The sequence below is a fragment of the Manacus vitellinus genome, unplaced genomic scaffold (genome assembly GCF_001715985.3).
Source record: "Manacus vitellinus isolate BGI_N305 unplaced genomic scaffold, ASM171598v3 scaffold_19_pilon, whole genome shotgun sequence".
NCBI lineage: Eukaryota > Metazoa > Chordata > Aves > Passeriformes > Pipridae > Manacus > Manacus vitellinus.
In genome coordinates this window covers 10,398,633-10,468,498 of record NW_021939395.1, presented here as the reverse complement: position 1 = coordinate 10,468,498, position 69,866 = coordinate 10,398,633, and the positions used below count along the sequence as shown (strand labels likewise).

Sequence of the window (69,866 nt, the reverse complement as noted above, 5' to 3'; positions counted from 1 at the left end):
TTCCGTGCATGTCTGCCGAGCCATAATTCTCTCCAAAACTTTCCTCTGAAGACACTGAGTGTGATGGCTGCTTCCGCACCAGTCCTGAACTGTATATACACAACTTGTCCTAGTGATGCTTCCTGACAATTCGGTGTGCCACAACTTTTTCGCATTTAGACCAGAGGCATTTCAAACACTTTTGTTTATTTTTCCCCCAGTACTTATTCTAGCATTTTTATTTGTCATGCTCTCGGGTTTAGAGCTATTGCAAAGGAATCGGGGTGTCACTTTGCTCTGTAGGAGGCTCTTAGCCACGCCGAATGCCAGTAATATCTCCAGGGGCATCCTTTAGTCTTTTGCTAGCATGAGGTCACGAGGCTTTCAGTTTGAGTTTTGCCTGTATGAGTCCTAGGCAGTGCATTACTGCTCAGAGTAGGAATTGCCAGTCTTTTTCCGTGCTTTGTTGTTATTTTCAGGTAGAGCAGGTCTTACTCTGACTCGTATTGGTCATGAGAAGAAAGTAGAAATTCCTGTGAAGTGTTACTCTGTGGCTCTATGAGTCTTGTTTCAGCCAGATAGTCTAAGGGCATTTCTGTCTTGTAGTCTATGGAGTCAAAATCTCAGTACAATCACCATGTACTCCACAGGGCATCAGAAGTGGTGCAGCTATGTTGTACTTAAATGTATAGCAAAATAAAGACTTTTTGGGAATGAATCCTGTTTTATAAGACACTGACGTACTTACTAACTTGATACTGAAGAGAGAATGAACAGACCAATCTCAAGACAGTGTTTTAATGTGTTGTGTTCTTTGTTTTTTTTGCTGTAGATATCCCAGTTATCAGTAGATGAACTGAGTAGCAGCATGTTTGTTTCACAGATGTAGAAGTTCCCGATAGAACAGTAAGTTCCTTTTTGGTATTTCTCTTTGTGGTGGATTGCTTTGTACACAGGCACTGCATCCCCCAAAGTGGGGCTGGCTCAGGCAGAAGGACTGAGCCCATGGCACCCCAGTGGCTTCATGCTCTGCTGACTCAACAGGAATTCAACAGCTGCAGCACAGATACGGACCAGCCCCATGGTTTAAAATGAACAATCTTTCTTGTGTCTGAAATACCTGTTTTGTGGTGTTCACAACCTCCCTCAGTGCATCCCCCGGGTCCAAGGGCTGTGTTTACAGGTTGCTCTTGCTCTGCATGGCTCCCAGCTGCCTGCAGATGCCTCAGGGATTTGCAATGTTGGTGGCAAAGCGTGCTCTGGTAATGAGTCAGCTGAAAAGGTGTAACTTCTCTTTTGCTCCTAGTGACATTTCCTTTCCTGGGGTAAGCAGGATTGGGTCAGCAGCAGTTACTGTGCATCTGCAAGGCCGGCTTGGCCTGAGCAGAGCTCTGCTATTCAGCTGCAGTGAGGGTCTGGCTCATGGTGGGTTTAAGACCAGGATGGATGCCACAAGCAACATAGTCTTCATCCTACCTGCAGATCCTGGGCTTCCCTAAGCTGCTAGTTTCCTCTGGTAGCCAGGTCCTGGTAGCGTAACTCTGCAGGAGACAAGTGTTGGTTCTTTCAGGGAAGTATTTTCACAAGTACATCCCAAGAGAGACCATTTGCTCCCAGAAGAGGGTCCCCTGAGCACAGGGTTTCTGTGTCTGTGTTTTGTTTCTGGGCCCAGTTTGCCTTTGACTCGTGGCTCCTTAGGATCAGATTTAATGTGACTGTCTGAAGGAAACAAGAGCTAACAGGGATCAGGGATTCCTTCGGCCCTCTCCTTAGTCACTCTACCTGGCATCCTGTCCAAAAATCAGACTACTATTTGCCCACCTTCCTCTTTCACTATTTGTCTTGTCAGTGTGCGTGAAGTTCATGGGAAAGGGAAAGCCCTAACAGCAGATTTAAGAGGATGCCAAGTGTGTTATTAGCAATTTCACTCTATGTCAGAAAATTAACGCAATAAAATGTTTTCTCTCTGCAACATACTAATGACAACCTCTTGGGCAATGCAGTGAGGATGTAAATGTATCTTCTTAGAGTGACACTTAAAATATAGATGTATTGACTTCTCACTCTTTCTTTGTTGTTGTTGTTTTTTTCTTTTCCCTGCAGCAGACCATGTTGAAATTCTGAACAGTAAAATTATGGAGCACCAGGACTTCTTGGTGGGAAGCTGCGCATGGCCTTTCTGTATATATCCCCTCCTCCCTCTATCGTTCTCTACCACCTCTACAGTAAGCCTGTTGCAGCCTACATGTTAACCAAAAACTGATCAATGGGAATGTCAAAAAAAAAAGAAAAAAAAAAGCACTATAGAAACAATTAACAAACAGCGCTCTGTTATATGAGATATACAAGTAGGAAATTATAATAGACTTTTATAACACATTACTTTAACACACTTAATCATTTTATGACTACCATCCTGATAAGTGCATCTGCACAGCGGACTGTTGGTTTACTGTATACTATCGATGGATAAATGTTTGTCTTGTTTTTAAAGTGTTATCTTACTGTTTTGTTTACATCATAGTCTATTGATTTGTTTTAAAGTGTACATCATTATCAAGTATACTCAATACCATTTTTTCATTATTGTTATGTCTTAAGTTTTCATATACTGTAGGTTTTATGGGGTTTTGTTTGTTTTTTACTAAAAATGTTATTGTGGGAAACAGGAATTATGTGCTTGAAAAACATGACACAGGAATGTTCTGCCCTTTGCTGGATTTTGCTGTTAATGTCAGCTAAAGTTGCTTGTGTTAAATGTTCCTTTTATCATTTAAAATTTGCCTTCAAATAGTCTCCAAATTTTTAGTACAAGTGATATGAAAGGACAGCTGTCATTTTAGTCCAGCTCAGGGTATTCCTTTCAGTACAGTGAGCTGATTCTGGAAACTTTTGGAAAAAAAAAAAAATACACCACAAAACCCCAGGCTCAGTAAGGGGACAGGAACAATTTGCTCAGACAGGGGAAAGCATCAAGGGATTTCTGCAGCTCTGTTGTCCATTGAAGTGCATTCTCAGCTGAACACGGCGCACAATCTCTCTCGCTGTTCTCATGGTGCAGTCAAAACAAACAACAGAAAAAAGGTGGTGATGTGAGACAGCTTCAGTTGGGCAAAACCTCATTGCGTTGGAGAGGAGCAGATGCCATCCTTTAGTTGGAGTGGGCCCAGAGCCACGGCTCAGCCCAGGCTGGGCAGTACCAAGCCCTGGGGCTTGTCTCCACCAAGCGTGCTGAAACATTTCGGCCTGAAATCTCCTGTGTCTCTTCTTCAGATTTTGTCAGCATGCACCATTTATTTAATCACCATTTTCCATAAGTGGGTGATATTTTTCCTCCGTGATCTCTGGCCCTTTAAAGCAAACACAGCAGTAACAAAGCAGGAAAAAGCTCGGCATAAGCTTTCTGCCGTAGATAAACATTTGTCTCAATGGAGCTCCTGTAGGTCAGTGGATGTATTTTGGCACCTTCTACTTGATCAAGAGCAATGTTTGCTGCACAACAAGGGCTAGTTCTCAATACCTCCTTTTCATACGCACGAATTAAACCATTTCAGCCCATGCACCCTGGACGGCCCAGCCTGTCGTTATGCTGCGTTGCTGAACAATCTGGCTGCAGAATGCATTTTGGTTGAGGATACCACCAAATTCATCCCTGTCATAGCTCTACAGTATCATTGGCATTATGGAAGAAATGGATTTGCTGCTGTAAATCCACAAACTCCATGCAAGGAGAAAGAGAATTGTCATTGAAACCAAGCAAGAGGCCAACTCCCAGTGTTTGGAGGGCGGCTGACCCTGAGCTCACAGTGATCCTGTAGAGTGCCAAATTCTGTCGACCACATTTTCTCCTCTTTTTCAAATTCTTTGTCCTGATTAGAGGTTTTCCTTGCCCCGTCTCCTCCAGTGTGAGCTCAGATAGTTTGCTAGATATGTATCTCCATGGGCCACAAGTGATAGAGGGCCATTTAGGGTGCACCCTGTGTGCCCCAGAGCAGGCTCTGACCATCTGCCTGTGGAGACTCATTCATAACATGAACCTTTGAAGAGCCCAGCTCAGAAAGGCCTTGAGCCAGAAGGAATCTCTCTGTTCACTTCAGCAGACTTTGAACCAAACCCTGAGAGAGAGGGGGGGAAAAAGCATGCCCCCAAGACCTCCTCTTGGACCCATTGTTTTGACAGTCGCTTGTGTCTGTAGATGTTCCCCAGCCATCTGCGCTCACAAGCAGCCTGAAATCAATGACTCTCATTTGTATTGGCAACCACATACCTGTTCTTTTCACCACTGAGTTTCTGTTTCCCAAAACCATAACATTGTTAGTGGAAAAAGTGGATTTGAGTACTTCCTGTTTGAAATTATTTGTGTATCAAAAATGGGTTTTGCACAACCTGTGCCAGTGCCTCAACAAAGAACAGAGCTGATCTTCTTAAGCCAGAAAGGATGCATTCAAGCTTGTATGGCTTTATGAGTTCAAGGAGGTTGAAATTTTTTCAGTGCTAAATGGATTTTTGTATATCTTGACACTTTGATGTAACCTCCTGTTTTATTTATCGACTTAAACATCTGGCATAGATGTGCATAGAATGTAAACCTAGAATACAGCTGTTTTCATGTCACATTTAAAGCACTGAAAAAAAAGCGCGTTTAAGGATTATTTTTTATTAAAGAGGTCCAATGAGGGATGTTCAGGGTAGTTATATTAGGTGCCACAACAGTTTTTATATTGCTGGCAAATTTAGTGTTAATTTGTAAATGAGTTTAAGGAAAGAAAAGCTTGAAGCACTAAACTTCACCAAATTCAAAACAATCTCGGCAAAAATGCCATTTTGAGGTAGCACTATTTAAACTAGTTGTGCAATGACTTGCTCTAATTTTCTTTGTTCAAGAAAGAAAAGAAAAAAAAAACAGTCGCCAGACTATAAATTTCCTAAATAGACTATTACAAAGTCACAGAGCTAGTTAGTGACTCTAAACAAATGTCATAAAAGCATGAATATCATCCTTTATTTGACAAGAGATGTATGTAAGTTTGTTTAAATCGATATAATTTTAGTGACATTTTTATAAGCTTCCCACTTTCCATGAACCTATATTTTTTATTTATCCAAAGTTATTTCTCTTTGTCCATTTCTCTCAGCCTTATGCAAACAATATGCAAGAAATGCTGAAACTTGGATAAAACGGGTCATGCAGAGGGAAAATGAAAGCTGAGATTGATCATTTTCACGAGAAAAGGTTGTTAGTAGTTTCAATAAAAAGTACTACTACTAAACTGTAACATAAGCAGACAATAAAAGAGGGATTTAAAATAAAATGGATTCATAAAACTATTAAGATTATTTTTGTTAAATACAGTGTTTTTAGTAATTTGGAACATGATTTCACAATCAGCCGTGTTTTTTAGTTGGAAATTTCTAGCTGATGATTTTTGACTGTGTATTTTTGCATCGCAATGTTCTAGAAACCATTACCTCCCTTGGCCAGCCCGCGCGGGCCCCCTTCCCGAGCACTCCGACGCGCTTCCCCTCCCTGCCATCCTTCCTCGCTGTCCCGCGCCGTGCTCGGAGTGTTCCTGAAGGGCAGCACGGCCGGGCTGGCCGCCGACCGCAGGTATTCCGGGTTCCCAGGGTGGGTCCTCCCGGCGCGTGTGCCGGTGGACATCCCGCCGGAGCCGGGACCCCCGCGGAGGCGGCGCTGGAGATGGGTGTGTGTCGTGGGCGCAGTGGCCGGAGGAGGAGACGCGTGTGCCGGCGGGATGTCGAGATGTCCCCTCCGCCCCGCGGGCCGTGGCTGGCGCGGTAGAGTAGCTCTAGGACACGCGGGTACACAACGATTGAGAAACTGGAGTCCTCGTTTTGTTTATCCCTTGTACATTTCACAGACATGAAAATTGAAAAAGGTGAAATTTATGAGGAAAATCTAATTTCCCATTCCTGTTGAATGGATTTAGTTTGATATTGACCTGATTTTACCATGTGCCTGTTGAAGGCCTTAGAGTATATACTGTATGTTAAAGACTGTAATAACTTTAAAAAAAAAATAGTTGATAGCCTAATCCAAATGTAAATAGAGCTACAACACATTGTTACTAGGCTACAACACATTAATTCATGTCATATATTTTCATTTCTCTATCATTAGTTTTTAAGGTTTTCATTATTGCTTTTTTTGATATCTTTAGTAACTAATGAATTTAATTTTGAAGGAGAGTTAGAGAAAGTTTAAAATTTTTAATACATGTATTCAGCCCATTTAGTTATATTCTAAACCAACACTGAAGCATGGTAAGGTATAGAATACAGTCCATAACTAGTTTGTATAGTTTACAGTTTAAGAACAAAATTAACTTTGTATGTAACTCCTACAATGATAGATTCATTGTTAACTAATTATATTAAGTTGTTGTTGCTATGGCAACAAAACTACAACATGGCTACCTTTGTATACATTATTTGTGAAATTTTCACATGTAAATTAAAAGTGATGTGTAACAGTATGAGCTTGTTAAAGGTACAGTTCGATACTGTCAGATAAAGATATGATTGAATATTTTTAAAATCCCAAAGTCCCATGTGAACGCTGAATTTGTGTCTTTAAGGTCACTTTTTCAGTCAAGAAGTTTACAACACATGGATTTAGAGTCAGGTTTTATAGCTTGTAGAAATTGTTGTGTGGCAAGGGTTATTCCACAGTATTTTCACTTCGGAAACATGGCAGCCTGTATTTACAACGTAGTGACCGGTCTTGCTTTCATTTCACATTCATTCACACAGTGGAAATTCAGAATTAATCCGTTTCAGTACTGTAGCTTTGCCTGCAATTTTCTTTTTCTCCAGAAATTGAGCAGTCACATGATTACGTTATGATCAGGGCTAAATAATTACACATATAACTATTTTAATACTAATTTATATTAGCAAAAACTGTACATAAGAAAAAAAAATATTGTGGAATGACCCCGTAACAGTGTTGAAGATACAAATATGCTGCAGTTAAACTGATTCAGTTAGTGTACGAATGTGTGAGACACACCTTTTTTGCACTTATGTACATAGTCCACGAAAGAAATCCTTGGAACTTATTTTGAATATAAAAAGTCTGTAATAATACAGGAAAAGTTTGTAAAAGAGATAGGTATTACTAAGGCTTTGAAAAGGAGGAGTTTTTTGCTATAAAACTTATCTGAAAGCATGATGTTGCTTTGCTGTTGTAAAAGCTTTGTAGTTTGCCATAGCTTATTATACAGCAGACTGATAACAGGTCAGCTCCAACCTGCAGCACAGAGAATGGGAAACAGTGTGGAATTAATTAGTAAGGTCACTAGCAAAGATTCAAATTACTTTTTTTAATCAGCCTACATTTTCAAACACACCCCAGGTCATGTTTCTGATAGGTTGTGTTCTCGGTGAATCCTATTAGGACCGCTAGGTCCATGGCAGCACACACACATTTTTCCTAGCACCTAATCCTATTTCTTGCTGGAACTGTTTGTCTGTGGGAGGTGACTGTCATTGTGGCGAGTGTTTTAAATCCCAGCAGGAATTTGAGATGTCACAACTTACTGATTTCTCTTTTTTAACCTTTTGGTGCGAGGTATCAAAATGGAAGGGACTGGTGAGCAGTGGATGGACAGGGATGGATTGGGATTGTCTGGGGCCAGTTCCCTCTGCTGTTCAACAGCCGTGGTGTTCCTCTGAGAGGCACACAGCAGTGCTGCCAGTGGCGCTGCTGGGTGGTGTTGGGACAGGGAGGTGGAGGCTGATGGCAGTGTGGCCACTGGATGCTCCAGGCTGGGGTTAACAAGCCCCTTTGAGTTGCTACCACCCCCAGCTGTGGGCCCCCAGCCCAGCCTGCTGAGCAGCCTCGTGCTCCTGTTTGTGTTGGTACTGCCGGGGCTCTGCAGTACCAGGGGATTTTGAAGAAGCTGAAGCGCCTCTGTTGACCCATTTATTTTTGATTGGAACAAGTTCAGGTTTTTGTTGGATTTTTTTAAATTTTTTTTTATTTTTTGGCAAAACGCAAGTCCCAGTTTTGCTACAGAAAAGTCGCTGGTTTTGTCCTGAGGCTGGTTTTGACTTAAGCAATGAACTGAGTCCTCCAGAGCAGAGCCAGTGGATGGTGGCACCCGATGTCACTGTCTCCCTTTTCCCACCCGCCCCAGGGTTGGTGGCTGAGCTGTCACTGCCAAGTGCAAGACCCACTCTTCAGCCAGCACTCCTGGCACCTCGGAGGTTCCTGTCTCCTGGCGATGCCAACCCTCACTGCACCACGGGGTTGTGTTGGTGAGTGGTTTGTTGAGTCAGAGTCGTGACATCGTGCAGCCCCGGGGTCTTTAAAACAGGGAAAAATCGGATGTTGCCTCTCTTTGTGGTGTTGTGATAACCTAGATTTTAATACAAAATAATCAGATAGTTCTACCCCCGTGTTATTAAGGCTTCCCTTTGCTGTAATCAATTTCTGTAATCAAGCTCTTTCTCATTTCTAGGATCGTGAGAGAAAAATATTTTGCACTATGCGAAATGAATCATAGCTGGTCAGACTTCGTTGGGGTATGAGCATGATCATGATAACACTGCTTAAATCTTTGCTAGTGATCTTTACTGACATCCTCTATCATCAAAAATAACTCTATCTGCCTCTCAGAGGAGATATTTAAACATGCAAAAATAACACAACTCTTAAATAAAATGAAGTTATTTTTCCAGACACACAACAGAGAGAATTACCTGACACCGAATTACAAGGTTCCAGTTCTTTATTACTGTACACAGATGCTATTTGATAGTGGTGGAAGCCAAATGATTTTGTTGCCATGGCTTTTGTATCCTAGCAGATGAGGGGATGATAAGACCATTCTTAGATTGGATTATGGGATTTTTTTTTTTTCTTTCCGATTAGCTTTGGTTTTATTATATTTTTATTTTAGATCATGAAAATGAACCAACTCCCCACCCTTTATTATATCACCTGACAACAGGTCACTATTTTTTTTTATAAATAGAGAATTGTATTTTAGGCAATCACTAAAATCAAAGAGAGAATGTTCTCCTAAATTGTTAATTTTTAATTTAAATATATAAAAACATTTATACTGTACTGTGTAAAGTAGATCTTTGAAGCACATTCTTCTTTTCATAGGCATTTCTGGTAAAACAAAGTAAGGGAAACATTAGATATCAATTTAATGGTATAGTTTAGAAAATATATACAAATGATTACACTTAGCCCTGTGGAATTGTAAGAAATTAAAATATCATCGGATCCAGACAGGCGTAGGTTAATGCAATATTTCAGTTCCATAACACGATAGTTCATTCCCTCAACTGCTACCAACAGGGTGTACGCTTTGAATTTATTTTTCTTTTTGCCACATTATATTGCTGTAGTGCTTGTACGTGCTTTAGAAATGTGCATAATGCTACTCATTTTAGTATGTTACTTCTATATTGTTATTGTTTATTTTTTGATCTTTTAATAAAGTGTATAAAATTCTTGGTTATGTTTTTTATGGATCCATATCTACACATTAATAGGAGTTTACTTTAAAAACTTTTCAAGTTCCAGTTTATTAGTCCCAAACTTCAAAGATTCTGATGTAAAAATAATAACTAATGAATTTGATTCAATGTTGTATCTAAAGTGTAGATCAACAGAATAAATTTCTTTCCAGAAAATACCTTCAGTATTTTGAATTCTGTAGCCAGTGCCTCCTTTTTACCGGATGCATTCGGCCTATCATATTAAAGTTACTAACACAAGACAGACATTTGTATTTTAGAAAAATAAAAAGTAAAACTTTCCAGATGCTGCCTTTTGGTTTCTCTCGTGCCTTAGACCTTTGGAGACACATGTGATGTGGTCTACTTGGTTTGTATTTTTCCATGCTTCCTTTCTGACCCTGTCTGTGATGTGATTAGAGAGGAGATCAGAGCTGTGCGTTTGAAGATAACCATGAAGAATAAATCGACCACCATTCAAAGGCCTACAGCTTTTGTAGCACAGTGATGTGTGTATTAATTTTTCTCTTTCAGCATTTGTGTCAGATACCGTTTTGAATGTCCCAGTGCAATAACACAACAGTAACCTCCCTTTGGCAGCGGCCTGGATTCCCCAGCTCTCTTCCAAGTGTCCAGCTTATCCCGGGCCGCATGGCCGGGCTCGCGCCTCCAGCCGGCACAGGCTGGGAGAGCCTCTCACCATGGTCTGGAGCAACCACAACTGAGCTTGACCTAGACTGCTCCAAGAGACAGTTGCTTCTTGACAAGCTTGTTTGTCCTTTTCTGTAGTGTTGCATAGATTCAGAGGTAAGAAAACTGCTCAAGGGGGTTGCTACCTTTTGCCAATAGAATTGCGTAAAAGGGGGCTTCTACCCTTCAGCTGGCTTGAGATCACCACTTGCTCTGTAGAGGCTTAAAGCTGGAGGCACCAAGCTGGGGTGTGTGGCTGTGCTGGGCTGCAGTGTCCCTCTTCTCAAGGGTGGCAGAGGACAACGTCAGGAAGGCCCTGAGGATGCGAGTGACTGACCTCCTGTGACATCTGAGTGTTGGTCTGGGACACCAGGGTGATGGGTGAGCCCACATGGTGCTGCCAGAGGGGTCTGGTGCCAGCACGAAGGAGGGAAGTGCAGCATGCGGGGGGATCATTGGCCGTTTTCCTGAAGGAGTTAAAAAATCTGGCTCTTGGGAGTTTGGGGAGGGATTAGGAGTTTGAAAATCAGTGTTTCAGGGGATGTGGGTCCAGTAGAGCTCTCAAAGGAAGAGCAGTGCAGCAAGGAGGCACTGCTGGAGGAGGCTGGGCAGATGCTGCTCCTCAGCCTCAGTAGGACAAGCTACTGACTTTGAGAACAGACAGACTGAGCCCAGGACAAATTACGTAACTGCTGCTTTCTCATCAGCCTGTTCCCCTGACTTCTTGCAGGTTAATTGACTCCATTTGTGTGTCAAGGCCACTTAGAGCTTTCTTCTATAAATGACTCCTGCCTTGTCTGATGGCACAGTTAAATGTCTGAATTGTTGCTAAAACAAAAAAAAAAAGTAGAACTGAAACTTTTCTAGGCAGTGGGTGTTGTGGAAGGATGAGATCCTTCCTGAATGGTTTTTTGTGAGGTTTTTTTGCCAGCTTTGGTCCCGTTCACTTTCCTTACAGGGGGCTTGCAAGTGTTGCTTTCCTTGCAGCTGTGGGAAAAGCTGAGCCTTGGCTGCTTGGAGACACTGGCTCTGCTCAGGAGAAGCCTCCCCCACATGGAGGTTTGGGGGTGGGAGTCCCACAGTAGCACTGAAATTTGAGGGTAGCCCATTAGCAAGAGATTTTAAATTGTGTTTCAAGGGCAAACAGCATCCTTGGGCCAGGGATGTGGGATTTTACCTGGAGCCCATTTGCAGAAGTTTCGGGAGGAGCTGCTGCAAACTGTGTAATACATGGAGTTGGATTAAAGGATCTGAGCAAAACTATTCATGGTACTGTATTTACAGCATGTGTTATTTGGAAATCTTACAGCACCTAGCCCATTTATCTTCCTCCTCATTGGGACCTGTTTGTGCAGGAAAGCCAAATTTGATAAAAAAATCTCCATTTAGTTCTGGCTGTTGAAGCTTCAGTGGGAACCAAGGGAAAAATTCTATTTTTCAAGGCTTTCTCCACATTCAGATGGGCCTCTGTGGTCCAAAGCCAGTTTTTATTCAATGTGGACTTAGTAATGGATAAATAGATCACTTTGATCTATTTATTATGAGAAATTAAAGAATGGAGAAATGTTTGGCTAATCCCCAATGAGTTGTGGATCTAAAATATCCTCTCCAACACAAGAAGCCATTCACCCTCCCTGGGAGGGGTCACGTCAGAGTGCTTGGCAGTGTGAGGAACAGCCCCTTCCTTCCCTCTTGCTTGTGCTCTGGGCTGTTACTGCAGACAATGGACTGATGTGCCCAGTCCATGCCAACATAGGATCCCTGTGAATGGCCTGGGAGACTTCTCAGGTGTCTGTGGGCAGGGAGACCTGCACAGAGTCACAGGAAAAACTTGAAGTACATGGAGATTGGCTTGGACGAACAGATGCCCAGCAAGCTAGCTCTGTTGGGGTCCCAGCCAGGCTCAGGTCACTGGAAGGTGTTTGCTGCAAATGTCTTTGGCCTTTCCTCCCCATTTTGCCTTTTTCAGGGTGGCTCTGCCAATCTGTTTAGCAACCCTGTGCTTTGTCATCTGCCCCACTGCTCCTACTGTCCTTCCCCTGGATCCGAAAGTGTAAATCCAGCCCCGAGGGGACGGCACTGTGACATCCTCAGCACCTGCCTCCACGAGGATCCTCCAAGCGAGGCAGGAGACCCCGGTAGGATGCTGCTGCACCATTTATCTCTTCGCAGCCGCAGCTGGGTTCCACAGAGGTATTTCTGCTTTGCTTCGTGATTCGTGTAAATTATTTGCTCGTAAATGTTATCAGCGCCTTCCCAAGGGAGCTGCTGCCTTCCACCCTCTGCAGCCACTGCCTGCACACAGCCTGTGCCTGTAATCGATGTGGCTTCTGCTTTAATGCTTCACACCACTGTAATTCAGCCAATCTCCATGGCAGTGCTTCTGCTCCAGCTCCTGCATGTCCTGTGCACCCCTGGCAGCTGGCAGAGGGTTTTGTGGCTGTGTCCCCTCTGTGTCCCCACTCACCCCACAGTCCTTCCAGCCCTCAGATTTGCCCCTAGACCTGCAGTGCAGTGGCACCTGGATGCCTGGAAGGGCTCCCACTGATGGACAGCTCCTGGTGATCATACTGGGGTGTCAAGGGACACTGGGGGTGTTTTGGGGTGCACGTGTCTGTGCCAAAGCAGAGGTGCTCCCGAGAACTTTGCAAAGCTTCTGGAAAACTGTTGTTGAAGAAAAAATGCGTTTTGCTTTCCCCCACAGAAACACATGCCTGAATCAAAGCACTGGGCCGCTCACCCTGTGGGGTGAGCCTGCCCGAGTGTCACACTCTGCTGTGCCGGTGAGGAGACACAGGATGTTCCCATTAAACCATCACTGTTCTCAGACTGGTGTGCGGGGGAATACAAAGGTAAGACCGTATGTTTGCTGGGGTGCAGGGTGCTGGTGGCCACCCCTGCCCCATGATGTCGGGGTGTGCGGGAGCAGCAGGTGCTGGCTCAGCACTTTCCCTGCTCTGAGCTCCTTTGGGAGCTGGAAGTGCCCAGTCCTGCTTCCCTGGCCCTGCCGTGACCCGCAGTGAGGTTTGGAACAGGCAGAGCCCCAGCAGCGCTGGCAGGACGGGTGACGCAGGGGTCACACATGGTGATGTTACTTGTGCTATTGCATAAATCAAGGGGATTTTGGTGAGGGTAACGAGGGCAACTTGGGGCTCTGAGCTGGGCAGGATGAGGCCTTGGAAGACTTTAATTTCCCATGCTGCACGGTCCAAGGGTGGGGTGTATGGCCGGATTTGGACCACAGAGGACCACGGGGTCAGTCAGAGGGTGGCCCATGCTGAGGAGAGAGGTGGGCTGCAGCTCCCTCCGCCAGGCTCTCACCCCTCTGCCAGCTTTGCTTAATTATGGGAAATCCTTTAAGCTTTCGCATTAGTGCTGTATTTAGGTCTGCACTGTATTAGGGCTTGGCGCAGGGAGTGGAGTCAGATTTCTCACTTAATAAAGAAGGTTTTAAAGGCATTTGTCATTGTGGGCCCAGTGCTGTGAGCCAGGACGCTGGGGTGAGCAGAGTGGGTGCTGTGGGAGGTGAGGGCGCTGGGTTGGTTCTGTGACCTGCCACACTTGGCCCTGAACAGGTCCCATCCCTGCCTGTATCCTGCCCTGCACTACCCTGTGCTCGCACCCTGAGCCTTGGGACAGACGGATCGAGTCTGCCTCCATTACCCACTGAGCCGGGGGGTACCTCAGGTTGTGCATCCCGGGGCTGCAGCTGCCGACCTCCCAGCCCATCTGCATCAGCACAGCTGCTGGCAGAGCCCAGCCATCCTCCCACAAGGCTCCAGGGCTGCTGTGCTGGCAGGAGGCCCGTCCTGCTGGCAGTAAATGTGTCATGGGATGGCGATCAGGGATAATGAGTCACGAACGCCCACCGCCAGCCAGCCAGCCCGCCCGGCGGGTCCTGGGGCAGGGCTGCAGAGCACTGGCAGGAGAGGGGAGAGATCTGCTGCCTCCCTTCTCTTCTGCCTGCCCCCACCTGCAGCCCCATCGACCTGCATCTTCCACAGGGCACCAAATGATGGAGCATCCCTCCAGCAGCACTCACCTGGGGCTGAGGCAACAGGTCTGTTCCCCTGGACCAGGGTAGGGATGCAGTGGTCTCCCCATATCCCTGCTCAAAGGTGCCTGGCACTGCCACAGCTCTGCCCACTGCTGTGGGACAGCTCGGCAAGGATGGGACTAGGGGGCTGCCTGCTGAAATGTGTGTCCCCTGGACTGCAGGTAGCTGAAGCAGGGGCTGGGCCAGCTCAGAGTGTGCTGCTGGGAGCCAGGAGGAGCATCCAGACTCCCCTTTCAGTGTGGATTTTTCCTTTAATCTCTTAATTGTTGAGACAACAGAGTATTAGAACCAGATTTTGAGCTGCTGCTGGTCGTAGCTGTGGCAAATGGCCCATGCTCTTGTGGAGGGGAAAGCTCAGCCCTTGGCTTGTGGGCAGGTGAGGAGCCCTAGAGTGCTTTCTCTCCCTGCTTGGCCCCATGAGTGGCACTTGGGTACTTTGCTCTATGTCTCCAAACTCTGACTCCTCAGCCATGCAAGGGCCCAGTCCCAGAGAAAGCCAGGCTTCTGCACCAGACCATGGCTGTTGAACAAAGGAAGGGTGACAAGCGACGTCCCTGGGCAAGCCCAGTGTGAGTACACGTGGCAGCCCCATGGCTGGGGGCTCAGCCCAGGCCTCTGGCAGCTGCCCTCCCTCTTCCCCTTCTCCCCAGACCTGTGGAGTGAGCAGGAAAAACAACATTTTCTGGGATTGTTGTGGATCTGCTACAGAACCAGCTCCAGGAGCAAAAGCAGCCCCAGCGCATCTCTCCCAAAAGCACTGCTGGGGTCCCCAGGGAGGGCCCCAGCCCCAGACAGAAATCATCAGATGGGGAAAGCTTTTATTTTCTTTCCATCTTTTCCTTCTCCAGGGCTGGGCTTGATTATTCCTTTCAGCAACACAAAGTGCTAGAAAGGCTCAGCAGCCAGAGATCAATTTTCTCTGCTCCTGACGCAATATCTCTGTGCACGGGGAAGTGGCTTTTTCCTTCCCCTCTGCATCGTGCTGAGACTTGGTGGGTGACACCAGGGGCGGTGGCAGCTGCCTCCCCAGCAGGAGGGTGACAGGAAACCCTGTGGAGCCACACAGCCCGGCCCTGTGCCAGCCCTCACCCTGTGCAGTGCTGATGGAGGGCATCAAAGCCTTTGATTTACGGCCATTGAAGAGCAAAGCTATTGCTGGGAAAAAAATCCCAGCTCGGCTCAGACATCAGTGTCACTTCAAGGCACAGCGCAGGACGGGACCCTCAGCCGCTGGCTGCTGTGACCCTCTCATTCACCACGAGGCACTGGCTAATGGAGAATGATTTTCTTTCTAGGGAATGTGAAAAATTTGTCTCTGCAGGAATAATATGCAAAGACCTCATGTTTAAGTGATTGGAACACAGTGGTGGCATAAGGTATGAAGACTAAACAGAGGGATTCGAGACGCTTCGCAATTACACAGCCAAGCTAAGGAAAAAAAAAAAGAATTAAGAGTGTTGAGGAATTTTAAGAGGATGGGAAAGAATTTGGCATGGGATTAAAAATTGGAGAAAAGATTAGAAAAGCAAAAAGCAGAGGATGAGAAAAGCCTGAGGCGTGAGGCAGATGGGCCAGAGCAAGGAGATCTGCCAGCCCATGGACAAGGACTAGCCTAGGGATGATCCTCAGCACTCTCCCCACAGCATCCCAAGTCCACATCCCCACACGAGCTGTCTCCCAGGCTGGGATGGAGGTCTGGCCACAGCAGGGCCACACTTGCTTTCACCAGCCACGGGTTTGATCTTCTCCAGGCTGTGCAAATTAGGAAATTCTTTGGAACACCAAAGTGTCGCACTGCAATACCAAACCAGGAAACAGCCCCTCACTGCTGAAGGCAGAGATACAGCTGGGGTTTGGATCACCAGCTTCTATCCACAAAATGAACTCGAGCAGGTTCATAAACTGTGGAACAAAATACTAAAGACCACAGGCAATTACAGCAGAGACCTCTGGAGTCCTCCCCAGCACAGGGAGCCCAGCGAGGCTGTCGACGGCTCCCACTGCTGCTGATCCTGGCTGGCAAATATTAATTCTGTTTCTTCAAGTTGAGAAATTAACCGCTTTGCAACCCCCTCCAATTTGAATACTCTAATTAAGCAGTTCCGGTGCTTTTCTCCTCCAAGGACCTTCCCTGGCCAAGCGCTTTAACCCCTTGATTCCCGTGCTGGATTCATGGAGCAGCCAGCCTCTGAGGCCTGCTCGTTTGACTTACTCGGATGACAATGATGGATACCACATGTTATCCAGGCTGCAGCTTTCTGGGATATTGTGGAGACCCTCGCTGGTGCCTGGATTGCCTCCAAGTGGCCAGGTGTCCTTTCCATGGGAGCTGACAGGCTCTGGCACGGCGGACACACAGCTTTGTACCGTCGGCCTCCCTTGACAGGAAGGCTGATAAAGAGTCTCATAATGAGCTCTCCGTGTTCCCGCTCTGCAGACGGTTTGTTGGCTGTTGGCAAATGTGGTCTGGGGAGAAGCTCTGCCTGGCTGGCCATTGCTCACAGCTCTGCCACTGTACTGGTCTGGAAAACCTTCCCCTCCAGCCTCAGGGTGATCTTCTCCAGAAGCATCTCAGCCATGACCTGCCTCCGCCCTCATTGGAGCGGCCATTTGGGGACATGTGCCTGGCACAGAGACTGTCTGGTGACATTGTCACGTACACACATCCTCAGCTGTGTCTGGAGAAAAGCAATGGGTGGGAAAGTGAGTGCCATCGGCACGGGGAACAGGGCCGTGCCATGCAGATGTCCTGTGATATTCTCATATGATATTCCATGATTTTAAATCAAGTAGGATGTACCACCCTGCAGCACTTGGTGACAGTGGCATTGCCCTCCTGGGAAATGTATGTCCCACGTGCCACGAGTGCTGCCAGGACCCAGGTTTTGCACATCCCATCCCAGGCAGAAGTGATGCTCCGTGTTGTAAAGAGGCACAAATATTTCAGCAGAAACGCCCCCGTGTCGCCCACCCAAGGCACCGAGGTCCTGCCACCAGGGCAAGGGGCTTGGCTGCCCCAGTGACACCGCCCGTCCCAGGGCTGGAGATGAGACAACGCAGTGGGTGTTGTGGTCTCAGGTCACTGCACAACCTGGCAGCGCCCGCCCGGGGCCTCGGCACGCTTTAATGAGCTCAGCGCCGGAGCTTCCGCCGAGGAATTAACGATTCGGAATAACACTTGTCACTGCGCTGTGAGGAAATTGTCAAGCGAAAAGCAATTTATTAAAAAAAGAAGAAAGAAATGTTTTTGCTTATTAAGATCAACATCATATTAAAGTATCCTCTCAATACCCCGTTTGGGTTGGATTTTACGTTTTCTCTCTCTCGTTCTCTCCAATGGCAGTAAAGCAGAGGGTTTCACTCGAATTAATTGCTGGCTGCTTCATTTGGCCAGCAAATTTCATGAGCAAGGTTACACATTTCTGTAGCATCTGAATTGCAAATGCTGCAGGAATGCAATAAGAAAAGGAAAACACATGGAATTTTTAAAGCAAATGGGAACTCTTCTGTTGGACATTAGTTTAAAATTGCTTTATTTTCACAAATCTTAAAAACATATCTTGACAGAATATTTACCTTGCCCACTCCTTTCTTTTAATTTGAGGTTTAAAGCAACAGGTTTGGTTTATGTGTTCACTGTTGCCTTCTGGCTTTTCAGCCTTAGGGAACTGTATTTTCAGTTTTACTCTGATGTTGGCTGGAAACTTTAAAATATACATGTATATATATTTCTAGGGAGAAGTTGTGACATGTATTGGTGATTTGGCAAGGTCAAACCTGAGGATAGCTCCGTCCCCTCAGCTTTGCAGAAGTTCATGGAAGCTGGTACCCAAGGAGAGTGTGCCATGCTGGCATCATGCTGAGCATGTGGAGGACAGGCCAGGATTACAGCAGCTCAGACTCTGAAGGGCAGCAAGGAGATAGCTCGACGTCAGGAGAAAATAGGAAGAGAAATGACCTGTGAAACCACATTTCTGGCTGCACCACCAGCTTCCTCACGTGGAGCAGTGACTCATCACCACACAGAGACATGGAGACCCGCTCGCCCGCCCTGGGGCAGGATGCTGATCCTGCAGCAGCATCAGAGGGGATAACCAGGAGAGAGGGCTGCTGCAGGGACAAGGGGCTGCAGGCAGTGAGTGTGGCAGGGTGTAGCAACATCATCCTCCCCTGTGCTGCTGCTCAGCAGCAACAACCAGCTCCCGGGCCAAGCTCTTCTAAATGGCTGGTGATCTGGTACCATGCCTGGGGACCAAAGACAGATGCTTCTCCTCCCAGAAATCCCAATAATTTCCTTGTATCAGTTATATTTCAGTGCAGTCCCACGTCTGCCTCAAAATCAGTAATTGCTTTGGAAAATGTCCTTTGCCTTCTTTTGAAGTGCCAGCATGCCTTTTGTTGCTACTAAAGTAACAGCTAAAAACTGAGGAATGGCAGGAAATATGAAATTTCTGAGAAAGGTCCTCAGGATTTGCCTCTGCGTCATCTCTATGTTGGCAAGAAAAGCTGGCAAAGAAGAAGAGTATCTCAGCAGGTTGTGAAACAGCCCAAGAATTAGGAGTCTGGGCCAGATGGACACATCCACTATAACCTGATGGGGCTGAGATCAAAAGCTGTCATTGCAGTTACGTGACCGGTGTGACAGGACCTCCTTGCATGAGGTACGTGAGAGCAGTCCCCAGTGCTCCAGCAGCCATTCCAGCCCCCAGGAGCCGGTCCCTGCCCTGCAGCTTACATGCTGGACACCATAAGGCACGGTAAGTGGATTAGCAAAACCTCTGGAAGAGGAGAAGAAGAAATGACATTTGGTCTTAAGCTGGTTTTGCACGTATTTACGCAAATGATGTGCCCATCTAGACGGCAAGTGAGGTGAAATCCAGGCTATCCCTGCTGCCCTGGCTCAGCAGCCTGCTGCAGGGCTCCTGGCAGGGAAGAGCCTGGTTTGTAGCTCGGGCAGACACAGTGAGTCAGAGCGGCGAGCCGATCGATGCTGACAGCAGGGACAGCCTGGGAGAGGCGGCAGCAGCCGGGCAGCGTCCACGCTGTGGCTGCGGTGGGGAGGCTTTGGCTGCTGGGGAGGTGCTGCAGCCCCACCCTGGCATCCACAGGAGATGCTCCAGTCTCCTCACTCCCTCCAGAGCTTGAGGATGCTTTTCTGTCACCTCTCAGGGCTGGCTCTGCAGGGCAGGGCACTGCCCGCTCCTGTTCCTGCCTCCTCGTTGGGCACAGCACCAGGCAGGATCCATCTCTCGCACTGGTGAGATATTCCTGGCCCTTGCTTGTGCCATCTGTCTGTTCCCTGAACATCCCTGCAGGATCTCTGTCTTAGCAGGTTAATTTAATAAGGGCCTGCTTTATTGTTGCTGGCTGCGGGCACGGCGTAGAGCAGCCGAGTCCATCAGCAGCACAGAGCTGCTCTGGCAGCAACCGAATCCTGCCCGGATGTTCATTTGGGAGGGTTGTTTTGCTGGGAAAGGGCAAACCCTCCTGGGGCAGCGCCGAGGGTTGAGCCCTGCTCCTTTCTCCTTGGCAGGAGCCGTGGAGAAAGTGGCAGCAGAGATTAAATCAGGTCTTTGACCTGGGACGTGCCACACCTCACCGGGATGAGGTGGTGATAGAGAGGGAGTGGCAGCGGCGGTATCGGCAGGAGGTGCCCTGCGTGGCTGGCTCAGGGCTTGGCCATTTATGGCAGAAGCAGCTATTCCTATCCAGAGTTTCAAAACCTTTTACATCACCAGCTATTTTTGTGGGTCGGGATGTGTGGTGGGGCACAAGGCGATGAAGGAGCTGTGCAAACAGTTTGATGAAGGGAACAACTCGTCTTAAGGACAACGAACAACCTGGTGTGTTTTGAGATCGGTCTTTTTTTTTTTTTTCAGCTCTAGGTACGTATGCCCGGGTATAAAGTGCTGTAAGTTGGGAAATAAATCTTGGGAATATAAATTGATACTGACTATGCACATCCAGTTTCCCAATCCCGTGCCCACCTGCCTGGGCTTCCCCCAGCCCGGGAGGGAGGCGTTGCTGGTAAGTCAATTGCACAGAAATGTATTTGGCTTTTCTCCTGCTGTGCTCTTTGCCCCGTTCCTCTGCCGTAGTTCCTCCACCCATCACAAACATAAAGGACCAGCAGTGCCACAAAGACACGCACATAATGAATCTAAGTGACCGTGTAATCTCATTATTGTCACCCTCATCCTTCCTTGCCCCTTTCCTCCCTCCCCCCATTTGTCACTGTCACCGATTGTGTAATGGTTAAAATTAGATGGGAAGCTCCTCTGGGAGCAACCACGGCTTTCCTTTATCCCGAACACCGAGTGCATTAAGGTACTTTCCAACTGCTCGTGAGTTCTAATGGGGTTGAAGTAGGAGGCAGCCTGTTTTAATGCTCACCTTTTTACATTTTCGAGCTGATTCACCAGCCACATGAAAATCCCCCATCCAGGCACAGCCACCTCATTCCAGCAATTCACTTGACAACACAATTTTGGAGGCAGTGGCAAAGGAAGGAGAGGGGTTATTGCTTACATGTAATAAAGAAGAATCAAATTTGGTGTAACTTAAGTAAGATTTGTTCTGGAGGATAAAAATCCTTATCGAGCTTTTCCCATAATGGACCTATTCTCTTAATGGAAAGAAAGTGAATAAAATAATGCTGTTTGTGAAAACAGCCACAAGCAGAGTCACCTCCTCGGTAGCTTTTCTTTGGACGATTTTAGCCTTGACACCTCTCGGGGGCCCGCTGGGTGTGCAGGACGGACGCGACAAGAACAGACAGCGATGTCTGCCTTGGACTTGCAATCAAACACTGGGGAAAGGGACAAATCCTGCACGTCACACGTGTCTGCCGAAATTCTGCAGACCCTGAGACGCAGCAGAAACAAATTTGGTGATATCGGAGGGCAGCTTCCCCTACGGTTGGGAACGACCCAGTCATGTTTTTTCAGAAAGAAAACAGCCGTTTATTCTCTTTAGCTACTTCCTCTTAACAACGGGGGAGGGTCCCTGGGAGGGGAAACGCCGGGGCCGATTCCAGGAGTGCCCGGGGATGGCTCCGGGCTCGGTGCCGTGCTGACACCTGCTGTCGGCCCTGCCGCGGGAGCCGCCCGAGCATCCCGGGTTCAGTCAGCGACACTCGTGCCGGGGCTGGGAGGCTTTTCATAGAACGGGCTCCGGAAACGGGAGGAAAAGGCAAAACCACCTCTGCGAAGGCGCGTGGCAGCCGAGCAGTGAGGTTTGTGCAGCCGCGGAGGGGTAAAGACACAGGACAAAGCAGCAGGTAGAGGGAACAACTTTAATAGAATCACAGAATAGTTTAGGTTGGAAGGGACGTTGAAGGTGATCTACTCCAACCTCCCCCCCCGCCAAGGGCAGGGACACCTTCCACTACCCCGGGTTGCTCCAACCTGGCCTTGGACACTCCCAGGGATGGGGCAGCCACAGCTTCTCTGAGCAACCTGTGCCAGGGCCTCACCGCCCTCACATGGAAGAACTTCCTCCTATTATCTAATCCAAACCTACCCTCTTTCAATTTGAACCCACGCCCCCTTGTGCTATCACTCTAAACTCTTGTTAAATGGTCTCTCCGTCTGTCCGCTCGGTTCCCTTCAGACACTGGAAGGGGCACAATTCGGTAACCCCGAAGCTTTCGCTTTTCTAGGCTGAACACTCCCAATTCTCTCAGCCTTTCCTCACAGGAGAAGTGCTCCATCCCTCTGATCCACTCCGTGTCCCTTTTTTTTTACAAGCCCAGAAGGCTCTCAGGGATGGAGAGCCGCGGTGCCGGTCTCCGTTCTCCAGTCGCTGTGGGTGCCACAGCCCAGTTCCCTTTTCTCGCGGGGGTCTCTTTCCGGCAGGGACCTCAGAGAGGACTTTATTAACGAGTTCAAGCTCCCGCAGGAGCGGGACAGCCCCGCGCCCCCCAGTCCCGCCCCCGGCAGGGCCGGCGCCGCGCCCGCCATCTTGGGGCCGGGCAGGGCCGGGCCGCCCGGTGCCACACCCAAACCCGTCCCCCGGCACAGCGGCTGCCCGGTGCCACACCCAAACCCGTCCCCCGGCACGGCGACTCGGTGCTCACAATGCTTCCCCCGCGCGGGCGGGCGGGCGGTGACGCAGCACGCCGGAAGTGAGCGGGCGGGACCGGGGCGGGGCCGCCTCCGGGTGCCGCAGCAAAACCCTTCCGGGCGGGGGCGGCCGCTGGCGGGCGGGTCCGCGGCCGGGCCGGCGATGGCGGGAGCGGCGGCGGTGAAAGGGGCGGAGAACGGGGCCGGGGCCGCGCCGGGCGCTCGGGGGGTGTCCCTGCCCTCAGCGCGGCGCGGGAGCAGCGGGGCCTCGCCCTTCTCCTGAGGCGCGCCGGGGCTATGCGAGGGCCGCGGTGCCGCCTGCGCTAGGCCCGGGCCCGCGGGAGCGGCGAGCGGGGCCCGATGCGGGAGTACAAGGTGGTGGTGCTGGGCAGCGGCGGGGTGGGGAAGTCCGCCCTGACCGTGCAGTTCGTCACCGGCACCTTCATCGAGAAGTACGACCCCACCATCGAGGACTTCTACCGCAAGGAGATCGAGGTGGACTCGTCGCCGTCGGTGCTGGAGATCCTGGACACGGCGGGCACCGAGCAGTTCGCCTCCATGCGCGACCTCTACATCAAGAACGGGCAGGGCTTCATCCTCGTCTACAGCCTGGTCAACCAGCAGTCCTTCCAGGTAACCTCGCCCCGCACGGAGCCGTCCCTGCCCCGGGGAAGGCGCTGGGCTGGGCAGGAAGTTTTTTGAGGGTGGCCACGTGTGCGGTGTGAGCGCGTTATCAGCGAAGGGCCAAAAAGTGTAAATGCCCGGCTTGAAAGCGCGTTTGCCAGCCCCGCTTCCTGGTTGAAACTGCTTGCTTTGCAGGTACTTATCAGGGTGCCACCATTGTTAAATCCCACGCAGTGCTGGAGAACAATGACCAGCTCCCACTTCTCCAGCAGAAATCTCTTGGCAATCCCCTTTTGTGAAGAAATCACTCGATATTAAAAGCGAGACTTCCCCTTCCAACCCCCCCTCTTTCCTAAAAGGCATGTTTCTGCAGTTGCTCCTGAAGAGAGCCTCATTGTTCTGCAGTTGTGACTTGTTAAGTGAGCTGCTATTTTCCGCCCCCTCCCCCCAAAATATATTTCTGTCCAGCGTGAGCTCGTTGCTCTCACAGCATAGGTGGGGCACTGGCGAGGAGAACCAGCCACGGGCGATGATTTGTGGGCCTGGATTTGATTTCTGCTATTAAAACTCTCCAAAAAAATATTGAAATATCTCTGCCAGTAACTGGTCTGAGCTGCCTCTAGAAGCGAGGCTTTGTTTTTGGGCAGTAAGCGAGTTCAGCAGTGCTGTGAGCAGCGCAGGGATTTCCAGCTCCTGCGTTGGCCTGGGCTGCCGAGCTGGGTGTGTTCCAGCTGGTTGGCAAGACCTTGCACACCCCCACTGGAGCGGCGCGTTTGCTTCTGCTGGAGGCTAAACCTTATCTTAGCAGAGGCCTCGAAACAAGCCGGAGACATACTTATCTTTGGAAAACAACAGCAGTGACATTGGGATGCTTCTGCTCTCGTTTTCACTGATTTTGGGGGGCCAGGGAGCTCCCATTATCCAAGGAATGGATGCACAGTTAGTAATCCACCCTGTTAATATTTAATTATCCCCGTCTGTCTGCAGCGTGTTTGCTCTGGAGGCTGTAGGTGTAAACCACTCTGCAGCTCTTTACACAGAGGTAACTTCAAATGCTGGAATTGCTTTGTCTGAGAACTATGCAAGAATTTGTAGGACTTAGTACTGATAGTAACTTAAAACACTCGGGGGGGCAGAGGAGGCTGACTCAGACTTTCAAGTGTAAACTCCCCATGTCGGCTCAGACTTGAATAAATGCATCTCTAGGTAATAAAATCTCTTTACAGCATCTAATTTGGTTACTTACATGGGATTAAATGTGTTCACAATGAATTATTTCATTCTACAAGTGAGAAGACTTTATTTAAATTGCTGGCTTTCTCAAGCTGTAAACTAAGCACAAACTTCCTAAATGGTTGTGTAATGGTGTGGTCCTGTTAGGGTTACAGGTCCTTAAACTGGAGACAACTTCTTCAGAAAGCTGAAACCAGCTTTCAAAGCAGTGATATCCTGTCTTCCTCCAGCTGACCTGACTGTCTGAGAGCACAGCAGTCACTTTCTGTTTGTATGTGCACATAAATGCTATAAAATGTGCATGCTTTTATAGAAAAGAAAAAATTACTTTTAGTAACAATTAGTAGTAAGTTTTCTCTGAGCTCTGCAATGGCTGTGAACTTGGCAAGTCTTCGGATGTATTTTTCATGTTCTTTTGCACATGAGGATTGTTAAGATGTGCTTCTGTAGCAATTCCATGTGATTGTGTGTACTAACCAGTTGGATTGTTTGACCAGGACATCAAGCCGATGAGGGACCAGATTGTCCGGGTGAAGAGATACGAGAAGGTTCCTCTGATCCTGGTGGGGAACAAAGTGGATCTGGAGTCGGAGAGGGAGGTGTTATCTGCAGAAGGCAGAGCCCTGGCTCAGGAGTGGGGTTGTCCCTTCATGGAGACGTCAGCCAAGAGCAAAACAATGGTGGATGAACTGTTTGCTGAGATCGTCAGGCAAATGAACTATGCCTCCCTGCCTGAGAAACAGGATCAGTGTTGTACAACTTGCATCGTCCAGTGAGAGAAATTAAGAAAAACCTCAACCATGGCCATACAGAGCAGGTTGGTGGAACAGTTGTCACTAACTAAGGTGCACGAGCACACTGTTTGAGTAAGCAGAAAAAGTGACAGGGAGTCTGAAGTGAAGCAGTCTAACCTGGAGGCAACCTTCCTCCAAAAGAGGAAGACCTTGTGCACTTGACTATTTGAGTCAGATGGACTTGTTGTGTTACCTCAGTAGGGTTAGTCAGGGAATGCTGCATTTGCTTGCAGTAATTTTACAATGACACAAAGTGTATGATCTCATCTGCACCTATTTTGACTGTCAGTGCTGTATATGACATTACGTTATCCTTAATGTTTTGTGATGTTCCTGTAGTTGGTATCTGGATTATTTTCAAGTAGTGGGAATTACCTGGGAGTTCAGTGGGGTTATTGTGACCAAGTTTCCCAATAGTTTTGCTGAGAAGACTTTGAGCTTGTTTAAAATAAACAGAATTCTGTGGTACAGAAACTGAATGTACTTAGAGTACCCTTCTGCCTTATCAGAAGTTTCTCTTGGAAGAAAACCAACCTGAGTGGTGAGCAGTGGCTTGAAGCCCACATGTACTAGTCAAGGGTGTGCACAAAGTGCTCTTCATCTGAAATGTCCAGAGCAGAGAACACACTGTAAAATGGCTTCCCAGTGCACGGCTCTCCTTTCCCCAGTGACTCATAAGAGGTGTGACAACAGAGGCAGAGGGGCCTCTGCAGAGCTTCCCCTGTGTCAGGTGTTGCTTTGATTTGTATTTTTTTCCTCAAGGACAGCTGCCTTTGACCCTTCACACACGTGGTGGTTGTTTTCAGTACCTTTTTCACCTGATGGTGACAATGGGTCTGTTCCTTCCCTGTGCACAGCAGTACTGTCATTCCTGTGAGGTGGTTCTGGACCCCTCCCAGCTGTTGTTTCCCCTGTAGCTGTTCCAGGTCTGTTTTCAGCATTGGCTTGAATCCATATTACTGCAAAGGGCTCTTCCACACCATTGGTGTGCTCTGCGTGCAGCCAGCTGGTCCTTCACTTGTCCCTTGGACCTGTCTTGACGAACAACTCCTCATGATCTCTGAGGACAAGTGCAGGAATGAGGGAGGACGTGAAAATTCAGGGGAAGGAACTACCCCTTTTGACAGCTGCACTGCTTGAGGCTCAGACTGCCACTGCCACGTTAGTAACTCCTGCTCAACTCAAGGAGCTTTTTGTGTCTGAGTGACAAGAGGGAAAATAGGTTATTACTGGAAGCTTTGGACCATGTATCCTCTTTAATCTTGAGTGCAAGGTCAGAGAGTGAAGTCTCAAAGCTTGTCTTTGAGATTGTTATCAAGTGCTTTGTGAATGTAAAATTTTAGATGCTTGTGGCCCTGACACTGTCATGCTATGGGTACTACATGATGTTTTTATCTGCAGTTCTGTGAAATTAGGAAGGGCTGCTGTCACTGTAAGAGGTGTATGTAAGTTCAAGATTTACTTGCTGAAAGCTGAGCAAACTGTTTGTACTGGAGCAGAGAAAAATGCAAATTAAGTCTTTCCTTGTACAGTAATCACACCAGCAGAGCCTATAGGGTTATAGGAAGGAATGAATCAAAGGAATTACTGCTTTTTTTAGTGAGGTGCTGCAGGGTTATAATACCCTGAGTTGCATGTAACAATTGCAATGTTGCAGCTATTTCTAAGGCAGCTTCACAAACAGGATTATGTGGATTGAAGTATGGTTCAAAGTTATGGCAGTCCCCTGGGTTACTAGTGGTTCATCTTGTGCAGGTTACTGTCTTCAACTCTGACAAAATCAGGCCTTTCATCTCTGAAGTACTTCCAGAATTGGTTTCTTCTAAGGGAGGTTTCTTTGTAACCTGTCTGCTTCTGGATTTAGCATTAAATAGCAAGTTTAATCTTAGAAGTGAAATTGAGGTAGGGGCAGGGCCACATATTATTCCTTTGAATCATAACTTGTGCTAGATTTGGTGGGTTTCCTAAGCATGCTCTTGTTTCAGAAGAAACATCTGTATTCTTATGTCTTTGTGACCCCTTGAGTTAGAGGTTCCTAAGCTTTTGTAATATAGATTTCCTCTTCTTCCTTCTGCCTAGCTTAGAGTCACACCAAGCCTCTAGCATCAAACTGCTTCCTTGCTTCTAAGAAATGCTACCTCTGCTCAGTGTAGTCTCATCACTTGTGCCAAGCAAGCCTTTCCTTCCTGAGCTGCTTTCTATTTAGTCCAGATCTTGCCATGTCTGGAACTTTAATTACTCATCCTGGCTCTTCACAGGCTTCATGCTCTGTGTCTTTCATTTCAACCTCACATTTTTGGGGTATTTTCCTCTTCCTGGCTCCCACTCTGTCCTCGTTCTTTGATTGAGTAGATGTAGGGTCTCATTAACTTTATCATAAACCTTTGCTGCCTGATAATTTCTTCTGATGTGCTCTGGTGTAGGAGAGGTGCTGATGGTGTCTTGTGATAGCCCTGATCAGCCTCGTAATCCTTCTGCTTATCTGTGATCGAGGAAACAATTGCTGCATGTCAAACCTCTGCTTTAGCAGTGACCCCTCCTAGGCAAACTGAAACTGAGAAGTGGAACCAGCTCTCTGCAAACCTGTGTGTAGGAAGTGGGCTTGAACTGTAGCTGTGTCCTGGAATAATCATCATCATCATCTCTGAGTTCTGTAACCTTGTGTCCAGGAGGAGTCTGAGTGTGGGTCAGTTGTTCACAGTGAAATATGTAGCAGCAGTTTGTGCAGTCCCTGCAGTTTTCTGGTGCAGAAATCCATGAGAGATGCCTTGAGTGAAATCAAGGATGGAACATAACTGCATAGTTGGGATAACCCATAGTTTATTTCAGAAATGTGTGTCGTTCTTGCATCCTGTTTCCCCCCTCTCCTTTCCTGCTTCTGCAGTGGTCTTGTGTTGTTTTGTTGCATTCAGAGATGTGAGATTTCCAGCAGCTGCTCTCTGTTCCTTGCTCTAGTTTTTCTCTTGAATTTTCAGTATGACTGTTTTGTATTTTAAATCTTCTTTAAAATATGGCATCTGTTACAGTCCTTGTGCATTAAAGGTTTTCTGTAGGGATACTGATCAGATTGGGAACACCTTAATATTGGGGTGAAAGGGCGATGCTGATGAGTGATTCCTGTCCCCTCCATTCATGAGTAACTGATATTAGTTAGGCTGAAGGAAGAGTGTTCCTCTCTAGACATAAAAACTGAAAGCATAGTCTCTTCTGGCCTGTGTGACTGTGCAATGCAGGGTTTGCTGCTTTGACAGTACAGGGACCCTTCCCATCTAAAACTCATGGACCAGCAACAGTGTGGGGTAGGAATGATCTCACCAGACTGGGAGAGAATTACTGTTAGCTGGGAAACATACAAACAGGCAAGAAAAACCTGGCTGTTTGTTCCCATCAGGGCAGGAGTGCTGCTTCTGAATGTTGGGGGTGACCAGCTGTTAGGCAGGAAGAGGAACCCTGGCTATATCAGAGCACTCTGTCATGACTAACTGGCCCTCTGTCGTGACAGAAACTGTTAATTGAGAGCAAATCAACAGCTGAAAAGAAACAGTGCAATAGGAAACATAAGGTCCTGACTCCTTTGGAGAAATTACTTCAGGAATAGAGAAGACTCCTCAAAATCCCCAAAAATCCAAGGATCAAGCTAGAGTAAAGTACATGCATGTGCATATGAAAACCAGGTTTCTACAGACTTTGAGCTTCGCCTGACGCTTTTGGGATATCTCTGAAGATAAATCCTGTGAGCTACAAGCAAGTTATCAGAAATACAGAGGTGTTTTGGTCACATTGGTAAAGTGTTTGTGTGCTTGATTGAGAATGCTGGTATTATAGTTCTGTCCCTGCTGAGGCTGTCTCATGAATGTTAAGGGGCTTTTTTGAGTAGTCATTTAGAGGATTTGATTACTGAGAACTCAAATGTCAAAACTGAGTGAGTTGGCTCATCTCCCTGTTCCCAGAATTTGTGCAAAATGCAATTGCTTCGTGTTACTGGGTGTTCACCAATGCAAAGCCCCAGCATAGGTGTATTTGTACAGGAGAACTTAAATTTCTTGGTTGTTTCAGATCTTTAGATGCAATTTAGTATCCCACAGAGGCAACTGTTATGAAGTTCATAGAAATAAGTTATCTGCTTCCCTCTTGTATTACCAGAGTTAGTGGAGGAGACCTTAGGGAATGCCGCTGTGTAAAGCAGTGCTTTGGAACTCAGTATGGAAAACTGATGGTTCCACGTGGTGGGAAGAGCTGAGTTCACTTTGGATGTGTCTTGAATATGGCTTTCATTAGTTATTTTGTTTAAATTGCAGATAAAACTCAGAGGAAACTTGCACAGATGCTGCTTTGGAGAACTTTCAGCCCAGGTTGCAGAGCTGAGCCTTGGTAAACCTGTCTCTATTACAGCACATTGCCATACATCTAAGTGCATAAGGTTGGTGGCCTCCAGGATCCACACACCTTGATCGGAATGCTTAGCATGTTTACCATAAGTTTTAAAATCTGTTCTTTATCTATCAGTCCTTTTATAGCTTTCTAAGTTCATATAATGGCTAATATGCAAGAGTTCATTTTTAATATTTTAATTGATTTCTTTAATCAATTTCTGAACTTGTATTTATTAAATACTTAAACTCAGTATTACCTACTCAATGCCTTTTAAAAGAAGAGAGTTTTAATGGAGAATAAATTGAGCCTTAAACAAATGGTTACTTCTGTATATTACCTCGCATCAGTGCTTATTTCTATTTGCAAGGTTTTCTCCTACAAGGTAGTTGGTCATTCTTTGAGACTTTTTGTTTACGTGTGACAGTGTCATGAAAAGATACTGAAGGCACCTCTGTATGGATGTAATATCCCTTTTCTTGGCAAATGTAGCTGTGACAATGTGTTTGTAACTGGTCCTATTTGACAACAGGGATTACTTGGAACAGGATGCAAAGTCTCCAGCTGATGTTTCTTGCAATCTTGGGTTTCTTAATCAAAAACGACAATTGTAGCATTGAAAAATGGCAGCACACTTTTCCTTCTACTGAGTTTCTAAACTTGCTTGTTTACAAATAGCTTCTCTATGCCTTTGAAAAGGGATAATGTATCCTTCAAAATGGGCTGTCTGCATAGTCTGTCAGCTCAGCTTTGCCTGGCACAGTAAGAGACATCTAGTAGACCTCTGCACATGTAAATCTAATGCAAATAAGATCACTTTACATTTTATAGTTCCTAATATTTGTCTTTCTGAATAATATTTTAAAGCAATATTTGTTAAAGTTTTTCTTGCACTGTCACAAATTGCTTTTTAGTTTGGTTTTTTTTCCCCCAGTAAACAAGTTTAATACTAGAGACAAGTTGGTGAAACAAGGGGAAAAGCACCAGGTTTCGGTGATACTAACTGCAAGCGTGCTTTAAACAGCCATTGCCTTCCTTATTGTTTACCTGATCAACATTTTCTCTGAATACTTGAAAATTTTAACAATAACACAGGTATAAAGAGCAGAATGAAATTGTACAAAGAGCAGACAAAATCTTTTTGTTCAGTTTATTAACGTGTTGCATACATGAGAGCTTTTTCTAGCAGTGGTTTAAAATGTGTAATTTTTTTTGCAGAAATTTAATAACTGCAGCTCACCTACTGCACCAAAGTTCTAGGTTTTTAGGAGCCCAGCTTTAGTCATTTGAACATGCTTCTAGAAATGTACATTCTTTCCCTGTAATAGCTAAATAACTATGAGAAAAGCTCCAGTAAAAGCAGTGATGGATATATGAGGTTAAGCAGTTGAAAACTCATTAATTGTATTCTGGATGATGGCATTTAAAACAATAAAAAGATCACCGGTACAGTATCTCAACATTAATGTGTTTTATTGGTAATAAAGCAGGCTGACTTTACAGTGTTAGCAGAAATAAAGATTCTGAGTCTACATTCAGTGTTGAATTTGAATCCTGAAAAGAAGAAGACACCAGGATTTCTGCCTGATTATTGAAACACCTGATTTTTTTTCTGTGGGGTTACTTGAAGTTTTTTTTTCCCCTGTTTGTACAAACTTCATAAACAGGCTGAGGCTAATACTTAGGTTTGCACTTTAATATCAGAATTAAACCAAACCTTGTATTCAAAGTAGATTTTTTTTTTAAGTGATGGTTGTTGATCTTTTTTGTAGGTTGTAAGGAAGTAATAGGAAATAAAAGTAATTCATAAAGATCCTAGTTTTCCTTTGTCTAAGGAGGAAAAAGTTGGTTGATATTGATTGGTGGTTCATTCCTATGGGTAGTTTTCAAACCAGTGTTCATTTTCATTGACCTCAGCGAAAAAAAAGAAAAAAGAAAAAAAAAACCTTAAGAAACTTGAACTAGCTTAGAGTGACAGGACTGGGAAAACGAGAGATGGTTTCTTCAGCACACTTTGGGGGGAAAAAGGGACCAAAAGTTTATTTAGGCTTCCTCAATAGTTTGCATGTGAAGTTGCTTATTAGAGTAAGAGGCTAATAATAAATGCAATATGTATTGTCTTTACTATGGCATCTGTTTAGGAGTTGTTCAAATCACTGCAGTAGGGCTCTACAAATAAAAAATGTAACCTAACATCAAGTATCTAATGTACTGTATCTTTATCAGTGATAGGTGAAATCTGGAATAACAAGTGCAAAAATGGAACAATTACCTATAATGCTTTGTAAAAAGTTTTTTCCAGTAGAATTCATTCTTGTCATTTTGTAAGACAACCCTACAGTCCACCTGTTTGTAACTTTTTTAATAAAATAGATACCTGTATTACCAAACTGGGGTGACTAGTCTGTGTTCAGTTTTTTCTGGAGTGGGCTGAACTGACAAGCTGCTGCTGCTTTTTTTTTTGGTTGGTTTTGGAGTTTTTAAGGTCCTGGTTGTTCTAAATGCAGTAACTGTGTCTGAATTACCATGAGTGAGCCTTTCTGGTGCAGGGGGAATGGGGTGTGCTGCTGTGCCCTGGCTGGGTGTAAAGCTCTGAGAAGAGGGAACAAGGGCTGTGGATCATCTCCTGTGCCCGGCAGGGACCCCTCCGAGCTGGGGAGCCTGTTCAGAGCAGCCACAGGGCCTCTCCTCACAGGCCAGTATGATGGTGTTTTGTTCAGAAGTGTCTCTCTTGTCCAAATCTTTAATGTTCTTGTTTTTCATACAGGCTTTTATGTGTGTGAGGATGGCCCTCAGTCCTGACATCACCTTGCAGTGTCTGTAGCTGCTCTCCATCCAGAGCTGACATCTCCCCACCATGCCAGCAGAGCGAGGCTCTTGGAGCTCTGCTGCAGGAGAGGCACAGGAATTTTCTAGAAAATCTTACAGCTAAGAGTGCCCAAAGCCATTTGATAACAATTATCTTAAATGCTCAGTAAAAGCCTTGAATTTGCCAAGTCAGTGATTGTCATCTGGGCCCTGTAACAAAAAGTGCATCTTCCAAGAACAGGCAGTCTTGGCACTGACCTTTAGTACTGCGCCTGTAACTAAAGCTGTGTCTTAATGTTAAATGTGATTTCAAGTTGAGGAAAAACTTGCTGCCTTGGTACCTTCAGTTCTCAGTGATGTGTCAACAGACAAAACCACGTAGCCTGCTCACTGCCCCTCCTCCAGCTGAAACAGCGTTAGCCTTATCTTGTAGGTGGGTTTTTGTGCTGTTTCTTCTTCCTGCTCACACTTCCTTTGCTGAAATGGAGCAGTAGTTTCCATCTTGAGAGGAAGATGACAGAGAAGGGCAGACTGCCCTTCTAAGTGATTTTGGGCGATATGTCTGCTTTCTTGACCTTGGCAAGTGTGACCTTGACTAGTGTGACTGCAGCACAGGTGTGAGGCCTCTTCCCACCCTGCTCCCCCACCCAGCACGGGTGGCACGTAACTGCACCACTGATGAGGGCAGAGCTGGGCCCTGCAGCCAGGCTGGGTGCTCTGGGGTACAAACCACCAGCCACACCAACCCCACAGCGGGGACAGCCCGGGAGGAAGCACAGAGAGGGACCCTGCATGGGTGGAGGGTGAACCGCTGGCCACACCTCGTGTGGAGCTGCGCGCTCTTATCTGCCCCAGTAGGCTGGGCTGTAATTACAGTGTGAAACTAGGTGGAAGTGTCTAGTCTTAATTAAAATGAGATACACGGCTTCTGAAGTAGTACATGTTGACCTGTGTGGGTTCTCTCTGCTGGGAAGTCGGCAGCCCGGGTAGCTGGGTTTGCTGGTAGTCACTTCGGTTGTGTGAGTCACTGTGCTCGCAGCTGGAGGAAGCACTCACAGCTCCTGTAGCTGCAGGCGAGCTCTGTCAGGAGGAGACGTGGCCCTGTGCTCTGCACTCTGAAAGTGAAATAATGTGGCTTTTGGGTTTTGTCTCTGCCTGGCCAATACAGCTGCGAGGAACAGAGAAGAAGGACTCTCAGCTGCAGATCAGCACAGCGTTCAACCCAAGGGTGATGTCCCACCTGCCGTGGTTTGTGCACGCTGCTGAGGGCAGCACTGAGCTGACGATCACCAGGCTGCAAGGTTGTAGGGGGTGAAACTTGTTCTCTGCGGGAACAGTGTATTTAGTATGGAATCAGCCTATTTGCCTCTGGTGCTCTCCTTCAAAGCAGAGGTTCTCTTCAAGTCCCTCCAAAAGGTCTGGAGCAGTAACTGCAATAATTGATGGGGAGGAGTCTCTCGTGTTGCAGGAATCTGCAAAATATTCACTTGTAGGGGAGGCTTTACTGTTTGTTTTGTGTCGTGTCTGTGCTCCTTGATGTTCTGCTGGTTCTGTCTGAGTGCACTGTGACAGCTTTCTAGCAGTGACTTACTTTCTCCTAATCATATTTCCAGCGATTAGGCTTGTGTGGGATTTGAGACTCCACAACACTGCCTGTTACTGGGTGACCTCAATTGCTCTTGCCTGGGAAGAAAAGTGGTAACTGTAGGACTTCCCTCCTGGGGGCATATGTGGAAGGGTGTGTTGGACTTCCTTGGAATCGGATGCACCAGCATCATAGAATTGGACTCCTTGCAGGTAAATAAATAAGTGGGCAAGAGCTTAAATAACAATGTTGAAAAAATATCAGACTTATGAAAACTGTTAGTATCTTTTACATATTTGTGAGACTATAATGTAGCTGGTTCAGTCTTAGACTTCTTGTGCTTCTACTGAAAGGCATAATTGATAAATGACTGCAGCTCAGTAAACCAGACATTCAGCTTTTTGGGAGCTTTCTGGTTCTTGAAGTTACTTTTGTCTCTTTTTTCCTACTGTTAGGCTGACTAGTTCATACAGTTTTATATTCTTAGAAGATCTGCCTTGACATTAGACTTAAATTATCTGATCAGCCCAGAAAAGAGAAAATATATTTGCTGTTTGTGACATTCCTTAAGGGCTACTTGTCTTTTTGGGAATTGACACGTGGGATGATCAATTATCAGCTTGGGATTTGTCCTACTGCTGGGATAGATCTTAAAACCTTTTTCTTAAAATCAAATAAAAAATGATTGTGTGATCGGCAACAGCCTGGCTGCTGTGGGAAAACAAGAAGAAATAAACTGAATTTTCAGCAAAGCTGATTTATGCTGGAAAAAAGAGAAATCTGCTCACAGAACACAGCTGAAGTGCTGGAGGAAGCTGCAGCTACATGGGGTGGTGGAGAATTTTCAAAGATGATATTGGGTAAGCACTGCTGGAGGAAGGAGTGTGTGAGGCTGTACAGCTCCTGCTTCTGTACACTGGGCTGTGTCGTGGGATCTCTGAAGTCCCTTCCAGCCCTGTGTCTCTGCAACCACAGTCACATTACTGCTCCTGGCATTATTTTCCATTCATTGTTCCAGGAATTAGCACAGCCTTGCCAAATGCTCTGTGTCTAATCTCAGTAATGCAGATGTATTTTTAATAGGTTAGAAGAAAGGTTTTAGCTGCAGGGCCTGCCTGGTGTCAGGCTATGGTTAGAAGTACCTTGGTGTCCAGCTGGGTTCCTTTCCTTCTAGCTGTCTATCCTGTTCAGTACCTGTAGCTCAGCATCTTAGGCCATCTAAATGGTTTCCTCTTGGGACCGAATTTAATAATCTAGGAAAGTGTTATGAATGTACCCCTGAAACCTTGGGACAGGCACGATGTAGGAATGTTTCCTGTTCTTTGAAATATGTCTGTTTCATAGCTGCCAACATCTGCCAGAAGGCCCTGGAAGACAAACCACAAGGTTGGGATTACCTTTGACCACTACAAAAGTACCAAGCTCACAGCTTCAGGTGGGTGTTGCTCTCTTGTCCTCCCTCCACTGCCTGCTATGAAGAGTGGCTCTGGCACACCTTTTGCTCTGCTGTGAGCTGGATACCTGGAATTTGGCACACCTTGGTGGGACTGAAGTGTGATGAGGGTCTTTTGAGGAAGAATAAAAGGAAAAGGCAGGAGTGATGGAAGAGAGCTACCTGAGAGGGAAACATTAATAAAACTCAGGCTTAAAAATCCATATGGTGAGATGGGTGTGATCCATTGGCCTGGAGGTACCTGGAGAACACATGCATTGCTTTGCCTGGATGTAATCAAGGCTTACTCAACCAGAGTTAGTTGTCTTGAGCCAAGAGGGAAACCACATCTGTGGTGAAAATAAGCAATATAGTTCATTAGAACTCCATCCTTTCCACTAGGATTCAGCCTCTTCACCGGGCATTGCAGACTCAATTTGGCAGCTTCCTTAGACAAAGCCACTGGCCGTAGGATCCTTTCTGATGCTCAACAAAGGTTTTCACCATCCTGGTCTTTAATTCTCTTCTGATGGGTTGCTGCTGCTTCTTCTGGTCTCATAGCTCTCTGTTGCCAGGGCTGCATGAGCAGACGAGCAGGGCACTGTCCACCTGCCAGGCAGATTTCTGTGCTGTGGTGCATGGGCTCCATGATTTTTCTGCTGAGGTACAATCTGGGACAGATCTGCTGGTGAGTCATGGAGAGCCTCAGGGTGGATGGGTTTGTCCTCCTGACAGCACTCACAAGGAGCAGGAGCCTGGGCATCCAAAGGCCTCGTCACAGGACTGCAGGAGTACAGGTGAGAGCTCACAGTGCCTTTACCCTGTTGGTGTGGGGATGTGTGTGAGTGGCCCGGGAACAACTTGTGTGAAACAAATCAAGGACAGCATGGACCATCCTGTGCTGTGTTAGTGCTGTACAGAGCTGGTGAGGTGCATCTCCCCAGCTGGAAATCCCTGAATGCTATGAGATGCCCAAATCCTTGGAGGCATCAGCGCTCCTTTGACTCGATACATTCATGAGGCTTTACTTTTCTGTGTAGATTGCTTTCCTATGTCTTCAAAGTGACCTGTTTGAATTAAACATCGCAGAGTGCTTTTCTTATAGCTGTGCCAGCAACAGAGTGCCACTGGCATATTAAAAATGAGATAATGTGGTCTGGATATCAGGAGTCGGGGCTGGTATTTAGTTTCTTGTACAGCTTGTGCTGTCATTTGCATTTGCTTGAAGCAAGCTGCCTTCTGCAGTGCCTGGCAATAGCTTCTAGACAGCATATAAAATCTGAAAAAGGAAGAAAAGTCAACAATGCACATGGATGCACCCTGGAATGTGTGATTGCTGGGCTGAGCTGCTCATCCCTGCACGCTGAATCCTTTCCTGCGTTTGTCGTTGGGCACCACCAACACCACGAGAGGGAGCGTGGAAGCAACGAGTGGTTCATCCTGGGCTCTATGGATGCTTAGATGGTCTGGCTTAGAGTAGGGCTCTTCTCTGGCCCCGGGAGTCAAACACGATTCAGCACAGGCTGAAAACAGAACAGAAATGGAAATAAATTTGTATTTCAGGGCTTTGTTAGCGTGGTGTGAGAATATTTTTAAGAGGGTGCCAAAGAAAGTTTTGCACTTAGGGTTAATTTGTCTCAGGTGTCTGGGATTGCAATTGTGCTTTGGGTCTTTTTTGCATAATCAAGATTATTTGGGATTTTCTACTCTGCTGTTGCAGGCAGGTAAAAAGAGCCATTTAACTCAGCTGCTGAAGCTGAAATAAAAATACAATCACAAGAATAAGACTGATGATTCTACGAATCCTTGAGAATCAGAAACTTACTAAAAAACAAATTAAAAAAAAGGCAAGTCAGGCAATTGTCTTTTAATTTGGCTTAGTGCTTAAACTCAGTTAAACCTATTTAGTTTGTTATTATTACAGTTGGGTCCAGCAGCCGAACTGGCATTCAGGGTCACGCTCAGCTGGTTTTCCTGGAGCACTTGCCCACAGGAGAGCAGCCTGTGCACAGCAGAACTGCTCCCCAGCCCCGTCCTGTTTGTCTGGTGATCCTCACTGCCTCAACACTGATGCAAATAATCTGTATAGCTGGTGTATTATTGTGTCATCACCTGCACTGGAACCACCTGGTCTGACAGTCAGATGATGCAATTCTTCTTTAAACCTGCCTTAATTTCCAGTCTAAGGCCAGGGGTGTTCACCTTCCCTCCTCCCTGTTCACTCACAGCTCTCCCCTCCTTGTCAGTCTCCCTTGCAGACAAGTTGTTAAAGCTGATGGACACCAGGGTGTCCATGGGGCTGCTTTTAGGGAATTGTATTTGAGATGTTGTGTTGCCCCAAGCTCTAGTAGAGCCCTCAGTGGGAACTGTAGCGAGGTAGGACTGGGGCAAACTGGGAAGGAAAATGCTGCTGCATAATGTCTCAAAATGCTGGTCAGAGAATTCTTATCCTGCAGTTGGAGGCTAATGGGCAAAACCCACTTAAAGACAAAAGAAAAAATGCAATCATTTCCATTTTCCCAGCAATTACTTATGAGTAATGAGTTTCAGCACAGTGATGTCAGATTATTTAGCTGATGGTTGGCAAGCAAAATTTGATAGAAATGCAAATGTATCATTGTTTATTATGTTCAGTAAATAGAATGGTTCTGGGGCAGAAGTTTTAGAAGGGCAAGTGAGCTCTAACTGTTGAGATATATTAAAGATATAATGTGACCTGACATGAGAAATTACAGTCATTGTTAAAGGTTTAAAGGGAGGACTGTGTGCCTGGACTGTCCCTAACATGGGTGTGAGTCATCCCTGGCTCTTCCAGCCCCCTCTGGTATTTCTCCTGTCTCACGGTTTAAGGGTCTTTCCTAGGACCCAACTCAGACCTTTTCTGCAGTTTCCAGCAATTTCTCTGTTTTCCCCAGAGTTTGGGAACACAGCTGATCCGTTCTCCTGGAGTGGCCCTGGGTCAATCAGATGATTGTTTTTCCCTCTTTCTTCTCTTTTTAAGCCAAACAAACTCGGTTCTTTCAGGCTTTGTTTTTTGAAAATACCTTTTTGGGGCCGTATTTTATAAAAAATTTAAAGCAACCAGTGTGTAGGCCAGGACCCCAGCTGAGAGCCAGGACCCCGTTCCTTCTGGTGTGGCAGCAGGAATGTGGCAGGTACCCTATTCTGGATAGAAATTTCTGCTTGCAGTACTGGTGCCATGCCTTGGATTCATTAACCAGCTGGTGACATTCTGTTGTGTACCTAGAGCTGCTCAGAAGGACTTTGGCTGTGTCTGAGCCTGCTCCCAGCAACACAGGAAAAGAGTAGTTTTGGTCCCTGGCCCTGCAGCTGGGACAGTCATGGCTGGGTGAGAAGGGAATGTGGACATTCTCCTGGCAGCTTTGGCTGAGGAAGAGGAGGAGTAATGTGGTTATAGGAAAAGTCACAACAGACCAAAGTCCACTGAGGTGAGTCCTGTCTCTGGCATTTCGAGTGTGCAGTTCTGCTCAACAATGAGCTGGGTGTGGGTTCTTGCCTTTTGGACTATGGTGTTTAAAATCCCATGGCAGATTTCTATTCTGTGACTTTATCTATCTGTCTTCCTTTCCTTTCCTCTAAACCCAATTTGAAGATAAACATGACAAAGCCCAAGGGACAGCAGCGCACAGTGCTGCGGACACAGTGATGCAGGGGGAGCATCTTGTGTCAAATTCTGCCAAAGTTTGCTCTCTCAGAACCTGCTCCTCTTTTGGGAGTAACTTTGAGAGGGACTAGGAGGTTTGGGGTATTTTGTTGCCCATCACTAGGGCCCCCTGGGAGGATGGTGGCTGAACTTGCTGCCCAGTGCAAGTGGCTCACTGTTTTGGGAGGCTCTGCAGGGCGTAGCCACAGTGCTCAGCTCTCTGTCATATCCTGCAGGCTGCTTCTGCTCCAGCACCGACAGGGGAGCAAAGGACCAAACCCTGAACACCTCTGTATTCTCCTTGGAAAAGGGACAACAGGTTTTGGGAGGAAGGAGACTTCTTGCTCTGTTCAGCCCATCCAGCAAGCTCCAGGGTACTTGAGAAGCTAAAGAAGACACTGAGTCAATGCAACACCATCCAGCCCAATATGGGATAAGAAACACTCGGTGGACTGAAGTCCTCCCTGAATGCAGGATGGTGGTAGCAGGGTCCAGAGTACTTAAAATCAAAGGCTGAGCTGGCTGAGCAAGCAGCCCTGAGGCAGAACTCTCTCCAACATGGTGCTGCTCAGACCCCACCACGTTCCAGTGCTGCTGCCCAGGGTCCCCTCCCTGTCTGCTGCTATAGCTGCACTCCTCCTTCACCCTTTCTTCCCTTTCCCACACCATTTGCACATTATTCCCCACCCCTGCAGATAAGGGGGACATACTCACCAGGCTGGAGGCCCTGACTCAGCCAGGATTGCTCCTCCTGGAGTGCTGGTGCTCTCCATGTGTGCTGCTCTGGCTGCCCCAAAGTCACCTCCAGAAGAAGGAGGTGAGTGGGGGTGAAATAGGTTTCTCATCTGCTCATGCAGGGGATCTCCTCTGCTTACAGCAACATTCTCCATGTCCCCAGAAAGCCTTGCTTGTCCCATGTCTCTTCTGGCTGTCCTTTACTCTTCTACCACCAAAAAAGTCCTCGTTCACCTCTGCTGGCTCCATGCTGTCTGTGTGGATGACTCTATAGGGTGGCTGGAGGCCCTGGCTGACCCAACAGCCTCCTTCCTTCATGCCAGGGTGGTGAAATAAACCCACAACTCGACTGGCCAGTGCCCAGCTTCTAATAGCATCCATAGAGCCCAGGTTCCGTGCCCCTGGCATGCCAGGAAAGCCCGTAGCAGGGAGAGGTTGGCTTCTTCTGGGGTTTGGGGGCTCTCCATACACCAACTTAATCCTTCCTGCCGAGCAGTGCCCTTGCTGTGTTCCAGTCGGCTGTGCCAGAGCTGTTGCCGAGATGTGAGAGCTGCTCACGGGAGAGCTGCTCCTCTCCTCGGTGCCCGTCAATTTTTTGACAGCAGAAACATTTCAAACTGCAGAGGGAAAGTGCACTCAGCCCCCCCAGATGGTTTGTACGTGACACTGCCCTCCTCCTGTGACACAAAGAGCTGACCCCGGGGCCGCGGGCAGCGCTGGAAATTTGGTCCCTGACGCGGCGCCGGCACACGGGGCACAGCCATCCCCTCCCAGCACTGGGGGATGACGGGCTCGGCTGCTTTGTGGAGCAGCTTCGCATGGAAAAGCAGATCGGCTTTAACTTTCAGCCTTCTTTTTGTCCTGATTAGTAGAAGACTAATGAATTTTTCTGTAGCTAAATAGCTCTGTGTTCTTCCTCTCTGCACCCCAGATGACAAGCTACAGGTATGCCCTGATAGCCTCTGTCCTAACATCCCCAGGAATATTTGGGAAGTGTAAGAGAGGCCACGGCAAATGGTCTGGAGCGACTTACAGTGGATGTTTCGGTGGAAACTGGGGAAGGAGCAACAAGCAAAATCTCTGCAGCACTAAATGTGGCTTTTTTGGTTGCTGAGATGTGTTTCTACCTCTCTGGGTCCCACAGGGTCGTGTGGCTGTGACTTTTTCCAGCAGCAGCAGCAATAGTGATCCCCTATGACAGCCCAGGACCTGCCTTTGGCACTGCTCAGTGCATTTATTTCTGCAAGAGGGGGCTCCTGCCCAGACACTGCCCCCACCTGAGTGCTCAGTGAGTGGCCAGAGAGCTCAGACAGGACATTGCAGCCCCCACAGCATCTGGGGCAGAGAAGTAGCACAAGTGCAAGCTCCAGGCACCCACCATGCCATGGGGAGGCTGCCCCTGGCAGCCTGGGCTGAGCCCAGGGGTCCAAGGGTGGGCAGCCAGCTCTGGCACTCGGAGGATGAGCTACTTAGTGGGCACATGGGCTTTTCAGGTGTGGAACAGGAACCACACTGTCTCAGAGGCTTGTGAGACTTCACTAAGCTGCTAAACCATGGTGAAAGCTGGAAATTAGGAGCAGATTTTCTTCTACCTCCCCAGGAAGGACTCAAAACTGGTTTCAAGTTTGGTTGGAAACATTTCCCAGTCTCTGGTGAAGTATGTCAGCCCATTCACACACTGCTGGTGGACAAGACCTGATCTGCCCACCTCATGGAGCCAGCACAGCTGCCAGCCAGCTGCTCTCCCAGTGCACCTTAACCTGGGCAGAGAAAAGGTGATACTCACTTCTCGGTGACTTTGGCAGCAGAGACACTCAGTCTTCTTCCATGATCCCGGGGCACAAATCGTGGGCTCACTTTGGCCTTACATTGCTCACCACCAGCTGTAGAAGCTCAGTGTTTATCTCAGCCCCATTACTGCCAATCTTCCCCCTATTACTACACCCACAATTCACAGCCAGAAAACATCCTTTATTGCAGTGGTGATATTTAAACTGGGGGAGGTATCAGTATGTTTGGTTTTTTTAAACTTGCTTTTAGGCAGTGTCTGTTCCTTTGCTCCAGCCTCTGCTCCACATCTGTGACTGCAGCCTTCTCCATCCAGCTGAGAGGGAAATTATGTGTGCAAGAGGAGTCAGGGCTCCCTTGCTGGCACACTGCTCACATTGCTAGGACTGCCACCCCTGCTGCACGCTCAGCCACATGCTCGAGGATGCTGCACCTGAAAGTCCAGTTTCTGGATGACTCCCAGAAGATCTTTGTAGTTGATGTAAGTGGATATCGTATTTTTATTATTTTTTTGGTGTTAGTTATTGAAGTTATTACGTTCAGTTATTGCTGCTCTGAAGGATTGCGTGGTCTGTGATAGCTTTGGGTTTTCAGCTTAAAAAAAACAAACAACAACCACCAAACAAAGAAACCAACCTCGTATTCAAAACCAGAGGTTATAGTACTAATTGCTAAGTGTCTTTGAGCATCAACACACTTCTGCTCTCCCCTGTTATTGGCAGTATTTATAAAGAAAGAGAATGGCTTTTGCTTATCTGGTGTCATCTTTAGGAAATCAGTTAATATGAAGTGATGCTCTTGACAAGTGTCAAGTTCTTTTCTCATTTATCTGGCTGCCAATATAAACATTCAGTAAGAAAGTAAAATCCTTACAACAGAACAAAAGTAGCATATTTATCCAAGTTACCCCTGGTGAGAAAAATCTGTATGCATCTCTTCCTGGGCATTCAGTTGAAAAGAAAACTGTGGTTTTGTGAAAAGCTGAGGGAAAAAAACTCACCGTATCTTATTTTCTGCATGACAGTGTCTCCCACAACATACTGTGATTAATAAATCCCATTTAAGAAATACTAGCTCTGAAATAGGTTTTAAATGTTAAGTATTAATAGCTATGGTGTTAGATTTATATACATGTGTGTAGATAACTGAAACTAGATGTATCTTGACTGTGTTAGAAACATCTCTTTACCAGTGTGATTGCACATTTACTGTTGGTTAGGGTTTGATAATCACAGTAGCTAAGTGAATTGGGTAATTCAAGTAGATTTGTTCTAGTACTTACCTGCATCTCCTGTGGGACCAGAGTGTTTAAGATAAATTGTTTTTTTCAAGTCCTGTTACACTTCTGATACTGTCCTGTTCTGTGGTTTATAGCACAGCCTGAAAACTGCTCTCTGAGATGCACGGCTCCATTTCTTTGAGATAGCATTTTACCCAGAAAAGGATTGTAAAGCAATTCCATCCTTTAGCACAGTATGAATACTGTTTGATTTAGCCTAATTAATGTATCCTGGACCTGGAATCAGCTTAAAAATTAGGCTAGTCGTTTTAAAATGCCCTTTTTTTCCCCCCACATTGATTAGATCAGGTCATAGTAAGAAACAATTTAAAAGATGCTGCTGGTACAATGTTACTACATTTTTTTACTTCTCTGTTTTCTTATTTGCCCAAAACAGAGCACTATAGCTCTGCACGACATGTTATTGCAGCAAATAGCTTCCATTAAAGGAACTCCTGGTCATTTCCTTTTTTAGCATGGAATGGTATTGGAAACCCCTTTTAGGCATTTCATGCATTTGCTGGTGTGTGGGTACGATAAATGAGTAGTTGAATTAGTGACTTCTCCAGGATAAAAGGACTGCTCTGGGCTAAGTTCTGAGCGGATATTTTAAGCAACTCTTCCTAAACCCCTCCTGACTTGGGAAAGCTCTTTTGAATGGTGAGTACTTCAGTATAATGGGAGGGAAAAGGACAAAAGAGAGAAAACACAGTGGGCCTGATTCCCCCTCCACCTCACACTCGATGTGTGCATCTCTACCTGCCTCACGTGGGTGTCACAGCTGCCAGCATGTGCAGCGAGGTCTCATTTCCAGTTTGCTTTGCATGGGAATGAGTTCCTCTCCTGGTGCTGGATGCTGACCTGGGAAGGCTTCTGCCTTCATCTGCATCCTTGCCGACAACCAGGACCTGAGTTCACAGGATTTCCTTCAGCTGAGCACTGGAGGTGGTTCCCAGAATGGCACTGGGTAGGTTTGAGCCCCCAGGGGAGGGGAAGGAAGGGACCTGGCACATCTCTGGGTGTGCCCTGTTGTGCCCTTCCTGCTGAACACCCCACAGCTGAGCTGTGGAGCAGATGGGATCTTGCTGGGGTGCTGCCAGCCATGCCAGTGAGCCCTGTGCCTCTCACTGGGAGGGCACCAGGATCCTCTGCCCCAGTGCCTGGGGGCAGGGACAGTCACAGGCCAGCCTTTAATGTTTTTTTTTGCACTGAGAAAAGATATTACAAAGCTGCTTCCCTTCTCCCTGCCATCCCAGGTACCTAGAGCTGTGACCTGGAATGTGCTCTCACCGATATGTCACTCTCCTCTCTGGAAAGGGTTTCTACGAAGCAGCCCCAAGCCTGGGCAGCTCCCGGAGCCCTCTCTCTGCAGCACAGAAGACCAACCACGTTGCAGCCTGGGCAGACAAAGCCTGGGCATCTCTGCTGGTGGAATTTGCTACAGGGCAATATTCATCGGGAGGAAAAGAAAGAAAAGGCAAACCAGACAAGCTCAGAAAAACTAATTGCTGGGGCTGAGGGAAGGGCAAAGTCCTGTGGTCATGTGTCCCTTGTGAAGGTGGGAATTAATCGATGGGAGGTGTGCAGGGTTGGAGGCACTGGAGCAAGGGCACAGGGAGGGGCAGGGCTGGTGGCTTTTGGTGGGTGGCATTGTGTGCCACCTGCAGGATGCCTGATGGGGGGACATTTTTCAAGGTGGTGGGAAAAGATCACACCAAATCCCATGAGCTATTGCTCACCCCCTAAACCCTAGACTTGGGCGCAGCAGACATTGCTATGGGGAATGCTGCAAAAATGGGCTTTGCCATTGGACACTGCAAGTGCTGCCAAAGTCCCTTTGGGAACAGGAGTGTGTGTGTCCCATGTGTCCCATACCTTGCTATCTGTCTCTGGATGTGCCTCTGATTTTCTGACCCTGCTTGCAGTCCCAGCTGCTTCCACCGAGGAGAGGAGGGGCAAGCACAGCCTCTTCTTTCCACCATCTTCGACTTGAAGTCACATTTAGGGTTGGAATTGGGGCAAACAGCATCACGTATGACACTCCTGCCTTGCACTGCACTCCTGCAGCTCAGCACCCACCTCTCTCACCTGGTGCTGTGCAGAGCTGATGCTGCTGAGCATGACTGTGCCCCAGTGCTTGTGGCAGCACTGGCTGAGGCCTCGATACCTCAAAATCCAGGATGGGGCACCTGCAAGCAACACTCTGCAAGAGAAAGGCTCTGCTTCTAAAGCAGCCCCTGCAGCAGCAGGGCTGTGTCTCCCAGTGAGCAGGTTTTCCTGGGTTTGGGGCTGCTCCTCTCCCTGGTGCCTGCCCCGGGCAGTGCTGGGCTTGGAGGAGAGTGGGTCGCTCCCAGCAGACATTTGGTAGGTAATAACCCAGTAAGAAATGCTTGTCTTTCCTGGCTGCCTGACAAAGGCCAAGGCCTTTCATGCTAGAAAATTCTAGCTTGGAAATAAACATTTGTAATTGTTTTAATTACCCTTGTGATCCAGTAATTTCGAGGAGAACCGGGAGTGCTGCAGAGTGAATGCTGTTATTACGCTATCACTTTTCTGCAGCCTTTCAACACAGAGCCAGCAATTTCATCCCAGGAGAAGCCCTGAAAGGTGGTTATTAGTGTGCATCACCACCAGCAGCCGGGTCCCTCCCGCCCCTGCCGGGAACAGTCGCTGCCACAGGGAGCAGCCTGCCTTTCCCTCCATCACCCGAAATGCCATAATTTAGCAGCTGTCTAACCCAGCCTCTCTGCTCTGGCTTGCTTTTGCAATAACCCACACTTCCTTTTGGTCTGCTTTTCACAGGCTGATGAAGGAGTAGCAGGGTATTTGTTGGTGTGGGTCACTGCCAGGTTCATTTCTGGTGCTTTCTGGAACATTTTCCGAAGTCAGGAAATGTCCTGGCTTGTTCTCCAACCGTGTCACACAGCAAGGCAACAAGTCAAGCAAGGCTCCAAGTGTTTCTGTTCACTGGGAATAACTACAGGCTGGCCTCCCTTATCAGCACGTAGTGCCACTTAATGCATATTGCTGAAGCACAGGGATGACCCAGGGCCCACGGCGCAGGATCTCTGCGGGCTCCTGTTGCTGTTAATTACCATTAACCATAATAGTAGCTTGTCCCTGGCAATCTGGTCACCAGCTGTCAGGGCACATGGGCTTGCTGCACAGGTTTGAGGGCTGCTCCCGTTGGCTCTTAAGGCTCTTAATTAAGCATGTTTGCCATGGCTGTCCCTGGCTGAGGTGGATGCTCATTCTGGGGATCGCTCACTGCTTTGCCAGGGACAGAGCTGCCCAGAGAGTAATGGTTGCAAAAGGTGAGTCAAAAGCAAGATTTCTTTCCTCTTACTTTCCTTTCTATGTTCTTTAATAAAGGAGAGAAGTGATGGTAAGGAATCTGATAAGGAATCTGATTTCCAAAAACAGGGAGCACAGCATACTGTCCTGTCCCACATGCTGAAGCCAACAGAATTTATTGAGTGAGATTTTGCTGCAGCACAATCAGGAAAGGGGTGAAGGCAGGGAGCTGAAACTTCTCCCCATCTCACTGGAATTCCATCACGACTGTTGTCAGCATTGGCTAACCCTCTATTCTGTGCTGTGTTTGTTTGGTAGCAAAAATCCTGCGGAAAAGGGTTGTTCAACCTCACCTGCAGCCACCTCAACCTTGCGGAGAAGGAATATTTTGGGCTGGAGTTTCGCAGCCAGGCTGGGAACCAGGTGAGTACAGCTGGCAATGTGGGGTCCTGGAGCTGCAAATGCCACATCCTTGCAGCCATCAACCACATGGCTGGGGACTTGTTAGCACCTCCCTGAAATAACAGATGGAAAACTTAAATAGAAAGTTTTGCCATTATGGCAAAAAAAAACCACCTGAAAATGGGAGTTAGGAGAGGAGCCACAAGCCTGTTGGCAAAGCCAACAAGTGATATCCATGGCCCACAGGGTTTATCTGTAGCCATCCATGTGGGGCTGCCCAGTGGGACACCTGCTGCAGCAGCCAAGCTGGCCAGCATTTCTGTGTTGCATTCCAGCATGATGCTGTTGTTTTAGTTCCCCATCTCTTGTGCTGCTTATTTAGCCAGTTCTTCACTGCCTTGTTTCAGGTCTGGTTGGAACCACTAAAACCCATAACAAAGCAAGTCAAAAGTAAGTATTTCAAGAACAAAATTCTTCTAAATCACTGCCGGTGACAGACTAGCATAGACACGTTCATGCAGCACTATCATTTGGGGACGGGGTCTCTGGTTTCCAGCACTTACCTGAGCTCATTTTATAGGGTGAGGCTTGACAGGACTGTTTGCAAGGACACCTCAGTTCACACAAAATCCTGTGGAAATACTGCTGCCTTTGCAATCTGGTATCTGCACCATTTTAGACTTGAGGTGTTAATAACTTGACAGCTTGGTGGAGGACCAGGGGTGGCTGCATGGCAGTGCTGGCAGTGTGGCAGGCAGTGCTCCTGCATGCCCTCCTTTCCCCTTTGCAGCTCCCATCAACACAGACCTGTGTGAGGGTGGGTTACTCTTGTGCCTCACAGGCTCTGCTGCTCCTCCCCAGTCCCACCGAGGTGCTGCAGAGGCTGACCTGAATTCAGGCTCAGCATCCCCTGCCATGGCCATGACTGGTGTTAACACAGTGCTCCTTTCAGCACATGCCTGTTTCCACCCCTGCAATCAACCCAAAATATTTTCCCCAAATACACAATGACCAGGAGGTGACTGAGAGCATGAGGCCACGACCCCGGTATTTGCCGTGGGGAGGCTGCAGAACCCTGTTTGCAGGAACTTCCCTGAAAGGGGAAAGCCTGATAAAGAGCCTCCCCTTTCTGGGTGTACCACAAGTGGAATTATTTCGTACACCAATTTCTTTTGCCATTTACCTTCTGGCCTTTCCCTCTGAGCCATTCCACAGGGTTTGGGGACAGTTGGTGCCTACATAATTGTCTCCTTCCTTCCATGCCCTTTGCCTTGGGCTTGGTTGCTTGCTCTCACTCATCCCACAAGAAACACTTTGCCCAAACAGCCTCCTATGGAGCTGTTGCATCCCGAGTGCTTGGAGGCCTGAGTTTAACACACAGCCCCACTGATGGCAATTGCACCAGGGCTCTGGCCATGCTCCAAACAAGCACCCCTGGCATTGCTCCATGGAAACCCCCTCCTGGCTGGGGTTTCCCAAATTTAAAGAATTGCTGGGGCATTTTCTCCTTAGTATTATTTAGATGTCCAAATCCCTATTTGCTTCCATTGGTAACACTGGGGACCTGGGCAGGCTATTTTTGGGGGGGCAGGCTGGAGTCCCTGATATTCAGGGCTTTCAGCCCAGATTTGTAAGGGTCCAGATTAATTTACTCTGTAAGGGACAGCATGTGTGAAGAGAGTTGTAATTGTTCTCAATAGGCATGTAAAAGAAAACTTATGAAGGTGTTGTGTTTTAAGATCCTAAGGAGGTTCTTTTCAAATTTATGGTGAAATTTTTCCCAGTGGACCCCGGCCACCTGAGAGAAGAGCTGACCAGGTACAGCACTTGTTCTATTACTTTCTTATTGCACAGTTCCATATTTTTGCAGTTGCAAAGCATGTGTTAATTCTATATCTTTATTCCCCCCCCCAACCTGTCTGTGAACAGTGGTTATTCTAAGTATTGAAAGAGCTCTGTACTGTACAAAAAAACCCCAGAGAGTATCTTTTCTTGATCCTCTGTTTTTAAACAAAATCCACTTGAAGGATCAGCCGTCTTAGGAGGCTGCAATTTGTTTACTGCCAAACACTTCAGCAGTTGGGCACAGTCTGACTGTTCAGTCTAGCTCCTACCTTAAGCTGTGTCCTGAAAGAATAATTTTGTTTTTAAAAATGACATTGTTAGCTCTTACATTTCTGAGAAAGCATTGCAAACAGGAACTGAGAATAAAACTAAGACAGTGCTTCTGCAGAACGCCAGCACCAAGAGATGCAAAGAAAACAGAAAGGAATGTTAGCTCTGAAACCTACTAATGAGCATTTCAATGGCAGGGATGTCCTGGTCATGGTGGTGCCCAACTGCAGCCTTCTGCAGGGGCTGCATTCTCCTCCCGTGACCCTGAGGGTGTCCATCTTACGGGTCGACAGATGGGAACAGGCAAGGCCCTCATGGCTCAGCCCAGCACCCAGCTCCCCCCAGGGCATGCTCCTGTCCCCCTCCACAGGTACCTCTTCACCCTCCAGATCAAGAAGGACCTGGCACAGGGGCGGCTGCCCTGCAGTGACAAGAGCGCAGCGCTGCTCGTCTCCCACCTGCTGCAGTGTAAGGGCAAGCACCTGCAGGGACGGTGCCCCTTCCCCAGGGATGGGGCTTTGGCTGTGGAGCCAGGGGTTCCTGCTGCACTGACCCTTCACAGTCTAATCCGTGCTCTCCCCATGTTCCTCAAAGCCGAGCTGGGCGACTTCCACGAGGAGACAGACCAGCAACACCTGGCGACCCACAGGTACCTGCCCAACCAGGAGTACCTGGACAACAAGATTATGCACTACCACCGCAGACACAGGTAAGGGCTGCTCCACACTGTGGCCACCCACCCAAACCACCTGATGGATGCCTGCTGACAGGACTGGTAAGGGGTGGGTGTGATGCCAGCATGTGCACACCCAAAATGGTATTTTTTCAGCCCATTTCAGCATCTGCCTTCTCATTCCTGTTTCTTCCTGTGTGTTTGTGTCTCCAGAGGGAAGACACCGGCCGAGTCAGATGTTCAGCTGCTGGACGTGGCCAGGAAGCTGGAGATGTATGGGATTCGTCCACACCCTGCCAGCGACGGCGAGGGGACACAGATCAACCTGGCTGTGACACACATGGGGGTGCTGGTCCTGCGGGTGAGCCCGGGCTCGGGGGTGCCCTCTCCCAGGGACAACCCCTCCAGCTGGGGGGGGTCCCTTCTCCCCTCTGTGTGCTCCAAACCCTTCAAGAGAGAGTATTCTCCACAGACCTTGGGTGTGGAGGGGATGCTCCATGGGGGCCCAGCCCCACCACCTGCTGTGTGCCACTGGACCTGCCCCTGCTCTGCTGGCTCCTGTCCCCACGAGCATGGTAGTGTAGGCACCACAGGTTACAGGGCTCTGTCACATGTACTTACCATGTAATCTTCCAGCTCAAATAGCCCCCTCACGTCTGTGCAATTACATAAGGCTGTAATCACGGCGGAGCTGCAGAGTAAACACCACAGAGCTCCTCGCAGCCGGCGCGAGGCAGCGCTCGCCTCCCACACCAGCTAATTCCAACCTGGGAACGTCTTGCCAGAGCAAAAGAAAAAAACCAAAACCAACCCAAATAAATCCTACTTGTGGGTCTGCTCTTCGTAATTAGTGCTGCCAGACCTGCTTATTTATTCAGAGCCATGAGCACCCCTCGTGCGTGATTAGAGCATCTGTGAGCCCATTAAAATCTGAGCTCTCCTAGAAAGCTGAGAGGGTCCTGGTGCCACAGCGTGGAGTAATGCAACTTTGGCTGGTTCTCCCGTGACACCAGTGTTGTGTGGCTGTGCCTGAACTGGTGCACAGTGATAATAAGGGGTAAGGTAGGCTTGCAGCCTGCTTAAGGTGGGTTTAAATGCATAGGGGTGAGCTGAGCTCTGCTACGCTTCCCAGCAATAGAGAGAAGGGTCTTATTTCTTTCGTGGGCTGGTTCCGCATTAACTCATGGCATTTGAGCTGGGACAGATAGGATTCCCTGCTTTGACCTCTGTGAGGTTTGTCTTGGGATCCTGGACTTTTACAAAGAGCTTCAACAGGCAGAGTTAAGCCCTGAACTTTAATTTCCACTTGTAGAACCAACTGGTGGAGAGGAGGGTCAAACACCAAATCACAACACCCCTTCTCCAGACCCCAGCAGCACTGAGAGCTTCATTGGAGTCTCATGCAGTGTCTTGCAAGCTCAAGTCTTGGCCCATCACATTTCTGTATTTACAGGTTGCCCTGTCCTGCTCTAACTGCTGTGTTCATCTTTGCAGGGCAATACAAAAATCAACACCTTCAACTGGTCCAAAATCCGCAAACTGAGTTTCAAAAGGAAACATTTTCTCATCAAGCTCCATGCAAATATCTCTGTAAGTACCATGCTGCAGGCAGCTGCTGGGCTCAGGAGCAAGCAGCTGTGGATGGAAGATCAGCCACACAAAGTCCCCAGTTTTGAATAAAATCCGCTCCTGCTGCTCGTGGGTGATGCTACTTCCCCTCAAATGTGGCACATGCTGGCCTGTTCCCAGTGATGTGATGCTGCACTGCCCAGAGCCACTGGCAGTGCAGTGTGACCCTCTGGGGCTGAGGAGGGCAAACAGCACAGCCTGACCCACGCCCCCAACACCAGCTCACTTGTCTCTGGCATGCAGGAGCTGTGCAAGGACACACTGGAGTTCACTATGGCCAGCCGGGACACCTGCAAGGCTTTCTGGAAGACGTGTGTGGAGTACCATGCCTTCTTCAGGCTCTCTGAGGAGCCCAAGTCAAAACCCAAAGCCCTTCTGTGCAGCAAGGGCTCCAGCTTCCGCTACAGGTAAAGTCCAGGGGAAAAACAAACTGCTGGGGCTGGGAAGGGCATGAGAGTGGCCTGAGCCTTCCCTTTGTGTCAGCCCTGGCTGGATGCGAGAGGGTGATGCCTAACAGCTACTTTTGCTAGAGATACCACTGCCTCAGTCCTGCTGCACCCCCCCACCTGGGGCACAAGGACTGCCCAAGGCTGGGGCTGATGGTGCTGCTCACTCCTCTCCCTCTACGCTGCAGTGGGAGGACGCAGCGGCAGCTGCTGGAGCACGGGAGGAAGGCAAAGATGAAAAGCCTCCCCTTCGAGAGGTACTGGGGGGCACGGAGGAGGGCAGTGCCTGGGAGGGGCTGAAGGGGCAGGCAGGACCCTCTTGGCCATGCACTCACCCATGTTTTCGGCCTGCAGGAAGCACTACACGTCCCGCTATGACGAGAGACAGTGCCGCTCCTCCCCGGACCTCCTGACGGATGTCTCCAAGCAGGTACAGCCCCGTGGTGCCAGCAATAGGTAGTGCTGTGCCCAGGGGGTCTTGGCACCCCAGCCCCAGCTCTGGGCACTCGCTGCCAGCTCCTCCCTGGGCACCCACCCACCCTTCTGCCCTGCCCAGGTGGAGGAGCTGCGCCTGGCCTACAGCAGCCGTGGCTCGTACCACGCCAACGGAGTGCACGCCTCCGAGCCCACCCTGGACAGCCGGCGCCGGAGCTCCACGGTGGAGGTGACATTCGCCGCTGAGCTGGAACACTCCAGGCCCGAAGCATCCCCCACCTTCCTCCCCCACTCCAAAAGCTCGTCTGCCTTCCCCCTGCTCTATGCTGAGCTGGAGATGGAGCAGGCATGGGAGCCCATGGACCTCTTTGGTGCCAGGAACCCTTTGACATCCTTTCGGCCCCACCACCAGTTTTCTGGGAACAATAAAAGCACCTCGGTGGGCAACATGCGGGAGGTGAGTGCCCGACCACTTGTGTACATGGATGTGCCATCTCCCCTGCCTGTGGCTGCCCCGGCCCCGCAGCTCCTCTTCTACATGGACAGGGCCCCGCAGCCCCCGTGCCAGACGCTGGCACCTGGTGAGGACGCAGCAGGACTAGTTGGTCCATGTGGCCCCGTGGCAGCAAAACCCCCCAGGCAGAGCCCGGGCGGGACCCAGGCTGGGGAGTTTGACCATGAGGCTGCGGGCACGGCAGTGGGCAGAGGCGTGGTGGGGGAGAACAGGTCACTGGCTCGCTCCTTCGATTACGGCCTTCAGGAGCAGCCTCCCAAGCGGTCTTGGAGCCAGTCGGACATGAAAACCATGCGCTTCCCCTATGGCTCTGAGTTCAGGCCCCTGGGGCCGTGCCCTGCGCTGAGCAGCCGGAAAGCAGGTGTATTTTGGCACGTACCAGCCCAGCAAGGGCTGGCACTGGGGCCACGGCGCTCCACCGAGCGCTACCTGGGCAGCAGCACCGAGTCCAGCGACTCCGACTCGGACCTCCTGGCCGCCGACTACTGCTCCCTGTACGGGCGGGTGCTGCGCTCACCCATGGCCCGGGTGCGCCTGTCCTCCGGCAGCCTCCAGCTGGATGAGGAGGATGAGGAGGTGTCCTTCGCCACCAGTGCTGCTGAAAAGACTTCCAGGGGGCCCTCCAAGTATTTCACCTAGGTGCCTGACACCGGCCAGAGGGAGCAGAGGTGACCGCCGCTGACCCAGGACCATGGAACGGTGACACTCTTGTTTGCTTACAGCTAATGAAACATTGATGGGCTTCTGTTGTGTGAGTTCTCCAGGGTGTGTTAATGGACAGCAGGGGAGTGTTCAGAAGTATTCAACACCTGCTGGTGTGTCTCTGCCACCATACATGGCAGGTCTTGCTTCAGTGAGGGGCCAGGGCTTTCCCAAAGCTCTGTTAAGACCTTGTGTCCTGCCCAAGCTGATGGGTAGGACACAGCCCGTTATGCTTTGGAGCTCAGCTGCTGGAGTCTTCACCGAGGGGGGAGGGAGAAAAAGAAAAGAGACTTGTCATGGAACAGTTTAAGCCGCTGTTTTTTCCCAGCTGCAGGGAAGTACACTGGTGGGAAGGGTGTTTGAGGCCCCTTTGGAGAGGAGCAGGATGTTCATGGAGGTCTGCTCCAGGAGATGACTCCATGTGGACACAGCCAACGCACAGCCAACGCACAGCCAACGCCATCTCCTTCACCTGCCTCACCTCCCTTCAATGCTGCAGGGAGTAGATGGCCCTTGAGGACAAGGGGGGTATGGGTGCTCCTTGCAATTCCTGGAGCCATGGAGGAAGCAAACTGCTTTGTCTTCTCCCTTGCCAGTTTAGGGCATTATCCTTGAGAACCCTGGTATAGCAGGGCCCTACTTAAATCTCAGGTAGAGAAGCACGTAAGGGGGTCTTCTGTTTCCCCAAATCAGGCCTCAGTTAAGCAGCACAGGGAAAAAGACCTCAGGAGGTGGTAGGAAAGGAACAGGCAGCTTCTTGGAAGTATTTTTATTACAAAAACTATTACCCTAAACCTACATGAAATCTACTCAGAAATCTTGAGACTGATGACACCTCTGTAAGATTTTAGGGGAGCTCTTGATAATTTTCTTTAAAAACAACCCTGTAAGTCTTTGTAGGACATGACTGTAAGCAGAGGGACAGCCCAGAAAATCCACAGTGGAGAAACCACTGTGACCTGCTAGAATGGATTTCAGAAACAAGGAAGCTGGAACAAAAAAAGTAAGTTGAAACATAAAAAGAACTGGTCTTACAGGTACTGCTCACCCTGGGCACTGCTGTCCTTTGTTTTAGAAGGTGGAAAATAAAAATAAGTTGTTCACAATGGAGTTTTGGGTTCCTCCTTCTGCCCTGTGCCATCTGCACCCCCAGGCCACCTTGCCCTGCTCCTTGGCAGCCCTCAGTGCTCCAAGGAGCTGTTTTCCCTCTCTTGCACTGTTTGCTGGCTCGCTCTGTGCAACTGGGGAGACTTGCTGAGGTCCCTGAATGCTGCTGAAAACTGCCACATTCTTGGCTGGTGGCCCAAAGGAATGCATTAGACCAACAAGTGAGCACACTGTAAGGTTTGCTTCTGTTCCTGGTTACCCTGTGCTGAAGCTGTGAACTACAGGGATCCCCTCACGCTGTCTGGCACATATTCTGTTGGGAAAAAAAAAAGGGATAATTCCTCTGGTTAGAGTTGTTTCTTCCCTTTCCCAAAGTTCTGCACCTTGGAAAGAGCAAAAACCACCACTCACTCCAAAGAATAGCAATCTATATGTGCATGATGTTTTAGAAGGTTAAAAGAGCACCAGTGTTTCAAACAGGCTGCACACACGGCCCAGGGAGAATGTCCCTCCCAGGGATATACCCACAATCACTGTTGGCTCCTGAACACATGTGGACACACGGGTGAGGGCTGGCCCAGGTCAGCTTTACCTTGAGCATGTCCCAGAGCAGACACACAGTCCCACCAAGAGGGATCAATGTACAGCTATTCTGCTCAAATCTTCAGGAGCTGCCAGCTTTGGTGTTCAGGGCTATGCTGGGAAAACAGCATTGAGAAGGAGAAACAAGGACTTGGGAACTATTTTTGGATTTTTCCATTGACTAGAGAGCACTGGTGCACAGTGTGGCACTGTGCCTCAGCACATCCTACAGGACAGTCAACAATAGCAGAGGAACAAAGCAGCTCGTCAGCAAGTGACAGAAATTAACATCTCCAAGCTACATCCATTGCGTAAACCAGCTTTCTTGGGATTGCTAAAATTAAGGAACAATCCCAGCAAGCAGTGGCTCACATGTCGAGGAACAATTGAAACAAGCATTGAGTAAGTCCTTCTCCCTAGTCCCTGCTCAGCCCTGTTCACCCCAAAGCACATCTGTGTAAGTGATTGTGTTTCTTCTAAGGAAGAAAACAAGGATATAGAGAGGACATAGAAGTGGTGAAAGACAGACAGCAGTACCTGGAAAACAAACTGTTACAGCCCCTACACAAGGAAGTATTATAGAAGGGGAGGAGGCACAGCAGCATTACAGTGTGAAAACATTAACCTACTCAGTGCATTCAGACTGAGGTAACTGGTTTATATAAAATAGATAAAGCTGATCTTGAAATTCAGATGCACAATGTTCAGTGACTTTTTAGGCAGAGCTGTTAGGAAATAAAAAGAAGCAAAATGTACACAATATTCAAAGAACTTCACTTTGGAGAAGCACTGACAGGTTTCAGCAGAGTAACCTCATCTCTGTAGTAAGTGTTACTTCATTTATTGGAAAGATGTGAAATAAGACAAACCAGCATATATACCATTAAAACTCAGCAAAAGAAAAAAATAATTTTATTCCAGTGTTAAGTCATAAAACAGTGTGATAAGAATCAGACTTTCAACAATTGCTAAACTTTGTGCAAACACATCGAAATCTATGTATCTCCTATTCAGCTACTGACACTAGATTGAAGGCAGGAGCAGGTGTGACAGCACTACACTTAATTACTGTACAGAAGCAAATAGAGGGGTCAGAGACCAAGGGCTTTAAGAGAGGTTACACTGATACAGGACTCACCAGCCAAGAACAAATACATTTCTCTATTCTGCAATTCAGACTGCTTCAGCAGCAATTCTTCTCAACCTACCTCGCAAACCAAATGAGCACGAAGATGGTTCCTGCATGAATATTTTGATATATCTTTCCACTAGCTATCTGCCAGCAACAGAACACTGCTGCTTAAGTTACACAGTTCATCAATAACTAACACATGTGGGAAAAAGACAGCTTCTCTGGAACCAGCAATACAGACATCCATTCTTAGGAGTTAATTATAGTCTTAAGATGCACAGAGACTTTAGGAGCAGAACTGCCATATGCAGCACAATAAAAAACCTTCTTGAATGGCCTGTGCTCTGAGAGAACAAGGCTGTATTATACACGTGGCTGGGTTTTTCCCCACGCTGTCCCATGACGTAGGTATACATCCCACCCATTTCTCAGGAAAAGAAGAGGCATCACAGTTCAGTAACTTGTTACAGTCATATTATACATAGGTCAGGTTCCAATTTCCCATGTCATTCGCTAACCCCACCTACCTAAAACTGTTCATAGAGTTGCATAGATTAAAGATCCTGTGTCAACGGGGTCAAGCTACCAGTTAAAAAATTCGTCAAGAATTCCCATCACCTCTCCCCTCGGACTCCCACATAAAAAGAACACCTTAAGGGAAGTGACATGGAAGTAAAAATGTTTTTAATTGTGAAAAATTTGTATGGAGCTCCTTAAAATGGGATTTGGGTTGAGGCTGCCGAAGTGAAAGCCGAGGGGTCTGTGGCACAGGCCTTTGTGTCCCTTCACTCCCCAGCGCCGAGGTCAAACGCAGTCAGAGCGTTCTGACACCGCTCCCCTGTCGTCACTGCCACACGTCTGTCTGAGTCACAGATCCTGGAGTCTCCTCCCTAGGAATGGAATCCCACTGAACCCTGGGTTCATTCCTGTGTGCAGCAGCTGGCAGGTATCCTCTGGACAAGAACAGCGTGGGGGGAAGCCACACAGAGCACCCCCACAACACCACGCAAGGATCACCTTTCCTGAACTAGAACACAGGTCTGTGAGAGCCACGTCCACACCTCTGCACAGCTGCTCAAATCCAGAATAAAATGCACAACACAACAAGCTCATCAAAGTTTACAGAACTTAAATATTTATTTTTAAACCATTTAAAACCCCCCAAAACATTGAAATAAGCTTCATCTATAAACAGATTTACAAGACTAACAACTACAGAAGCTAGAGAAGCACTACAATTTGTTTCTGTGATGCAGTTATTTTGTAAAGCTTCAGATCAACTGTATTTACAACTTTTGCTGCTTTTACATTTATAAAAATATTTATTTAATCCATAACATTATTGTTTTCAAAAACTATTTCCAGACTTTTTTCTCAGATATAAATTCTAATTGAATTTCAGTTATATAGCAGATGAAAGTTTTAAACAGAAACATTTCTTTTAAAATTAAAACAAGGAGTTAAAAGTAATTTTTTTACAGTGTAGGCACCATTGAAAATAATTGTCCTTGGCATATCTAACCACCATCTCTCACGAGTGTCCTTTATATAAAAATGATGTAATGGCAACATTTGACTGAAAATGCAGTATTTACTTGCACACCATTACTTTTTCAATATTTGGCAGATATATTTCAGATTCTTTAAAATTACTTTTGTGCAAAAACAAAATGTGCAGGTCTGAACCATAAAATAAACACACCCAGCCTTTATCAAAAATAAATTTACACCAACAGTTCCACAGCTAAGTACTGAAAAACAATCCCAGTTCAAAACTTCAGCATAATATACATACTGGGTTGAAAAAGGGAAAAAAAAAAACAACAAAAAAAACCAACAGAAGAGATTACCCATCTAGCAGTACCATAAATATATAACTGAAAGCAACTTTATAGTCTTACCTACTTTTTATGAAAAAAAAATCACTCCGTACTGCACAGTACTACCTTTTTGTGAAAGAATATCTATAACTCAGTTATTTGCATATTAACTGGTAAATACATATTTAAAATACACTTTCAGAAAATTATAAACAAATTATGTTGATGTACTGTATTTAATGTATTTAAGAACAAAAAAAAAAAATGTGTATAAATATCTTACAGGAGAAACAACACCACCACACAGAACGCTGGTGTTACACTGATACCTGCGTGTGAGGTATGTAACATGCGACGCTCGGCTTCTCTGGCTCCCTTCCACCCAGGCATGTGTACTCAGAGGAAAAAAATTAAATTAAGTTAAACTGGACTTCAGGTTTTGTCCATTATTGCCAAAAGCCCCACCCCCTCAACTGTATTGCTCTAAATTTTCCTACCATGATGATATAAGACTGAATTACTACTTCAAAACCTGTTCTAAAAGGTAATACACATACTGTACATCAGGATAGACCTGTTGCTACATATCACCTGCAAACTATTGACATATTGCTCTCAAATATATTTAATCATAGAGCTGCCTAAAATACTGTACCAATTCAGAATTAAAATAGATACTGTTGCAGGTTTGTTTCTCAGGGCACGATAACTATATGCTGGTTGAAGCAGGTGCTACAGCAATACCCTTGCCACTACATTACATGTTTTGAATACGCTTGTGAAAAAGCTATTTTCTCTGAAGCTTGTTAGTGATTTACAAAAGTTTAACTCATGAATATAAAAGACCTGTACAACCCCATGTACAGGAACAAAACAGCATCAAAACATACTGTACTTGCACATTCTATTAACTAAAGTAATGGTTATTTCTAAAAGCAAAACTGCACCTCAACATTTATCAGATTAAACAGGTGAAACTACAATATTAAAAGTTGTTCTTTACAAAATAATTTCCTGAAAATATAAAACCATGTGCACTGCCACAAAATAGTTGAGTAGGTTCTTTCAAATCCTCAATCACCATCAATATGTTGCAAAGATCCAAAAGGCACAAGGAGCTCATGAGCTAAGCACTGCCAAGCTTGAAGTAGTTTTGGTGGGTTTCACTGGGTCCATATGAAACAGCAGTCAATTGTGTGAAGTTTCTTAGGATGAGTCATTAACAGAAAATCTACAGATAAAAAATGCAAGTAAAATTTTTTTAATTGTATTGTTTCAGTTAGGCAAACAGCACATAATTATTTTTGCATCATTAAACTAGTACATGTCTTCATCTGACCGGTTCAGAGGAAAAAAACCACCAGAAGTGACATTCTCAAGAAAATATTCCTAAAAAAGGTAAGACAAAGATTCTCTGTCTCCCTTACTGGCTGTAAATATGCTTACAACAAAACTGCAGCCTAAATTAAAGGAAGTAAGACACAAAAAGTAAAGTTCCATCACTAGAAGACCAGACATAGTAATTGTTACTATTAGTTTTAGTCTCAAAAGGAAGTGTTAGCTATAACTACCAAAGATAAAAGCACTGGACATGGCAGTTTTTTCCCTTATCACTAAACTACTTACTTCTGAAATTTCTCCATAAGCTTCTTCACCATCTTATCTGTGATCCCTGGACATGTTGCTTCTGCCATATTGATGCTTTTCTCAAGTTCCTCAATTGCTTTCTTTCTGTTAGCATTATTTGTGTCCTGCTGCTTGAGCTGAAGAGCAAAACAAAACAGATAAAACTTATTAAAGTTATTAGACATGTGGCTAATGCTTTCAAAGAAGTTTTTTTAAGCCAAAACTTACCTCAGCAAACACAGGGGTGATTATCATAGTTAAACAACTCAGGGTTTTAACAAGATCCTGATCCTAGAAGTTAACAAATAAGGATTACATTAGCATATTCCCATACAACATACACACTGCCTTTGACACAGCATGTGCGATTTTGGAAGTTCAGTTAAATTTTAAAAAGTGCTTAAAATATGTTACAAAAACAACAAAGGCACAGTACATCAACAAACCATATGGGATGTTGAAACAGATGCCTGATGACACATCTCAAACAATGTCATACAGGGTCAGGAAAACAGTTCAGTTTTCCCTCCCTAATATTTTAAGTCTTTAAAATTCCCACTTCTATGAACAGATACCAATCAGGTAAATCTGCATTATGCTCTGCATTTGGGCCTGACACAGGCATAGGAAATATTGCCAACAAGCATCGTCTCTTGAACTACAAAAAAATAGTCAGTTCCTATGAAAAGTGAATATACTAAATTTTATCACCATCTTCCTTAAACTGGCTTCAGAACCAGCAGTTAGAAAGAAGAACCCTTCAGACTGTACATACCGTCCCATTCTGCAGCTTCTTTGCATCTGGCTTCTTCCGAACTGTAGTAAAGCTCCACTCAGGGTGAGAGTTATTTTCTTTGTTACTGGACTCCCTGAAGAAAAAGGACACGATGTACATAACACTAGTCACAACATAACACCAAGCAAACACAGGCAACCCAAATACATAACAAATCTATACAGATTAGTTCCATGTTCCTTAAAATAAGAAGCAAAACATGGATTTAAACATTAATTGAACTTTAAAAGAGGCTGGATAAATTGAAATGTGATCAAAGCAAGGAGAAGATGTTATCTACCCACAAAGCTTACCTTCCCCCATGGCATCCCATTTAAAACAGTTATCTGATATCCAGAAAAGCAAGAGACTTACAGAGAGCATGTTGTTCCACTGGCATTGTGCAAACTTCTTCATGCACCTCAACCTTGCTCTGTAATATCCCTAATTGTGATTCACTGGTTTTGGTACAACCACTAGCCTCAGACTAGGAAATACATAGCACTTAAACAGAACTGTGAGTTCAGAGAGAGAAAGTTTAAAGAGACAATGAGCACGCAGCTTGACTTATGCATTAGTCTTTAGGCTCATACAGGGGGTTTCTTGAAAGAAGCCAAGGAAAAACAAATGGAACAAAGACAGGTGTACAGAAATGGAATTAGTTACACAGAGAAGCTGCAGCAAACTTACTTTAGTAACATTATCTAAATAAATGAAAAAAAAACAAAACGAAAGAGACTAAACTGAAAATAAACTTACGAATCTGAACCATCGGAATCACTTTCATCACTACTATGTCCCTCTGCTTTCCACCTCTTAAACCTATCAATCAGTTCTGTCAGATAGGAAGTCTTCTTGGCATTTTTCATAATGAACTTGTGCTTCAGAAGTTCTTTTGCAGTGGGGCGCTGTAAGAAACACTTTAAATATTTAATGTTATGCTAACATTTCATGATTTTAAATGTTAATAGGGGAGATTTAATAAGACAACGGACTTCTAGAGCTAACTTTTATAGCATCAGGAAATTAGTGAAACAGGAAGTCAAGAAAAGCCAGTAATCCACATTTACGAGCACTCTAAAAATACGATCAAGTCACCCACAGACTACACAGCTTATCCTTCTACGTTAAAAGGTCACACCCAGGAAAATGACTAATCAGAATTCTCCAATGCAACATTTCCTTGTAAGCTGAATTCAGACAGCAAAAGTTGTGCTGGAGAAAAGGATCTAAGATGATTCTCTCCTCTGTTAAAGCTTCTCTTCTGACATTATCCTAGGTTTCAGTGCATTTGAGGAATCTGTCTCTGCCACTGTAATTTCTTTCAGCATTCTCCCTCCTCCTTTGAGTATTTTAAACAAAAGAGACTAGGATAGAGACAGAGCTATTAAAAAGCACCAGTAGCATTTACAAGTATTGTCTCTAAAATTATTTCAATCAACAACGATGCCCAACACCATCAAAATACTTTGCAAGCACGAGAGAGTAGAAAACAAACCCGAAACAGCTGTATACACACACACATAGATCTACTCACAAATGTTGGGTCCTTATTCAGACATGCATCAATGAATTCTTTAAAAGGTTTGCTGAATTCCCCTAATAAAGTCGGAGGATTGTTTTTCGGAATGAGAAACAGAACTCTCATTGGATGCATATCAGAGTTGGGAGGCTCCCCCTTGGCCAGTTCAATTGCTGTGATTCCCAGTGACCAGATGTCAGCCTGAAAAAAGGGAAAAGGACATTTAATACAAAATTAAGGGCTAATATGACTAAGTATTTAATAACTGAAATTTTCGCATATACTGCATTTATATAATAAAACTTATTTTGCTCTAAGTAGATAGTGCAAATACTCCTTTATAATACTTTGGGAATACTTGATTCCCAAAGACCTGGCTGACTTAATCAGTCTTTAATGACAAACAACTACATCATCACTCTTGTTGCAGTCATTGTTCTGAAACTGTGCAAGTTAAATGGGCACCTAAATTCACATGCATTTGGAAAAAGCTTCGGAAACACTGATCTTCCTTTAACTTTTTTCTATATGTTAACTACAAACTGAAATGAACTTCCAGCGTCTAGTTCGGAGTTTGTTTAGGTAGCAAAACTGCTTGGTGATGTCACTTTTTAAACTGAAGATGCACTGAGGTACCCAACCTTGTTTGATAGCTTGCTGTAAGGGAACAAGGCAGAAACCTGAATCAACTCCAGCAGGCGATCACTTAAGTTCTTCCCTAACAGACTGCTTGATGAATTTAGCTGGAGAATTATTGATTAGTTAGACTTGAAACACCAAGTTCACAGTGTAAATTTCTGAAGAATAATGAAGTACTATTTATTTTAGCTAAAAATAAGCATTACAAACAAATTCTGTATTTGTATCAAATAACTGTATTTCTTATCAAATAATTAAACTAGCTCATAGTTTAGTACTGAAATAACATAACCATAACCAACAACTGTGATTGGAGCAAAACGTTTTTACAAGAGATGGGGTTTGTAACTCTCTGGCACTACAAAAATTGTATTAATTTCTGTTTTGTTTTCCACCATTTTGGAGCAGGGAGAGAAGAAAGGTTAAAATTCAGTCCAGATACCAAAACACTCATTGGTATTAGTCTAAACCCTTCATCTGTGCTAGCAAAGGCTTGTATCCTCTGTGCTTTCCCACCAGACTTTTGGCATGGCAAGAAAAGGGGGAGGACACTGCTCTTGCAACATACTGAAGAGATATGGAAGGCAAAAGATTAGGTTGCTGGGAAAATATAAATAAAGGGGTGGTAAGGCTGATCTATGCACAGGGCAAGCAGAAGAGGAATTATTCCAATTTTGACTGGTCAAACACACACTTTTACAGCAGGGTAGAGTGCTTTTCCAAAACACCCTAGGGAGCACAATACAGTTGCACCACTGAAACCCGTAACAGGAGAAGTACAACTTTCTTATCAGCAAGAACCCTTGTGGCAAGTACACAAATTCCTTCAAGTCTGAATGATCCTGGGAAAGTCTCCTGGAGTGTGAATATTTTCAGGACACACTGAAAATATTGCACATCCCAGGATTATTAGATTTCTTGCTCCTATTTAAAGTTGTATCTACATACAGAATGGCAAGTCCAGTGCCAGCACTAAAACATGCTGCCATTTCCCTAACCATGCACTCTAGGTCATCTTGTGGGTTTACACACAGGAGAAGAGGGGACTGTCCCCTCCTTATTGTCATTTCTGGCATCAGTCCTCAATCCTCAGAAACACATAAGAGTAGCTCTGCTTTTCTACTGCTAGTTCACGTGGGGAAACTCTCCTTTGCAATTAGTCATCCATCAACAGCTCCCATGACAAAGAAATGCACAAGGTGACATAATGGTACCGCAGCTACCAGGTCACTTTTTACCTTTCTCACATCAGTGACCTGTGCTAAAATATTCCACACTACACAGATCCTCAGAAACACCATTAAAGAAATTATATCCAGAGCTGTGAATAAAAATCTGAGAAGAGAGTAAAATTTTAGCCACCATCCTGGCTTTAAATAAACTACCAAGTTCTGGTGGTATTCTACTCTGTGAGTACTTTATTACTGTTTGAATTAAATGAGAAACATTGGATTGAAACCAAACCAACCACCCCTCAACACTGAAAGCACAGTGGGAGTTGCTCTGAAAGAGGCATGACAGCGTCAGTTTACTTGGTGACTTTGCATATGTCCTGCAGGGGAGGACAATGACATGTAATTACAGTATAAAAACAATTTAATCCTACTATTAACTTTAGTATTTGAAACCCTGTAATTTGAAATCTATTTTTTTTCTCCACACTGATAGAGCTAAAAGCAAAAAAATCAAAGTAGATGCTGTTGGATCATCAGATACAAAGAAAAGGTGTTCCACTCTCATACTTACTTTTGAATCATATGCTGACTGCTGAATAACTTCAGGGGCCATCCAAAATGGGGTTCCAACAAAGGTGTTCCTCTTAATTTGTGTGTCTGTCAGCTGCCCAGCAACTCCAAAATCAGCAAGCTTAACATCGCCTTGTTCTGATAACAAGACATTGGCAGCTGCCAAGGAGAAATAACATATCTAAATTAGAATACTGCTCTTACAGTTTTTAAAGCCTTTAAAAAAGTAACATTTGAAGTATTACACACCTTTTATATCCCTGTGAATTTTCTTCTCTGAGTGTAGGTAGTCGAGACCTTTCAAGATCTCCTTTAGCATGGTAGCAATCTGGAACTCATCAAAAGGGCCAGCACGCAGCTTTAGAGAAAAGACACATTAAAATAATTTTAGTCTTTTATCTAATTTTTGCCTTGTTATTGGTTAAATTAAATCTTGATCTTGAAAGATTTTTTTAAAAATAGAGAACTAACAGAATTCATGAAATATGCAATTACTTATGGCAACACTCCAGTAGAATGGAATGATCACTCAAATGATCATCGTCAAAATATCCCATTAATAGGTAATACATTGAAAATGCTTTTCCTCCTCTAACATACAATGTCTGTGCTCCCCTCAGAATGCAAAGCACATGAAAAGCAAGAACTGAATTTCCACAGTTATATTTCCCTACAGACAACAAACACACCAATCTGAATTTTGCAATTTAGATGAAGTAAATTAAGTAACCTGGCCTATTTCAAAACAGATTAATCTATTATTGACTGTGAGTTTTAAATTTAATGATGCAGTTTTTACTTGTTCCAGCATTTTTGATTCCATGCTTGCTTTTGCATGAGGAACATAACATGCTACTATAAAGCTCCTAGTACTGAGTAAGTGTAAACTTTGCACATTAGAAAGCTATGGGAGTAAAACAGAAGCAATTAAGGTGGGTGGTTCTGCTAATAAAAAATACCAACAACACAGCAATGAAATTATGGTAAGGCAAAGTGAGGCCAAACAAATTTTATTCTTCTAAAGGTTCAGTGATTTAAATTGTCACTAGTAAAAGCTATTCCACTCTTTCTGACACTCCACAGAAAATTATCAATCACTCAGAAGTGTTAAGAGTATCTCACAGCTCAAAAAGACCAGGTTCCAGAGCTACAAACTACCACATACTACACATAATTATTGTATGCTTTTGCATTCCTGTAGTTGAGTAGATGTAATTCCATAAGGAAGTTTAAATAGATTTGTGAAGTCAAGCACATACTTCAAAACTCTCACAGAGAGGACCCCTATTAGTAAATACATAATTATCACCATCCTGTAATAGTGAAGACATGATATTTTCCCTTCAGAATCACACAAAGAAAGACTGAGCTATATTATCTTACAGGAAAGGGTGGGTCTGCAGCATTAAAGCCGAGGCAGAGCTGTACTGAAACTAAGGGGAAACCACAGCCACACACAGTGGACTGTGCTTGTGCACTCTCCAAGCTACACCCTCCATGAATGCCACACTATCTGAAGTAAAAGGCACTTTCATGCTTAACCAGAAATACCTGAAAATGGAAAACCCAACACCTTTTAACCAGTTAAAATTAACTGTATCCATGGACACAAGCTGTATTAATTCCTGAGACCCAAACCTAAATAAAACAGTTTTCATTTAAGTGTTATGAATTCTACTGGTAGGAGGTGAGAAGGGATGGACAGAGGATTCCAAAGCCACAAACCCACCACATATAGCAAGAAGAGTACTTCTCATACTAGAAAAACATTGCCTTACATTTGACTGAGAACAAATAGGTTCTTCCTAAAGCTTAGAGACAAGGAGTAAAATTAAAAAATTAACATGAATTCAACGTAACAGAACTACTTCTGGAGCATTACAGTGTAGCAGTGATATAACAGCAGCTGCCTCCAAGTACTTGATTTTTATAAAGTGCTATAAGAGCAGAATGAAATAAAGTTCACTGGTACTTATAATGCATAATCATATACTCACAAGATCCAGAGCTGACCCTCCACCCAAGTACTCCATTATTATCCATAGTTTTGTGCCCTGTAAAGGAAGGCATGAGTTGTTAGAAGTCCAAGGCTGCCATAAAATAAATTATATTTATTTCAATAGACTGTTAAAAGTACTTTAACAGTACACTGTTAAAAGGCAAATGCAGAGTCCCATTAAGCACCAAGTCACATGCACCAAGTCTACTTCTTGTAGAATGATCACAGAGCTCCTGTGAAGTCTAAAACATTAATTTGTAAGTTTGAATTCTGTATTTAAAAAAGCAACGAAAAACCCCATCAGCACTAATCTGCTAACTAGTATCTAAAAATGATTTCACATAAAGGAATGGAACTTAGAGGAAAAAGTGCTTAGGTAGTGGTTTAAGTTTACACTCAGTGTTTTAATGTAAGGTTGGGATTCTTAAAAAAGGCTGTCTTTGCATTAGAATTATCAATTCCAGTCATTTGTGATACAGAAACATTACAATTTAAATGGGAAAGTTTATTTTAACACCACCACACATCTCATCTGAGGAAAATCTCAAAACTTAAGATTACTTTTGAGCAGGAGTGTGAGCGTGAACCTGTTTAAAGGCAACAGAAATTTAAAGCCTAATGGAGGCAGCTGCAAGGTGCCTTCACTTTGTGGAGATGTCTCAACCACTAGAACTGGCAAATTCTTCTAACACTGAATTCTAGATGCTGACTTTGCCCTTGGCACGTTGCTGAGAAAGGTGACTGGTTCCTATGAACAAAACTGGAAAGATTTGGTAGCAGATCTACAGACTGTGTGTTTCAAAACTGAGAGAATCTGCTACTTGCCAGAGTCCCCTCATTTCAGAAAAAACTCAAATATGAATCTATGGGCTACTATTCCCAGAAATTCTGTGAAAAAATACATTTATTTAAAATAAAAACTAGTTACTAAAAATACTCAACTGAACCAGAGCTGGTGAAGTACCATGCACACTGTGTAAGTCTCTGGTAAATATTTACTAGTGCTAGTTCCTTATAACAGAGCACAAACCCAGGGCAGGAGAACTCTTTAAAGCCTCTTGCATTCTCCATCGTATGTTTTCCCACCCTATGGTTTGTCCAGGGATGGAAATGTAAAAAAAACTCAACAAGCAAATAAGGGTGCAGTTTCTGAAAGCACCACATCCAATTATCTTAACAAAGTGTGCTCTATTAGATCTATACTGAATTTAAAAAACACACCATTTATGAGAGTCTATTCCAATATTATGATCTCAGCAGGGAAGGGCTGGCTAATTTTAGCAGTTTTTATAAAGCCTGACTTTGTCAGCTCAGAAGACCTGCAAGGAACTCCTGTTCAAGGCAAACATTGTGGTTACCAGACATGTTTGGAGGATTTGACTATTACTTGAAAACAGTACAAGGTGAAAATGAGTAAGTCCTGTGTTTCTCAAATAATGTCTCAGAGAAATTGCTACTATCCACTGTAACCGGGTGTGGATATTTTCTAGCCAGGCATGAACAACCTTTTTCCTAGCTATTTTTGGTCAGCCAAGTATAAATAGACAATATAGAACAACCAGTATCTCTAGATTGTCTCAAAGTTTTGCTGCACAAAGTGCTATACAGTTCTGATGGAAGTCTCTGGATGCTACTTTAAGATTTTTCCATATTCAAATCTGAAAGGCTGAGAATAACTTCAAGTTTGTTTTAATTGCAAAAGAAAAGAGCAAGCCCAGTTGGCTGTAATAATTACAAGGATAGATACTGAAAACCTAGGTCTAAGTGGCACAAATAAGGAAAACAATAATGAAATTTCAGCCACCTGAAGCATTTTATCAAGCTTCACAAATTTGTGGAACCAGAATATGCCAGAACTAGGGTAACTTTTAATACCTTTAATCTTTTTCTTGCCTGAACTGGTAGGGCAGTAATACATTCTGACAAGCCATTGGGCTTGAGGAAAACACCCGTTTTAGCTACCTAATCTAACTTACCCTGCTGCACTCCTGTGCATTATCACTTTCACGGGTACCCTCCACACTTAATGCTTTATTTATTGAGATGTGATGTTAATTGCAATCAAAGCATTATTTAAGATGATTGTACCTGGACAGTTTTGCAAGTTGAAAAGTCTTACTCAACAGTTTGGATCTCTGCAGGTTTTCATTTTTGTTTGTTTGTTTTTAAATTATGCCTTAGATAATATTTTCACACAGGGGTTACATAACTCTGCTGATGTCAGTTTTACTTTGTCTCAGGTCTACTAAGCTGCATAATTACCAACATATCTCTACACGGTGCAGGGTTTCTTTCCATATCAGGAATGGTTTTATGAAGGTATTTTTTTCTTGCCCAGAAAGGCCACAAAATTGTGCTAGAGATTGTGGAGGGAGGAGAGAAAACTGAGGTCCAAAAGCAGCGGCAATGGCAAAAGGAATCCTTTATCAACTCTGATCATTCCCGATTCCCCAGTAATTTTGTGCAAATCCCACCTCAAAGAGCAAGCAGCAAAAAGAGGAAAATTAAGTTAAAAGCTCTGTTCAAAGAAAAATAAAAACCTACTAAAAAAAATTGTCAAGTTGGCATGATAACTATTCCTCAAGTTTAAATGATTTTCTTAGCAGCATTCTAGCAAATCTTTGTGCAATACTATACATTACCTTTAAATATGATCCATAGTATTTTGTTACATAAGGACTATCACACTGACTTAAAACAGTTATCTCTTGCTGTATATCTTCTATTTCATCTTCTGCTTCCTCAAGGTCTATGATTTTTATAGCAACCACTTGCTGTGTCCGATTATCAATTCCTTTAAAGACCTCACCAAAGGAGCCTTTCCCAATGCGTTCCAGTTTTGTGAATAGTTCTTCTGGGTCTGCTCTATGGTTCTACAAAAAGAAAAAAAAGAAGGTAAAAAAAAAAAGATGCACAAGTTACTTAATTTACTTCCAAGTTATTAACCCTCATTACTTCCCAAGAAACACATCATCCAGATTTATCATCACCAGAAGGGTCGCATCAGATAAATTTATTTCCTGCACACTAACTTCTAATTCAGCTATTAGTTACAGAACATGCATTATGCAACTCTGTCAAAGGTAAATGAGCCTCACCAGAGAGGGAGTCGGGTACAAACCTCATTTCACTTCCTCACATAACAACCCTTTAAAACGAAAGAATGGAGCTGTTCTTAACACTAATCCTGTCTGTGCAATAGACTGGGGAATGCAATTACTGGCACAGGAGCACCAACATCATCACCCAGGCAGAAAAGGCCGGGCTTCCCACCCGGCCAACAGCCCAGGGCAGACACAGCTCCCGACACAGCTCCTGACACAGCTCCCTGCCCCGTAACACAGCGAGGGGTGGCTGGGAGAAGGCAGCACAACCTGCTGTTCACTGATTCTGAGATCAGGTAAGACCAGGTGTCCCAAGGGCAGTTAAAAGTGCTGACAGAAAGCTGAGCAGAAGAGACTGAGAGATGCTCAGTGAAGGAATAAGAAGGTTGGTGCAGAATACAGAACTTGGGGCATTGACTGAACTGGCTGGTATCACCACACATGCCTTCAAAAGGGGAGCAAGAGCACCAGGCAGCAAAGCACTGCTGGGGACACCTGGCCTGGGATCTCTGCTGGGTAACTACTCTCAAGATCACCAGGCTGGGTATAATAAAAATGTTTTAAATTTCTCAGGTCTACTCAAGTAGTCAGGAGGGGAAAAAAAAGGAAGTAAATTCTCATTTCCCCTTCAAGATAAAGCCTGCCACATGGTTGCTTAGAGAACTTTATGTATCCAAAAATCAGAGCAGTGACTTCTGAAGGACATAGATGACATGCTCGACAGTTTAAACACACAGAACTTCAGTATGAAAGTTTACAGAAAAAGAGGTTTGAAGAGGTAAGACAGACATGCCAAGAGGACAGAACAGCCCATTCTTTGCAGAGCAACAGAATTAAACACATTACTACTGTCAGAACTGGGCAACTCATTGCACAAATCAGCATGTGATGAAGCAACAACTAGCCAAAAAAAGCCCTCTAATTCAATAGCAAGTTTGAAAATATGAAAGATGCTTTGCTTTACATCTTTCCTGCACTCCAAAACTCAGAAGCTGCAAAAGAACTGAC

At 45.8% G+C, this 69,866-nt stretch overlaps 4 protein-coding genes across 11 annotated transcripts in view; 3 read left to right on the top strand and 1 right to left on the bottom strand.

The window, feature by feature from the left end:
* Positions 1–9,777, top strand: part of MBNL3 (muscleblind like splicing regulator 3) — a 92,545-nt gene extending 82,768 nt beyond the window's left edge. For 6 of the 7 annotated variants that reach the window (XR_001920401.2, XR_001920400.2, XM_018070709.2 and 3 more), the window contains 2 exons: positions 812–885; positions 2,083–9,777. Coding sequence is in view for 5 of the 7 variants with exons in the window: in XM_018070709.2 (XP_017926198.1) it covers positions 812–868 (57 nt within the window). In the remaining 2 variants the exon portion in view is untranslated. The remainder of the gene's footprint in view (positions 1–811; positions 886–2,082) is intronic. The other variant, XM_008930701.3, reaches the window with a different exon arrangement.
* Positions 9,778–22,417: 12,640 nt separating this feature from the next.
* On the top strand, positions 22,418–31,696 carry RAP2C (RAP2C, member of RAS oncogene family). The gene is made up of 3 exons (XM_008930698.3): positions 22,418–22,917; positions 24,639–24,958; positions 29,234–31,696. The coding sequence occupies exons 1-2, from the start codon at positions 22,645–22,647 to the stop codon at positions 24,915–24,917; spliced, it is 552 nt and encodes a 183-aa protein (XP_008928946.3). The 5' UTR covers positions 22,418–22,644; the 3' UTR covers positions 24,918–24,958; positions 29,234–31,696.
* Positions 31,697–41,592: 9,896 nt separating this feature from the next.
* On the top strand, positions 41,593–53,243 carry FRMD7 (FERM domain containing 7). 2 transcript variants are annotated; one of them, XM_029959134.1, is made up of 12 exons: positions 41,593–41,799; positions 46,210–46,314; positions 46,701–46,743; positions 48,078–48,111; positions 48,779–48,876; positions 49,003–49,117; positions 49,295–49,442; positions 50,576–50,671; positions 50,954–51,117; positions 51,345–51,413; positions 51,511–51,586; positions 51,713–53,243. In XM_029959134.1, the coding sequence occupies exons 1-12, from the start codon at positions 41,743–41,745 to the stop codon at positions 52,742–52,744; spliced, it is 2,037 nt and encodes a 678-aa protein (XP_029814994.1). In that variant the 5' UTR covers positions 41,593–41,742; the 3' UTR covers positions 52,745–53,243. The 2 variants fall into 2 exon arrangements, with proteins under 2 accessions (XP_029814994.1, XP_029814993.1); XM_029959133.1 differs by having other exon boundaries at positions 48,033–48,111.
* A 3,497-nt stretch (positions 53,244–56,740) lies between these two features.
* Positions 56,741–68,627, bottom strand: STK26 (serine/threonine kinase 26). The gene is made up of 10 exons (XM_018070731.1): positions 68,397–68,627; positions 65,753–65,809; positions 64,005–64,113; positions 63,757–63,914; positions 61,387–61,572; positions 60,609–60,757; positions 59,850–59,943; positions 59,303–59,365; positions 59,075–59,211; positions 56,741–58,679 (listed from the first exon to the last, which is right to left on the bottom strand). The coding sequence occupies exons 2-10, from the start codon at positions 65,786–65,788 to the stop codon at positions 58,655–58,657; spliced, it is 957 nt and encodes a 318-aa protein (XP_017926220.1). The 5' UTR covers positions 65,789–65,809; positions 68,397–68,627; the 3' UTR covers positions 56,741–58,654.
* Positions 68,628–69,866: the final 1,239 nt, after the last annotated feature.

Excerpts from the sequence above, each read along its gene's own strand:
- RAP2C (XM_008930698.3), top strand. The coding sequence starts at position 22,645 with ATGCGGGAGTACAAGGTGGTGGTGCTGGGCAGCGGCGGGGTGGGGAAG. Across the intron at positions 22,918-24,638 it reads TCAACCAGCAGTCCTTCCAG|GACATCAAGCCGATGAGGGA; the intron begins GTAACCTCGCCC and ends TTGTTTGACCAG.
- FRMD7 (XM_029959133.1), top strand. The coding sequence starts at position 41,743 with ATGCTGCACCTGAAAGTCCAGTTTCTGGATGACTCCCAGAAGATCTTT. Across the intron at positions 48,877-49,002 it reads CGTCTCCCACCTGCTGCAGT|CCGAGCTGGGCGACTTCCAC; the intron begins GTAAGGGCAAGC and ends TGTTCCTCAAAG. Across the intron at positions 50,672-50,953 it reads AGCTCCATGCAAATATCTCT|GAGCTGTGCAAGGACACACT; the intron begins GTAAGTACCATG and ends TCTGGCATGCAG.
- STK26 (XM_018070731.1), bottom strand. The coding sequence starts at position 65,788 with ATGGAGTACTTGGGTGGAGGGTCAGCTCTGGATCTT. Across the intron at positions 64,114-65,752 it reads GAGGGTCAGCTCTGGATCTT|CTGCGTGCTGGCCCTTTTGA; the intron begins GTGAGTATATGA and ends TTTTCTCTAAAG. Across the intron at positions 59,944-60,608 it reads GATTCCGATGGTTCAGATTC|GGAGTCCAGTAACAAAGAAA; the intron begins GTAAGTTTATTT and ends CTTTTTCTTCAG.